General features: G+C 44.9%; 1 protein-coding gene across 1 annotated transcript; it reads left to right on the top strand.

Moving 5' to 3' along the window:
• The first annotated feature begins 30,193 nt into the window (after nucleotides 1–30,193).
• Nucleotides 30,194–45,391, top strand: LOC146870237 (keratin, type I cytoskeletal 12-like). The gene is made up of 8 exons (XM_085631245.1): nucleotides 30,194–30,626; nucleotides 31,641–31,723; nucleotides 35,363–35,519; nucleotides 37,744–37,902; nucleotides 38,329–38,454; nucleotides 40,583–40,800; nucleotides 41,040–41,089; nucleotides 44,700–45,391. The coding sequence occupies exons 1-8, from the start codon at nucleotides 30,267–30,269 to the stop codon at nucleotides 44,795–44,797; spliced, it is 1,251 nt and encodes a 416-aa protein (XP_085487371.1). The 5' UTR covers nucleotides 30,194–30,266; the 3' UTR covers nucleotides 44,798–45,391.
• Nucleotides 45,392–72,089: the final 26,698 nt, after the last annotated feature.

Genomic DNA, 72,089 nt, shown 5'->3' with positions numbered 1-72,089 from the left:
AAACTGAGATCTTATTGTTTGGGTTGAACCATTCTCCAGGGTGGACTAGAGCCTGGCCCAGTAAGGTCCCCCCTCCCACCACAACACAACAGTGGTTAGAAATCTAGTCATGATGTCTGATTCCCATCTTTCCTTCAATGCCCAGGTTTTGGCAGTGGTAAAATCATTTCTCTGGATCCTCGGCATGCTTGGGAAATTCCTGTACCCTCTCCCTCACAATTCTCAGGTCACTGTGGTCAGGGCATTGATCTTATCTTAGCTGGATTACATCATTGTTCTGTACCTGTGTCTTTTTCACTACCTAGTCTAGTCTTCAAGTGATACAGAACATGGAGGTACGCATAATCTATAGGCTACATAAATACACCTCAGTATCTCACTTCAGTGAGAAGCTTCACTGTCTTCCAGTGTCCAAACGGATAATGTTGGAAACCCTGACAGTGGTTCACCAAGCCCTTTACAACAGGGGTCCCTCATACTTAAATGAGAGGATAGAAGAGTACGGACCAGGAATGTCGCTATGCTCCAGTAATGCTGGCTTGTTAACAATCCCCTGTTTCAAAAAACAAGGGAGGAGGCACCCTCCTTCATGATCAGGGCACCAAGCATGTGGAACCAGATGCCTAGCCAACTAGGATAAAAACCGACTAAACATCCTTCAAAAAGGCCCTGAAGACCTATCTCTTTAAACTTTAAGGATTCTTGGTAAATTATGGGATTCTGCCCCTCCTCACCTATTTTTTATGCTGAGCGCCGTGACACTCACTGAGTAGCTGCCCTATATAAAAGCCACTAATTTAAAAAGTTCAATGAATAACAGGAATAAGATGACCATGGTGAGGCCCTGACACACCTTATCAAGACCAGCACCAACCAAACCAAGGAACTCTTCACCATCGTCAAAGAGTTCACCTGCACATCGTCCACCGAAAACACGATCCCCTCTTCACAGGAACTCTGAAACGCTCTCGCCAATCACTTACACAAAATAGCAATCATCTACAGAAACTTCGATTACCATCCCAATGACCTTCTCAGCATCCCATTGACCACTGCCACCAACCACCTGCTCACCACATTGGAACAGCTCAGTACACCGAACACAAATACTCTAACTCTAACTACCTCCATCCACGCTAGAGCACTCACGACCCATGCCCCACCAACTGTATAACCTCCGTAGACACTAAATCAGCCACCAGCTCAACATCTCCATCACCACAGCCATCTTTCTGGTTGCCCTTTCTGGATGCCTCAATAACCATCGGCAGACCCCTGCGAACTCCAGAACTACTGTCCCATCTCTCTGCTCCCTTTTCCCACAAAAGTCCTGGAGAAGAACGTAAACCTCCAACTCACCAAACTCCTGGGGAGAAACAACCTGCTGGACCTGTCCCAATAAGGATTCAGAGCCAGCCACAGCACCGAGACAGACCTGATTGCCACAACAGACGACATTTGCACACTACTAGACAGAGGAGAATCAACCGCCCTGACCCTGCTTGACCTCTCCGCAGCTTTCGACACCGTCTCCCACCACACATTCATCATTCGACTGCAGCAGATCAGAATGACAGATAGTGTGCTCAATTGGATGGCATCCTTTCTCACGGGGCACACCTAGAGAATCCATCTTCCTCCCTTCACCTCTCAACCCAAGCGCACCATCTGCTACGTCCCTCAAGGCTTTTCCCTCAGTCCAACCCTCTTCAACATCTCCATGAAATCACTTGAAGACATCGTCAGAACCCATAACATCAACATCAGTCTCCTACGCGGATGACACCCAGCTTATCCTCTCACGGACCCCACCACTATGGAGACCAACTTCCACAACTGTATGAAGAAAGTCACAGCCTGGATGAAGAACAACTGCCTGGAGCTCAGCAAGGACAAAATTGAAGTACTGATCTTCGGCAGACACACTTTCCTCTGGTACGGCTCCTGGGGGCCACGAGACTTCGGCCCCACACCTATTCCAACAAACCATGTCCGCAACCTCTGCTTTATCCTGGACAGTGAACTCTCTGAGAAACGCCAGGTCAGTGCTGTCTCCTCAGCCTGCTTCCACACCCTCCGCATGCTTCACAAGTCTTCAGGTGGCTCCCCATCAACACCAGGATATCTGTGATGCAGGCACTCATCACCAGCAGACTTGACTATGGCAACGCACTTTATGCATGCACCACCACCAAACTCATGAGAAGACTCCAGCACCTGAAAGACCTCCACTGGATCCTCATATAGAAAATATGTCAAATCAAGCTGCTGACCCACTCCTACAAAGCCATCCACAACCAAGGACCCACCTACTTGAACCACCAACTGAATTCCCACCTATCTTTCCGGAAACTCCACTCCGCTCATCTTGCCCTGGCACAGTTACCACGCATCCAACTCTACCACACTGGGACACAATCCTTCTCCCACCTCACCGGCAAGTCCTGAAACGCCCTTCCACTCCACCTCCGTACTTCACCCACGCTGACCCACTTCAGAAAAGGACTCAAGAAATGGCTCTTCGACTTACACAGCAGAATAGGCCCTCGATACCCTCTCGGGTGAGAAGCAGCGCTATATAAGTACAGCTTGATTGATTGATTCATTGATGGCCAAGAGGACCAGGTAGGTGAACCAAAAACTCATGCAGTCACAGCCAGAAGGATAAGCTTTAGGAAGACTTGAAAACAAAGAACTTTTGCAGAAAGATCAGAGCACAGAGAATCAGGACCTTGAGTACTATTACCAGGAGGATAACGGGCTAAGGAGGGAAAGGAGGATGAGGACCAGGCAGCCGTGGCCCGTGCAGGTAAGAGCGGTGGGGCTGAGTGGGGGTGATTTTGAAAAACGAGGAAGAATGTATTATTCATTTCATTTTCCCTCGTCATCGTCTGTCGAAATCCCCACCCCCAAGCGGCCCCACCGCTCTTACCTGAACGGGCTGCGGCCTGGACCAGGGACATCAAGACCAGGAGGACTAGGCAGCAGAGCAAGGAATAGGATAACCAGTAAAATGAGGAATAGGATGGCTAGGACCAGGAAGATCAGAACAAAGGGGACCATGCCCAGCTGGTATAGAACTACAAAGAGAAGGAACAGGAGTATCAGGACTAGAAAGATCAGCACCAGAGCCAGGAAGACTAGGGAATTAGGAGTATGAGTGTTATGGTCAGTAGAACCAGAGAACCAGAATAAGCGAGGAAGACAAGAGTGGCATTACAAAGAATAACAGGAAGGCCAGGACCAGAGCAATTAGGATTAAAAGGATAAGGACCAAGATGACCGAGAACATGCCTTGGAGTGCCAGGGTGACTATAACCTTAGAACCAGGGCCTAGTGCACCATGTGGAACAGATTGCCCAGAAGGGGGCTGTAACAGGACCAATTTGATGATGATCAAGAAGACCAGAACAACCGAGACAGGAAGACAAAGGGGAATGTACCTGAGTGGCCAAGAGGATCATGACCAAATGATCAGGCTCAGAAGGACCCAAACAAAGAGAACCGCGCTTGGGGCACAGACCAGTGGGAAGGCACAGTGATAAGAGAGCCAGGGTGATCCTAACCAGGCAGACAAGGGCAAAAGAAAGGTGCAGGATAAGCGAGAGAAGGCGCAGCAAGAGGGCTAGCAGGATGAGAAGCTGGTAGAACAGGAATTATTTATTTTATTTATTTTTATAAAATATAAAGGGCACTATGACCAGACTGCTATCCTGGTGCTCAAGAGCTACGAATGTATAAAGGGAGATAGTCACAGAGAATGATACACCAGTCACAGGCATTCCTTACTTGGGGAACAACCAGGTCTTCAATGCTTTCCTAAATGTTGGCAAGTCCGTAAGCCCTCTTAGAGTAGGCAGCAGCCTATTCCATAACTGAGCAGCTTTAACTGAAAAGGCTCGTCCACCTTGCTGGACCTTACGGAACCTATGTTCTTGAATGAGATGAGCAGTATCTGAACATAAAGAACTTCATGGAGCATATCTTTTCAATCAGCATTGCAGCAGTGAAAGGCCCTTATTCTAAAAGGCCTTAAACACAACACACGTAGACTTGAAACTGATTTTTCTGCTCCATGAAAAGCCAATGGAGTTCCTTAAGGGCATTGGATGAAGATGACCTTCGAGATCTATTTAGAATCAGATGACTGCAGCAACCTGGACCCTTTGCAGTCTCACTAGGTAGTCAGTGGCTCCAAGGAGAGCATTACAGTAGCCCAATCTACTGAGTATAACACTTCATCCATCTCACGATATCTACAAAACAGGTCTGAAAAACTTCTACAGCATTCTACAGCATTCTGCTGACTATTGTTGAGTGACAGGACCAAATGTGTGTCACCAGCATAGTTAACTAATGTACTATTGTGTGTTTTGATTAGAGAGATTAGTGGCTTTATATAGATATTAAACAACACCAGACTAAGTACAGAAACTTGTGCAACTTTGTTAGACCTGCCAGCCCTTTGGCTGCTCCCGCCTCATTTTATTTTCTTCCCTTCCCCCCTCATTTTTTTTTCCCTGTCCACTAACTTCTTTTTGGTGTTGATGTAGAGGCTCTGGGCGCCCCATTCTCACTATCTGAGGGAGAGGCGCAAGGTGCTTCACTAAAAAAAATGGAGGAAGGGGGAGAGTGGTTTCACAAAATGGTGGTCCCAACTGTCGCCTCAGAGCCTGGGCCATAGACTGCCATGAGAGGTTCCGGAACCTTCCGGACCACTCTGGCCAGTCAGGCCCCAGGTTATAAATAGAGGTGAAGGGGGGTCGGCCATTTTAGGAGGTAGATGAGCTGTGAGGTAGACAGGAGTAAGGCACCTGAGTGGGGAGGTGGCTGCGCTAGAGAGGGAATTGACAGGTCTTAGGGTCTGCGTGACTTCCCTCATCAGCTGATACCACCCTCGACCTCTTGACCTGTCCCTGACTCCAGCCACTGATTTGGGGAATCATCTCTATCTTAGAGGCTTCTGTTTAGTCAGAATCCCGGAAGGAAGACCAGGTGAGGAGCCCCCGTCCTGGACTACACCTCCCTCATCCCTGTTGTTGCCTGAGACTTTGAAAACATACAGGCCAAACGGTGTAGAGTCGTTTTTGGAACGGATGAACGCATGGTTATTGTGAGGGTGTGACGTACGCTTAACACGGTGCCTGACCCCCAACCGCTCGAGCCAAGCTACCCCTTGTGTGTTGGGAAACACCGGGTGACTGCTAAACCCGGTTGCCCGGGGTTTTCTAACAGGTTCAAATGTATTAGTCTGGTTCCCAGTAACAGGGAAGCTTTATGGGTAATGCTCAAATGGATTAGTTTGACTACCAGTTACTGAAAAGCTTCAGGTGCAATGCTCAAATGTAACAGCTTGATTCCCAGCAACCAAATAAATCACCAGTATAGCGCCTAAGGTTTAAGATTGATCATATGCGATAGACTAAGATTCAGGAAGTAAAGCGTCTAGTGTAATCAACTGACTGAAGAGCCACATGTGGGCCTGTTGGCCATATGAAGTTCTATACTAAGAAAATGTTACGTGGGGCGATATATGTGGGGATTTAATTTGGCATACTAGAATCTAGGCGCTGGATTGACACATCTGATAGTATTTAGGTATTTGCTATACTGGAGTAAAGAAAGGAATTGTACTGTTGTTCTGAATACCATGAAATGTTTAATCCTGAAATGTGAAGGATAACGTAAATTGAGCGCACTTAAAAAGGAAAGATAAAACTTCTTTTCTAAACCTTTTCACTGTTTCGGTGTAGCGTCATTTTTGAGTGGTGAGGTGCTGAAGTGTGAGTTGGGTGTGATGCAAGCACGACATGCAATTTTGGAGAAAAAGCCTTTCTGCCTGAGCCAAGCTACCCCAAGGACGTCAGGTCCAACAAACTTAATTTTGGGTATATCTAAAACACGAGCAATAGGGTGGAAAAGCCACAGCAAGGCAATGGCCTTGCAGGTAGGATTACAAACATTTCGGAAAGGTCCTATCAACACCCAAAGGCACTAGTCTTGCTAGCAGGACGTAGCGGTTGACCGTATCAAAGTTTGCTGACAGAGCCAGCAAAATCATCACTATAGACTGGCCACTATCTACCCTCAGAAGAATCTCATTCATAGATGTCAGTAGAGCTGCTTATGTGCCATGGCCAGGTCTGAAGCCAAATTGTACAGAGTGTACATAAATGTACAGGCTGAAGTGGATCAAAATTATCAGGTCAAAAGGACCAGGAAGAAATAGGAAAAACTAGGAGAAGGGTCACAGGATGGCCAGGAGGACCAATGCAGAGAAGACTAGGCATACAAAGACCCACAAAAGGAGGCCCAGAAGCAAGAGGAACAAGTCTAGTTGGCACAAAACCTGTAAGACAACACAGAAAGTCAGAACCATGAATACGAAGACCAGCACTAGGCAACCAGACTGAAAGTGGGAAGACTAGGGGAACAGGATTGTGAGAATCAGAAGCAGATGCCCTGGCAGCCAGATCCAGCAGGGCAAGAGCTAAGAAGACCAAGGAAGATCAGTGAAATCACAACCAAGGGAACCTGGGAGATCAGGTCACAGAAGCCCCATAGGATCAAGATCTGGTTTTACCAGAACAAGGAAGGCCAGGACAAGTAGGAAAAGGAGGACCAGGAGAAGGGGCCCAGGATTACAGAGGCCAGGAAGACCAAGCACGGAGACTAAGAACAGGATTACTAGAACAAGGAGTACCAGGACTAAGTAGATGAGTTACTGCACAGCTAGAATGACATGGAACCTGAGGACCAAGACCAAGAATATCACAAACAATGGAGGAAAGCTAGTTAGATCAGGAGCAGGTGGACAAGAACTATTAAGACCAGGGACCAGATGAATGAGGATTAGATGGACTAGAAGAATTACAATAAGCAGGGCCTGCAACAGGGCAAGGAGGACCAGGGGGCAGAACCCTGGGGACCAGGACATAAAGTATCAATAGAATCAGGAGTGCAAGGAACTGGAGTAGCAAGACCATGCTTGTGGAGATCAGGGGGGCCAAGACAACCAGGTCCTCGCGAACTGGTGGGATAAAACAGGACCAAAATAGCCAGGCCCAGTGCAAGAGAACCTAATGAGGAGGATCAGGACCAATGGATACAGTGCCAGGTGGACCAAGAGGGCAAAGACCGGGAAAGGGAGGATCATGGTGATCCAAACCAGGTGGTCCAGAAGTATCAGACCTTGAAGAATAAGGACACCAGAAGGGCCCATCAGCTCAGCAGGTTCAGTGTGGGGAGAATCATTAGTACCAGGGTCAGAATGCCCATAAAGGACCAATATAAGGAAAGTCCAGGGCCAGGAAGATGAGGGTCAGGAAGGACGAGAACCAAGAGCACCAGATTCAGGAAACCAGTACTAGTGTGACCAGAGCTAGTTGGAGGACTGCCAGGGGGATTGTGAGAGACAACATAATTAAGAAAAGGGGGGCTTGGAGTAGAACCAAGAGGAGACCAACACAAGAAGGCATAGAAGGACTAGAAGGAGAAGGAAGAAGACGGAGAGCAAGATGAAACCTATGAGATTTTAGGATACATGTATTAGGATATCCCTTTTGTAAACGGTTCTTATTCATGCTTCTTATGCGAAAAACTCCAACCTTTTTCAGCCCATTTGTAAAAATGGTTAGTATTTGCTGAAAAATCACAGTATTCAGAGAAAATAAAAATCCAGGATTGTTACACATTGACCTCTGAGTGATAATTGATTCTGGCCCACCAGTCTGGGGGTAGAATAGAGGGCAGAGAGGACTGGAACTTGGCAGCAGGGTATAATGGTGGAAGGTTAAAAAGGAATGAGGTCTGTGAAAGATGGCAGAAAGAATGGGAGAAATTCAGAGGGGGAAAAGGGCTATGGCAAGCAGCACAGGAGAACTCAGAATCATCGGAAAAGTTCCAATGAACAGAAAAGGGGGTGAGAAAGGCTTCTGATACATCCTCTCAGATGTCCCATAAAGGGATTTCCACAGAGGGATTGTCAGCTGTGATAGCAAGGCTTCAGTACTAGATGAATCTTCTGAAAATACAAAGGGGCTTGATGAAGGGTGGTGGAGATACATATGCGGCAGAAGTGTTTGGAAGGCCAGCAAAGAGATATAACGTTTTATTAAGCGCACATATAACCCAGACGGGTCTCAAAGTGCTGTAGCAAAGACACCTGAAGGTAAGGTTAAATAGCAGACAAGAGGAGGGAAGACAATCAAAAGAACCAGGTTTTAAGCTTCTTTCGGAACTGTTTGTGATCGGTGATCATACGAAGCTGCATTGGAAGCTGATTCCAGTAGAGGGGCGCTAAATAAGAAAAAGGATCTGCCACAGTTTCTGGCAGTGCAGACCCTTTGAGGAGTGAGTAGATATTTAGTTCCTGACCTAAGATTCCTGTTAGGTGAATACCAGTTAAGTTTTTTGGCCAGGTAGCTTGGCCCACTTCCATATATGGTCTTGGAACAAACTTGTTGCCTAACTGGGAGCCTGTGCAAAGCTTTTAAACTGGGTGCCGATGGAGACTGTGATGGTAGATTTAGCACCAGTCTGGCAGCGGTGTTCTGCAACACCTGGGAAATAGCTTGTCGTTGATGGAGGCAAGCAGAGAATTCCCATAGTCCAGACGACTAATTATTAGACCCTGAACAAGTGGCTTCCTTGATTCCACTGGAGTCCACTGAAAGATTTTATGTAAACTTCGCACAATGCCAAAGCAGGTGCTCAGAATATGATTTACATGGTCTTTCATGAACAACTTGTCGTTGATTTTTACTACGAGATTGCGTACCATGGGCTTGGGAGATGGACAAGGAACAAGACTCAGAGGCCACCTGTCATTGGACCAGAGTTCGTGTGCTTTTCACCTCTGTCTTATTTACATTAAGCTGAAGAGGCTAAGTTTGCATCTATGTATTTATGTGAGTCATACTGTTTTTGAATCTGATTATGGTGTCACTTGGAATAGGACTTAGGATGATTAACAGCTGAGTGTAGTCAGCATAAGATACCACAACGAACCCATAGGATCTAATTACTGTAGCCAGAGGTGCCATGAAAAGATTGAAAAGCATGGGACTAAGTATTGATCCCGGGGGGACTCCCTTTCCTACCAACCGACTACTGGAGACTAGAGTGCCTATTTGCACGGTGGTGGTATGGTCTTTTCAGTAGTTACTTAGCTTGTTTAGGGCCATTCCTCCGACTCCCATCTCCTGCAATCGTTGTTCTAATATTCTGTGGAGATGGTGTCTAAGGCAGCCGACAAATTTAGAAAGACCAGCATTGCTGATTGCCCGATGTCCTGCACAAGTCTTATGTTGTCAACTACTTCTACAAAGGAAGTTTCCTTACTGTAGCCAGTCCTAAAACCTGACTAAGAAGGGTCTAACATTCGGTGGCTTTCCATATCGGTTGTTAATTGTTTGTTGACCAGAGATTTCAATTATTTTCCTAAGTAAAGAAGTAGAGAGATTGTCCGTTGGTTGCTAAGCTCAAAGCGGTCTGCCGACGTTTTTTTAGGATGGGTTTGACCTTTCTATTTGATTGGGAGTGTGGTTTGACTTTGAATTCATATATATTTAACTTTATGCATTACTTCCAATGTAATTTATGTTATCATATTGCAAATTTCTGTATTTTATTGCTTTATTATCTTATATTTAATAAATGCTAATAAACAATTTCAACACAATAAAAAGAGGTCAGTGAGACTTTTAAGGAGCACTGGAGAAAACATTGACAAATTGTGAGGTGGAACAGGGTTGACTGGGGAGCCTGATTTGGTCTTGAGGAGGGCTGCTCCTCGAGAAATACTGTAGCGGGTTTATGGATGCAGTCAGATTTGTTGTTTTGCTCTTCAGTGGTGTGACTGGAGAAAGTGTTGTGAATTATATCAGTCTTTTCCTCAAAGTAAGTGGACAATGTGGCTAACCAGACTTGTGAGGATGGACTTTGAATTTGGCAAGGAGAGGGATAGGTGAATTATTTAATATTTTGTCAAGTTCCTTGTGTGAGTTTGCAGCCTTGTTGATTCTGTTAATGATATAGTTTTTTTTTACCAAATTATTATTGTCTAGGTAATGTCTATGGGTAAATTTATAAGCGAATTTGTCCTCTGTACTTTTAGTTAATCTCAATTTACGTTCAGCTTTCCTGCTGGCCAGTTTGTCAGTTTTTAGGGATTTGGTAAACCAAGGAGACATCTTAGACTTATGTTTGACTTTTGACAAAGGTGCAATAATGTTGAGGGCCTGTATATATACATTTTCAAAGATCTCTACTGCATGTTCAATGTTCTCAGACCCTGCCAAAAGGGGGGACTGAAGTTGGGGGGTAAGGCCGCCAAGCTGACTTTTCTCCAGGGCCTGCTCCATTTGTGTTCAATACTAGAGTTTTCCACGGTGGTGGCTATTGGTAAATGAAATTTCAAAAGGCTATGGTCTGACTAGATTAGGGGGATAGGAGGTTTCACCCTAGTGTTACCTACATTTGTAAACAAAAGGTCGAGGGTGTGGCCAGCCAAATGTGTGGGTCCAATCACCTTCTGTGGTACTCCCAGTGTGTTTAGGTGGGTAATCAGTAGGTTCGTGTCTGTACCAGAAAGAAGTTCTGCATGGAAATTAAAATCTCCAAAAAGCAGAAAATTGTCGGCCGCTAGTGCGTGTGGGGCAATAATCTCGGTCAAACGGTTAGTGAAGTTGCTCTTAGGACCGGAAGGTCTATAAATGGGAGCACCTCTCCAGGTCCCCTTAGTTTGTTTTTCTATTCTAAAAATGCATGTTTCGATCCAGTCTGAGGTGATAGTTTCCAAAATGCAGATCTTTAATCCTGGTCTAAAGGCTATTGCTAGGCCGCCCCCTCTGTTGATGTTTCTGTCGAGTCTGGTCAATTGATATTCTGGGGGAGGCTGTTGCCACATCAGGAAGGGCTGACTCGTGAAGCCAGGTTTCAGTTATAAAACATATGTCTGTCTTCTCTGAGCCCAATAGATTCCATACCTCAAGTGCATTCTTAGGGATTGAGCGTGCATTCAAATAAAGCCCCGTTAATTGTTTCTTTTGTTCAACAGTTATCCTGCCTGCGGTGCTTGTCGTCAGTGGTTTAGAGTGTTGGATGGGCTCATTTTGACTGCTATTAGTGGCAACTTTAGAGTTGGATGCAAGGTCAGGGGAAACCTAGGGGCAGTGTAAGAGTTTATCTTTATGTTTTCCATTTAGTTGCTTTGGTTCTATGCTTGAATAGCGATAGCCTGCCATAAGATGGATCAAACCCAGATCTGTTGACTGGGTGTGAGTGTTTGATTGGTTTTGATGCTCCGTCCATCACCACCCCCTTTTGTACCGCTTTGTTCACCATAAGTTGGCAGGGTATGCTCAGACGTGAGTCCCTTGCTCACTTTGCCACTGGATTCAAGCAAGCCTGGCTGAAGACGGCTGAAATGCCAGAAACCGGTCCTAGGAAGCTTGTTTCCAGTCCAGGGAAGGCATGGCTTGGCAGTTCGGGCTGGACTGTTCCCATGAGGCACAGGGTCAGACTGATTTGCATATGGCCATGTCTGAACTGGGGTGGCAGAGTGGGCTAAAGAACGGTGATGGATCAAACCCAGATCTGTTGACTGGGTGTGAGTGTTTGATTGGTTCTGATGCTCCGTCCATCACCACCCCCTTTTGTACCGCTTTGTTCACCATAAGTTGGCAGGGTATGCTCAGACGTGAGTCCCTTGCTCACTTTGCCACTGGATTCAAGCAAGCCTGGCTGAAGACGGCTGAAATGTCAGAAACCGGTCCTAGGAAGCTTGTTTCCGGTCCAGGGAAGGCATGGCTTGGCAGTTTTGGCTGGACTGTTCCCATGAGGCACAGGGTCAGACTGATTTGCATATGGCCATGTCTGAACTGGGGTGGCAGAGTGGGCTAAAGAACGGTGATGGATCAAACCCAGATCTGTTGACTGGGTGTGAGTGTTTGATTGGTTCTGATGCTCCGTCCATCACCACCCCCTTTTGTACCGCTTTGTTCACCATAAGTTGGCAGGGTATGCTCAGACGTGAGTCCCTTGCTCACTTTGCCACTGGATTCAAGCAAGCCTGGCTGAAGACGGCTGAAATGTCAGAAACCGGTCCTAGGAAGCTTGTTTCCGGTCCAGGGAAGGCATGGCTTGGCAGTTTTGGCTGGACTGTTCCCATGAGGCACAGGGTCAGACTGATTTGCATATGGCCATGTCTGAACTGGGGTGGCAGAGTGGGCTAAAGAACGGTGATGGATCAAACCCAGATCTGTTGACTGGGTGTGAGTGTTTGATTGGTTCTGATGCCCCGTCCATCACCACCCCCTTTTGTACCGCTTTGTTCGCCATAAGTTGGCAGGGTATGCTCAGACGTGAGTCCCTTGCTCACTTTGCCACTGGATTCAAGGAAGCCTGGCTGAAGACGGCTGAAATGCCAGAAACCGGTCCTAGGAAGCTTGTTTCCGGTCCAGAGAAGGCATGGCTTGGCAGTTCGGGCTGGACTGTTCCCATGAGGCACAGGGTCAGACTGATTTGCATATGGCCATGTCTGAACTGGGGTGGCAGAGTGGGCTACAGAACGGTGATGGATCAAACCCAGATCTGTTGACTGGGTGTGAGTGTTTGATTGGTTCTGATGCTCCGTCCATCACCGCCCCCTTTTAGACCTTTCAAGGTAGACCTGTTTGCAGACAGATTGAACACTCAGTTACCCAATTTCGTCAGCTGGAAGCCGGACCCCCAAGCACTGGGAGTGTATGCCTTCCTTCAGAGTTGGAAGGATCTAACACCCTATGCGTTCCCTCCGTTTGTCATGCTTCCCAGACTACTAGTACACACTCGCAGGAACAAAGACATTTTAGTAGCAGTAAGCCACCTGTGGAGATCCCAGGCATGGTTCTCAATCCTACTAGAAATGAGTATAGACCTTCCGGTTCTAATGCCATCATTCAAAGGAAAATTAACAGGCCCAGAGGGAGAACCACACCCTCTAGTAGAGCAAGGCCTTTTAACACTGAAGGCTTAGAGGATTTCAGGCGACAGTGGCAGATCGCAGGCCTTTCAACAGATGCCCTCCAACTCATATCAGAGTCATGGGCACCAGGCACAAGGAAACCATATAGACTGGCATGAGAGAAATGGGTAAGCTGGTGTCTTCAACGGAATTACAATCCCGTTTCAACTAATTTAGTTCATATATTATACTACTTATCCAAGCTTTTCGCATCAGGTTTCTCTTACAGAACAGTTAATGTTTATAGGTCTGCCACCGCAATGGGCCACTGCCTCACAGAGGGAGTATCTGTAAGACAAAACGTACTAACCAAACAAATTATGCAAAGTATATGGGTCCTAAACCCTCCTTCCGCAAAATACGCCGCTCCGTGGGACGTAAAGATGTTGTTCAAGTTCTAGTGAATTGGGGTGAGAACTCTAATTTATCCCTTAAATATTTATCCCACAAACTCACTATCTTACTCTGCCTGGTGTCTTTTAGACGAACCTCTGATGTAAAAGTCTTGGACATTAACAATAGGGCCTACCAACCAGAAGGGGTTTGTTTCAACCTAAAAAGAAGGACAAAAACAATGTCAGCCCGCTATTTTTTCATCCTTTTTTACCTTAAAATGACACTTCTTTGCCTGTGAGATGCTTGCAAGAATACGAGAGAAAGACTTCGACACTGAGAGGAAACACAAACCAACTGCTTTTATCCTATAGATCACCTCATTAGGCTGTTTCATCCCCCACTCTAGCTAGATGGTTCAAAGAGGTAATGAAAGAAGTGGGCATAGCCTTTACTATATTTGGTACACACTCTCTAAGGGGAGCCTCTGCATCCAAATCTTCTTTTCTAGGGGGAGGCCTACAAGATATCCTTAGAACTGCAGATTTGTCCAATTAAACAATGTTTAAAAGCTGTTATTTTTAGACCTTTTAGAAGTGCTATTGACAATGTATTAAATGCACTTTAAACTTACATAATGTTAGCCTCTGTGTCATGCAATAAAATGTCGATTTTTCACAGCCTGGTGGGCAGAAAGTCTGGATTTTATTGAAGACTAAGATTATCCCACCGCTGAAACCTTCCGTGGTGGAGAAAAGTTTTTTTCTGACAGTATTTAATTTTTATTTTTCAGAATAGGAAATACTAGACTTGGAAAATTAAAGTTCCAGAAGATTTTTTCGGTTCGCAACATCAACAAAGAAGGGAGAATGCTTTGTGCTGATGGACATTATATGATACTTGAATGTTATTGAATTTCTAGATTTCTTCAGTTGTTGCTGCTGTGAGCTGTACAATAAAGGAGATTTATGTAATCTTAGCCTCCTTGTCCAGATTTTCTGCCCACCACGCTGTGAAAAATTTTCTCCAGTTACATAGTTCTGGAGATGGGCAGCCCTATACCTTTGATCTGGTCTGATCATTTCTTAGTTCCTTTCTCCCTTTCAGGAATCATTACACTTGCACAAAACTGCAAGCCAAAAATCATCTCTAATTCCTTTGCCCACTGTTCTATCACCTTAGAAGGAAATATGGTAAAAGACACTTCTTCATTCAATGATAACCTTCTTAGGGCATTAGGCAAAATTGCCCAGAAGAAGGAGCTCAATACGGAGAATGAAACAATCTTCTCCTTGTTTCTAAGAACAGGCAAATAAAACAGCAAATGGTTAGAAATGCGCGCCGAAGGAAAATGATGACTTTAAGGCAAAAAAGTTATATCAAGAGGCTTTGAAGGGCTTCAGGAAGTCCCTTTTAAAAGTCCAGGTCGAGGCTTTCTCTGTACAAATTGCATCTGCAGCAATGACCCCAAATAGTGAAAATCTTTCTCACCCTTGTTGCCTGCCAACAGAAAGTGCCTCCAACTAAAGCACTATGAAATTGTTTTGTGGATTACTTTCATGAGAAAGTAGAAAATATCTATAGTTCATGTCGTAACACTCAGAAATAGCGACACAATTAGAGAGGCAAATTATGAGGGTGAAATTAGGCAATCAGCCTCAGTGTTTTTGAAAACAAAATCGCTAAAAGATTATGTCCAGGCAATATTATCTTATGGCTTTGGTTCCATTATCCATCCCTTGATCCTAAAATGTGTGGTATCCACTTACAACCCTACGGTTAACACATTAATTAATCAATCTCTAGAAACAGACTGAGGACCCAGTTTCTTCTCTTCTTAAAGAGGCTTGATGCTGACCCAAGAAACCTAAACAATCTTAGGCTGCCAGGTCTTTACAAAATGCTGGAGAAGCTAGTGAAAAGCAGCTGCAGTAATACTTAGAAGACAACTTACTTTTCCATAGGCCTCAGTCAAGTTTCTGTCCAGGTTTTGGAACAGAGGTTACCATGCTGAAAGTAGCTGAATTCATTAACACTTATCTAGACCAGGTCCATAAAGTTATGGTAATCCTTTTGGACCTGTTGGCGGCATTCATCACCGCGTCTCATTCTATCTTCTTTGAATTTTTGGACAAAGTGGGAGTGAGAGATATGGTTAGACAATGGCTGAAAAGATTTCTAATAGGCAGACATCAATATGTACTCCTCCCCCTTATTACTCTTCCTACAGGGAGTTGAGACTCAGTGCCCCACAGGGTTTTGCCCTATTCAACATCTATTTGGCCCCACAGGCACAAGTTGCAGAACTTTGAGGTTTCACCATTTTATCATACAAAGATGACACTCAGCTGATGCTGGCTGGCTGGCTAACAAGCTGACAAAATCATAGAACAGATTCCAGAGCTGTAAAAGTGCAGTTTCTAAGTAAATGCAGAACAACTTCTTGCAGCTGAATGCTGGGAAAAAGCTTCTGTTCTCTGAGAATTCACATCCAATGGAATACAGAACTTTCAGCTGAAATGTCAAAGTGAACAACCGACTCCTATCTCCTTGGACAAGAATCTGAGCTTGAAACTAGAACAAGCCTCAAATTCAAGCCTTCTCAGCTACCTGCTTTGCACTTCTAAAAGCAATAAAAAAAGACTCTAAAATGGCTTTGGCGTGCCCCTGGTGTGATATGCAATATGGTTTGGGGTTGCTCTCAGGTGGTCACCTTCTGGGACTCTGTGGTCAAAAGTTTGACCAATAGTCTTCTGGTACACTCAGTAAACAATGGGTGGTGGGCACATTTTCTGCCATGCATTGCTTACAGATAAGAACACATATGGCCGCACATGTTATGGTGTTGGCTAAATTCAGGATAGCTATTCATTGGTTCTCCGCTGGGGCCCTCAGACATGAAACTTGGAAAAATAATTGCTTTAATGTGCGGTACCAGCGAGCAACACCTAAAGAGCACAAGAAGGACCAAACGTTTGCCGGAGGATTTTGCTAAATGGGCTGAGATATTTGCTAAGTTTTTAGATCCACCGAAGAATAGACCACCCTGAATTAGAAAGTGTGATTTGATGATCTCACCTGACCATTATGACATGGTTATAGTGCATTATGTTCGTAGGGGGAGTTTATAAAGCTGCAGAGGAAACTTCAACGAATCCAGAACGCTGCCGCACGTCTCATCCTGAACATACCCCGCCACCACCACATCTCCGGACACCTGAAGAAACTTCATTGGCTACCAGTCAACAAGAGGATCACCTTCAGACTCCTCACCCACGCACACAAAGCCCTGCACAACCTCGGACCAAAACTCATCAACCACCGTGTCTCCTTCTACACTCCTCCGCGCACCCTACGCTCGACCGGACAAGCCCTGGCAGCCGTAACCCGCATCCGCAAAGCCACCGCCGGAGGAAGATCCTTTTCTTTCCTGGCAGCGAAGACCTGGAACTCTCTTCCCAGCCATCTTCGCGCCATACAGGACCACCTCTCCTTCAGAAGGCAGCTCAACACCTGGCTCTTCGAGCACTGACCCCCCCACCCCCCCCAGCGCCTTGGGACCCTTACGGGTGAGTAGCGCGCTTTATAAATGTGATTGATTGATTGATTGATTGATTGAGTTCTAAATCCCATGTTATGGATATTGCTTCTATAGTGAGATAGGGATGGTACGATCTGTGGTCGAAGTACAGACACATGAATTTTGATTTTGATGTGCTTGAACCGTATTTTAATTGTGTTCTCTTTGGTTGCTACAAAAAACAATACAATTTATTATTAAAAAAGACTCTACAATACCTTTCAATCCACAGTTGGAAAACAACTGTACATATCATGGTAACTTCCACGTTGGACTATGCAAATTCCTGTTATCTAGGAGACCCAGGTAGCCTCATTCTTAGACTTTAGAGAGCACAGAATGTGGCCGCTGGGTTGCTTTTAAACCAATCCAAAAGAGATTCCATCAGGTGGCATCCAAAATCTCTACACTGGTTGCCTGTGCAAAAATGAATTCACTACAAAGCCCTAAAGATTATTTTCAGGGCGGTACACAAAATAGTCCTGCTTTCTTCAGGGATAGATTTAAGAATACTTCCCCACAAGAACGCTTTGTTCATCAAATCAATTCTAGGGATTGCTTGTTTGCAATCCTCAGAATAAGAAAAGTCAGGAGAGGTGGTCAATCCTTTACTTATCTGGTGGCAAAAATGTGGAATGGTCTGCTCGCCGATCTAAGATATGCCAGCTCTGAAATCCTTTTCAGGAGAGGGCTTAAATACGTTCTGTTTAGGACTAAATCTAAATAGTTGGTTGCTGCGATGTCACATGCTGATAGTGCCAGGATGCTTATTTTGGGGCAGCTGATCGCTCCAATCAAATGTAAATGTATTCATTCAGTAGCCCCCATTTTGTGCAAAGGTGAAAATCAGTCAACAATACACTCTCCTACATTTAAAACCCTCACAAGGCACAGCTCTAGAATTTGAAATAGTCTCAATAATAGAGATGAGCCAAAGCAATTGTTTTTCAGTACACTGTTGAAAAATGGTGGATTGTAATAGGTCGCAGACTACTGACTTTTACAGCGGAACAAAGTAATAGAGTGACAGAGTGATAGAGTGACTCAGTATATAGAACCCAATAACTCCAAATTAGCTCCAAACTTGTCGCTGGTACTCACTAATTCAGTCCAGCATGCATACAACTTAATCCAATAGCATGACTACTCCCCGGGAAATATGTTTGCATAAGTGCTCTGAATTAGCAGCAAGTAGACATCTGATTACTCCATGTCAGCATGACAGCATGTTTCATTTTTGGGGGATTTTCTACAAAAATATACTACATTCTGGAATTGGTAGTTTTTAGTTTTAATTTCCTCAATTGGTCTAATTGGTCTAGGTTTTGAGGAAATATTTATTTTTAGAAGAGAAAATCTCATGACTTAAAAAATAGAATTCTACTGACATGTAGCAATCTGGCAACTGGAAATTGAGCTGTTTTATAAAGTCATGTTATACAATATAGAGAAACTACAAATTCTCTTCTAAAACATCCTATGCCAGACTCTGGAACATTGTTAATAGCGTAGTGGATAGCCCAATAGAAAAATAAGAATTCCGGCTAACTTTGTTAACAACATGAGGTTTTGTGCTAGGATTGCAAGTTAAGTAAATCCACTTTGGTCCATTCCTGGTACTTGCACTACAGGTAATTCTGCCTCAGGTAAACAAGGAAAAGAGTTTGGAAACCAGCACAACAAGGGACTAAGCAATTAAAATATGAAATTGGGACTAAGTTGGAGACACAAACACAATGGAGAAAACTTACGGCTGCATCAAAAATCAATTCAGCATTCATTAAAAAGTTAATTTTAGGTAATCGCTATGTAAGGAATGCAAAATGGTTTGTAAGAAAATAGCGATTGCTAAAGATTCACAATGGCAATTAGGTAATCGCTATTAGGTAAAACTACTGCATTTGCTACTACAAGGCCCATAGGTGCAAATGGTTTTGCCTTAGCTAATTTGCGATTCACAAATTGGTAATCGCAAATTAGTTCATGCAAAACCAAGTGTGCCCAGGGGCCTGAGGTCCCCCTGAAGCACCCCAAAGAGAAATGTGTACATGCAAAGTGCACACATGCTGCAAGGCACTATGAAAGATGCAGTTTTGTGTATTTTTCAAATTTTGCACATGGTTACCCTTGACTTGGATTTGATGATAATACATATCTTAAATCCACAGTTTGCATTTAGAAAATGCTTGCCACATGTGATTACAGAATCGCAAATTGTGATTCCCTATTTGCATTTGCTATTTTAAGTAATAGCAAAAAATTGTGATTACCTAAAATTGCGACTGCAAAGCCTTTCATAAATCTTTGTCGACTCCTGGCGTGGCTAGAGAGGCGTGACAGAGACAGGTCCTGGGTGGTGGGGATCCGCGACGTGGACGGTGTGCTCAAGTCCACCAGTACTGACGTAGCAGGGGCTTTTGCAGCACACTTTGAGCGAGTCTACGCACCAGTGTGCACAAGGTCAGAAACAGACTGTGCAGAATTCCTCAAGGACTTTGACTCACCAATGGTGTCCCCAGAGGCGTGCGGCCAGAAACAGACTGTGCAGAATTCCTCAAGGACTTTGACTCACCAATGGTGTCCCCAGAGGCGTGCGGCCAACTGGAGACGGATCTCACGTTGAAGGAGCTGGGTAAAGCATTGGGATCTCTCAGATCAGGAAAGGCATCAGGACCCAATGGGCTCCCGGTCGAGATTTATAAGAAACAGGCCGCGATCATACTTCCCCGCTCCTAGATATGCTTCTGGGGGAGCAGGACTTGGGCCACTTGCCAGCGGACCAAAGGGCAGCCACGATAGTGGTGATTTATAAAGATGGCAAGCCAGCTGATCAGTGCGGTTCCTATCGGCCTATCTCCCTTATCGACGTGGAGGCCAAGGTCCTGGCAAAGGCATTAGCAGACAGGTTGGTGTCGGTGATCGCAGACCTGGTGCATGTGAACCAATCGGGGTTCATGCCTGGTAGAAGCACCAGACACAACCTACAGCGGCTTTATGGGGTGCGGCACATGACTAGTGGCAACATGTCTCAACAGACGGCATTGGTGGCGCTGGAAGCCTCAATGGCCTTTGATAGTATTGAATGGCCATACCTATTTATGGTCCTTCAGAGGTTGGGTTTTGGCCCTCCTTTTGTGGCTGGGTCAGACTCCTATATGAGAGGCCTACGGCACGGGTGCGGGTGAACGGCGCCATGTCTAGATCCTTTCGGCTCCAGAGAGGCACTGGGCAGGGGTGCCCCCTTTCCCCGCTCCTGTTTGCTCTGGTGCTGGAACCACTGGCTCACTGGGTCAGGAGAGAGCCTGTGATCTGGGGACTACGGGCGCCGGGGGTTTGGGAAGAAAGTATTCCCCTATACGCTGACGATATTGCTCTATACCTGACAAAACCATACTACTCCATAGCGCGAGTCCTTCACATCTTTGAGCTTTTTGGTAGCTATTCTGGATACCATATCAACTGGTCAAAGTCGGTGATCTTTCCTCTGTCGGGCCCCTCCCCCAGGGTTACGTTGCGGTGCTCGGCCCCAGTGGTGGTGAAGGGCTTTAAATACTTGGGGGTGAACATTACTGGGGACCATAAAGAATTCCTGGTGAGGAATCTGGGGCCTCAAATGAGTCGCTTGACTGCAGATGTTAGCCACTGGCGCTCGCTCCCGCTCTCTCTTATGGGATGGGTGGCTCTTTTTAAGATGCTGACACTACCACGGCTCCTCTATATATTACAGAATACTCCTTTCCAGATCCCGCCAACTATCTTTAAGCGTATATCACAGGAAATGCGGACACTACTGTGGGAGGGAGGCTCGCCGAGAATCGCACTACATAAGCTACATAGAGGAGTCTTCGATGGAGGGATTGCTGTCCCGAATGTTAGGGTGTACTTCTGGGCCTCCCAGTTGCAGGTGGACAGGTGATCCTTACTGTCAGGTTTCAAAGGCTGGAAATTAATAGGAATTGAATATTTGGGGGATGTGTGGAAAGGGGATTCTCCCCGTACGTTTGAATATCTCCAAAAAGAGTACGATTTGCATAATTTACAGCAATACCTGTACCTGAGACTCTTGCACGCTCTGCACACACATATTCATCATGGAGTTTCCATTCCAGACTACTCCCAGCTAGAAGACCGGCTACTGCTGGACCCCATTCAGGGAAAACCCACCTCCACGATCTATCGTACATTGATTAACAACCTCCCAGATCTCCTGACCGCTCTTAGAGAAGCCTGGGTCAAAGATCTAGAGGCTATGGACGATGAGGATTGGCAGGAGGTGCTCCAGAGCCCTAGAGAGATGGCCATGCTCCAGATTTCATCTGGTACAGCTCAAGAGCCTCCATCGCACATACTATCCTCGCACTCACCTATACTACTGAGGTCGGGCTCTGTCAGCGTTGTGTGTCAGAGGTTGCGGGGAGGAGGGGACCTTCATGCACATACTGTGGGAATGTCCTGAGGTGTCCACATTCTGGTGGAGACTCACGGACGTCATGTTAGAGGTTTTTGGAGAGCCTGTTCCACTAGAACCAAAATGGCTTTTATTAATGATTCATGGTGATGCAGACTGGTCCAGTTACGTGGTACTATGGCTGGCTTTGTCGGCGGGGGTGGTAAAGCGCAATATTGCCAGGAGTTGGGGGGCATGTTCACCCCCGCAGGTGGAGGAGTGGATACAAAAGTAGGGAATGCGTCAGAAAATGAGAGAAGGTGTGGATGCCGTGGAGAAGATACAGAGGGCTGGGGGTGGAAGACTAGCCGCATGTCAGGGCGTAACGTGCATGCCTGCTTTATTCATGAACATAATTGACTCTCTGTATACGACAACTGATGTACTTATGGCAATGTTTTTGAATGACCTCTCGAGAGTAAAAAAAAAAAATCTTTGACAAGTATTTAGCATTCGCCACAGTCGATTTTAGCAATTTGCACGGTTTGCAAAAGCAAAATTGTTTCAAGCATGTGGGCCTTAATGTGTTCCCTTTTGTCCGATTCTCAAAAACGTTTTCACTCCAAAGTTTAACTTGTTACTGAAGTGCACTGATTTAGCAATATAAATTGATGACTTGTGTTGACAAAATCTGAATTACACTTGAAAATGGATTTACTTACAAACGACTTTACACCATTGCTGTCCATTTTTGGTGCCAATTGGTGTAAATGTTTATGAATGAGAAAATCTTCTTACACAAAAGAAAGTAGCATCAGGGGCAGCGAGGCTTTTTAACCCTTTGTCCCCCTGACCGAGGTGTGGCAGTGCCTCCTACCCCCCCCCCCCCCCATAGGAGGGGGTTAAAAAAATACTTGGTCCCAGTTTGGACTGCAGTTTTCGCAACAACTTTGGTGTGCTTTCCGATCCTGGGGACAGGAGGGCACCCCTTTTTTTGTTTGGCTCTCTACAGTGGCCAAAACTGTTCTTTTCGGACCCCAGCAGATGTTATCACGGGGCGCCTTTTAGAGGAGGACTTTGTCATTTTACATTACCGTCGGGCATGGAAATAAAGTGATTGCCCAAGACTCAAGTCTGCAATTTGGCTGCTGGGCACTAGGGGGCAGATTTACAAGAACTGACGCATCACTGCATATTAGCAGAGATGCATCAGTTAATTTATGTCACGCATAAGAACCCGTGCGCCATTTACAATGCGGTGCACCGTGGCGCAAGGATTTACAGATGCGTGACACATCTATTGGCGTAGAGGCAACGCATTTCTGGAGTCGTGTCGCAAGCATGACGCAACTCCAGCAATGCTTTGGAATGCCTAGTTCAAACATGCTGCGTCACTCCTTAAAGCAGGCGTAAGGTTTTGACGCAGTGGCGTCGTAAAAGTGACTCAGTGAAATCTTGTAGATTTCACTGCATCACTTTTACGAGGCTTTCTTGCATCAGAATGCCCACCCTGCATACATTATACCTGACACAGGTATAATGTGATGCAGGGCTTTACAACGTGATGCATCTCCATAGATGCGTCACGTCGTAAACATGTCGCAACGGGGTGCATTGTTTACAACGCCACTGCGTAAGAAAAAGGACACAACAGCAGCGTAAAATTGTCGCAGGGGGCTTGTAAATCTGCCCCTAGATACCTATAGCCTTGAGAATAAACCTCGTCCCCTTTATTAACTGTGATTATTGAGAGGCGATTGAGAACTAGTTCTTAAATGGACAAGAGCCTATACCACCAAGTGTTACAAACTGATTGAATATACGTGTATGTATTCTCTCATTATTTGGTCTTACATAGTGCTACAAGCCTGCTTTCTGGGACGCTCTGCTGCTGCCGTGGACCCTGCATACTGACCTGCTGCTTGTTCTGCTTCTGCCCACTCCTCGCCGGACCCGCTTCGCGGGTCCCGCTTCGTAGCGCTTGCAAAGTGCGCTGGACTTAGGGGAGGGGCTGCTTTGCTCCTGAGAATCCTTGTGGGGTGTGTGTTGCTGAGGCAGGGCTGCGAGCGGTGGATCAGGGACTCCAACTCCCAGGAGTCCCTGTGTGCCTCACCCGTTCCACCTGGGCCGCTCTCCCTGCCTGACCCGCCCCCTTACAGTGGTATCAAAAGCTGCACCTGGACCTTTGATGCTGGGACGCTCTGCTGCTGCCGTGGACCCTGCGTACTGACCTGCTGCTTGTTCTGCTTCTGCCCACTCCTCGCCGGACCGGCTTCGCGGGTCCCGCTTTGTAGCGCTTGCAAAGTGCGCTTGACTTAGGGGAGGGGCTGCTTTGCTCCTGAGAATCCTTGTGGGGTGTGTGTTGCTGAGGCAGGGCTGCGAGCGGGGGATCAGGGACTCCAACTCCCAGGAGTCCCTGTGTGCCTCACCCGTTCCACCTGGGCCGCTCTCCCTGCCTGACCCGCCCCCTTACAGTGGTATCAAAAGCTGCACCTGGACCTTTGATGCTGGGACGCTCTGCTGCTGCCGTGGACCCTGCGTACTGACCTGCTGCTTGTTCTGCTTCTACCCACTCCTCGCCGGACCCGCTTTGCGGGTCCCGCTTCGTAGCGCTTGCAAAGTGCGCTGGACTTAGGGGAGGGGCTGCTTTGCTCCTGAGAATCCTTGTGGGGTGTGTGTTGCTGAGGCAGGGCTGCGAGCGGTGGATCAGGGACTCCAACTCCCAGGAGTCCCTGTGTGCCTCACCCGTTCCACCTGGGCCGCTCTCCCTGCCTGACCCGCCCCATTCCCTCCTCATTTTAGCTGGATTACTCACCGCTGCGCGGGAGCGCGCGGGGGTGCGCCCGGGGCTAAGCCCGGGCAAAGGGCGAGCCCTCTGTGGCCCTCGGAGGCCAGAGGAGGTCGGGCCGGGCCCCTCTCTGACACGTTGGTTAGGTTGTTCTCTATCTATTGTAGCTCCAAAGGTGCATTATGGCTCTGAGTCCAATAACAGGCTCAACATTGACAGCAGGGGGGCTGAGTAGAGGGACTCTGGACGGTTATTTTGCAAAGGCTCCCGTAGATTGTGACAAGGAGCGCATATTAGCTGAGCGCCGAGCTGAGCGCCGGCGCTCGATTGAATCCATTAAAGGCAGTTTTCTGCCTATAGATACCCTGCAGATAGCTCCTCCAGCCCTCACGAGTAATGTTAGTATAATTGAGGACCCTGATATATCCCACCTAGATAGTACCCCTATGCTCTTTGGCGAAAAATCTCCTACATCTGTTTTGCCTGCAATTCCCCCCATTAACATTTCGCATTCAGCTAATGACCTAATCATAGATGAAGCGGAAATACATCTCGAGCCTTGCCTACAAGGTGCAGAGCCAACTCACAAAAATAGAACTAGGAGGAAAGAGGTACCTAAGTTGTGGGGTCTGCCACAAAGTAAAAGGAGGAAGAGGGGGGTTGAGCCACCCAAATCTAAACTAAGTCATGCTGACTTTGGTAAAACCTCAAAATCATTACCACTAACCACAGACAAATTGGTAGTTATGTCCACCCCCCCAAATCTCCCTCCAAACGAGGTATCACCTACTGATTTGTTAGGTGGTATGGAGAAACTTATTAGATCTCTTATTCTCCCGTTAGAACAAACACTAACTAGGTTGGAGCAAAGACTGGGGACCCTTGAGCAGGCTATTGGTATTAATACTGAATTAATAAAGGGTTTAGGGAAAACGGTATTGCCTCCCTCGACCTTGGCAGTTTCTTCTAATACTAATCTCAATAGGGAGTCATCTAATATTATTGAACCTACTACTAGTATAAAGCAGAGGGTACCTATACCAAAACCCACACAACCACTGTTCCAGAATGCTGATAGAGCGGCCGAGAGGGTACATAGTATTTCCCACTCAGGTAACGACCAAGGAAGAAGGAGTAGCCATAGGGGGCGCCCAGTCGAACTACCTCCGGAAGCAGTACCATATGTGGTGGTCCTCACTGGAGTTCCGGCACTAGTGGAAGGCAAAAGGGAGGGATACTTCCAACTAAAACATAAAGTCATGCATTGGCTTGGTCAGAATAGACCACTTCCTCGTAATCTTAATGGTGAGATTATGTATGTCCGGCGTCTCCCTTGGCTAGGAAGTAGACCTAAGGATCTACAGGGGGACATTATTGTTGTTAATTTTAGAGATCAAGAAACTGTTAGATTTATTCTAAGTTGGCCCCCGGGTGAGGGAAACAACTCCATTATTCCCTATGATCTAATTTACTTTTATCCAAGATCTTTGGTGGGTCCTCCTTTGAATTCAGTGGTCTCTGCCTACTATCAACCAAATTTCCATTCTATGCCTACCGACAATTGGTCTGTTCACTATAGATCTCATCTATCGGCCCCTATTAGAGAGTGTGGGTGGGACATTATTCCGCCTGGGCATTTTAGACCTAGATGGACTGATCCTATGGGCTCACTGACCCCTTTGGAGGTGACAAATAGATTTAATGTTTTGTCGGGCATGAACGACTGCGATTGACAGTCGGGGCCTCTTGGGAACTTTATGCTTAGTTTCATGAATATTGGGGTACCAACTGACTATGATACTAGGCTTAATTCCCTGGCATCTAACCAGATTCCAGGTGACATTCAACTTGCTGACGAACCTATGCTAGGTAGCGGAAAAGTGGAAAAGGAGGCTACGAATCTGAATCCTACTGGTACACCCTCTGTTTTGGGGGACAGTGATCCGCCCGAACAAGGCTTGGTCGGCTCCAAGGGGGTCCTGAACTTAAATGTTACTACTGAAGCTCCTGGTCTGGGAGACGGGGCACCTCCTGAGAATCATCCGGACAGCTCCGAAATTAAAATTCTTTCCTGGAATGTGGCAGGACTGAAGAATAAGTTGCCTATACCAGATTGGGGTTCATTTATTTCATCATATGACATATGCATGATGCAAGAAACCTGGGTGGTAAATGAAAGTTCATTTCCTGGTTTTGCTATTTTTGAAATCTTAGCGACTTCAAGTGGTAAAGGAAGACCATCAGGTGGATTGTCTATCTGGGTTGGAACTCACCTGGGTGTCCAGGCAACGCTCATTGACACCAACTCTCTCGATGTCCAGTGTGTTTTATTAACCTCGTTAAGTAGGCAAAGAATAGCTTTGATTAATGTTTATTCAAGGCCAGTTAAGCGGGGTTTGGAATCTGAGGCTATTAAAACTTTGCTAGGTTTGCTATTGAAGTTTGACTCCTCCACTGTTATAATCCTGTGCGGAGACTTCAACTGTCATTTTGAGCCTCTTATTGACCCGTCTTTGGTTGACTCTGATGAGGTCGATTCGTCTTGGTCTATTCCGGATCCTATGATGCCCTTAGTTAAGGTTTGGACCCCTCTCGTTTTGCAACTACAGTCGTTGGTACTGACCACCTCATTGCGCGCTTGCAATGGGAGGCTGAAGCCTGACAGGCCTGGTAGAAATACCTTTAACTGTCAAAATCAGTCTTCTGTGATTGACTATGTCTTCATGGAAGCTAGGCATTGGGATAGGTTGCTGGAATTCAGGGTTGTTGACAGGCATGACAGCGACCACAATGCGCTGATTTTATCCCTCAAACCAGGGAGTTTTGGGTTAAACAAGACCCCACCTGCTCAAGTTAGAACTGTATCATCTTTAATAATTTCCAATTGTAGGCGTAGGGTTAAATGGCCTAATTTGCAAGACTCCCCATGTAAACTTGCAAAATTGTATGAAATTGCGTCTCCGTTTATTGCGGAAATGGGGGAATCTGAGTCTGGGGGCAGGGCCCTAAATATACATAATCAGTTGGTGGCCGCACTGAAGGATGTCCTGTGCCCGGTGATGAGGACTAGTCAGTTGCGAACAAAGAAGCACCCGTGGTTCAATGCCCAATGTCGCAAAGCAAAGAAAGCGTTGCTGTTAGCTCTAAAAACCAAAGATGCGGGCTTCATTAGGGTTCAACGTAGCTTGTACAAGAATATAATTGGGAATGCTAAGAGGGAACGGGAGGCCTTTATGTGGGGGGAACTGGGTACAGCACTCTCAGCTAGGGATTTCAAATTATTTTGGTCAATTGTTGCTGCTGGGCCGCATGGTTCCAATTCTGAGCCTGGCCCGAATATTGCCCCGGAATTGTGGAAAAATCACTTTAGTGGTTTATATGGAATTCTTGAGAATGATACCACAAGGTGTGTAAACTTGGAACCAATCCCAAATAACCTTGAGTCTGATGATTTAGTGGGGAAGTCTGGATTTTCTAGGCATGGCGGCTTGGCTGAATCCTTTACCCTTAAGGAGGTGGAGGCAGCCATAGCTAAGCTCTTACCTAATAAAGCCCCTGGGCTGGATAAACTGCCAGGGGATCTTTATCGAACCCAGCCTAAAATCTGGGCTCCTTATCTTGTTGTGTTTTTTAATGGGGTCTTGCAGGGCGCAGATGTGCCACCTACTCGGTTAGGCGCTGAGATCGTCCCAGTTTTCAGAAAGGGTTGCCCCCTCACCCCTTCAAATTATAGACCTATTAGCTTGATCGACACCTCACAAAAGCTAATGGGGAGGATTATTCTTGATAGGATCCTTGGGTGGGTAGAGGAGAACAACATCTTATCTACATTCCAGGCAGGCTTTAGAACCGGTATTTCCACCATAGACCAAATATTTCGCCTGCAGGTACTTTATTGGAAGGCAGCTAAGGTGGAGGGTGGGAGCCTCTACCTTGTATTTGTGGATCTACGGGCTGCCTTCGACTTAGTTCCTCGAGCGAAACTATGGAAAGTGCTGGCAGCTCTAGGTCTCCCTTCTTACTTGTTGTCTATCCTGTCTAGGTTACACACCAACAACTACGCTCAGGTTAGGTGTGGCAGGCAAGGCGATCTTACAGATCAATTCCCTGTTAAAAAAGGGGTCCGCCAAGGGTGCGTATTGGCCCCCACGCTATTCAGTCTGTACATTAATGGTCTTGTTGACCATTTGAATGGCGTGGCAGACATCGACGCCCCCAAATTGGCCACAGGAAAGGTACCCGCTCTGATGTTTGCTGACGACACATTGTTGCTGTCTAAAACATCATCGGGTATCCAGAAAGTACTTAATGGCTTTGTGGAGTTCTGTGAGCAGCGGGGACTGGAAATTAATTTGGGAAAAACCAAATTTATGATATTTAACCCCCCGAAGCAGACACGCCCTAATCCGGTGCTAAATGGCACTCCCCTAGAGAGGGTTGAGACATTTGTCTATTTGGGTGTTACCCTCACGGAAAAAAAATTGTGGAATTCCCAGATTATCAAATCGGCATTAAAGCTCTCACAGCTAGTGGGGGGGATCAGTAAGGTATTAAAGGGGTCAACTTTTAAACCAGTGTCCTCGGCGCTGGAAATCTATTGTCGCCAAGCCAGACCTGCAGTGATCTATGGGGCTGAGCTTTGGGGGCACAAACAATTATTGTCCCTTTCTAGGGTGGAACAAGCTTTTCTGAGGAACTTGGTGGGTTTGCCAGCTAGTACACCTTTGATACCACTTAGAATGGACCTTGGTATAGACTCTATTGAGGAAACTGTCAGTGCAAGACCAGTTATGTACTGGAAGAGGCTCTGGTCAGTCCCAGAGCTGGCCCCTTTTAGAAATGAACTAGCCGAGATATGGCTCTCTCTCAAACATAAGAAGATCCCTTGGCTGGTGTACATTAGGGCCGAAAGCATCAGGCTGGGCACCCCGGACTTGTGGGAAATGCCAGACACCTTTTGTCCTAGGGTACCCAAGCGAGAACTCCATGAGTTGATACGTAGGCAGAATTTTCAAACCCTTTTGAGCTCTGCAACCCTGGGTAGGTTGACCACTGAGTTCCTCTTGGTGAAACTGGATTTTAGGATGGAGGATTTTATGGATGCAATTGAACCCCCGTTGGCCAGGAAGTTGTATCTCCAGTTAAGGCATGGCACTTTGCCTATTAGGTCATTTACCAATAAATGGGCAAGGACTAATAATGAAATTTGCCCTGCCTGCGACTATAAAACTGAGAACATATCTCATGTCTTGTTCTTTTGTCCTCTTATTCAGTGATCAGAAAATGCTGGCTGACTCCAATCTGCAAGAACCTTAAATTTCTCCATTTTTCCCAAGCCTGCAGAACATTAACCTATGATACCCACCCCCCTATTGTATTTGCAGTATCTCGTTATCTTATAGGTATGTGGCGTAGGAGACAATCATTCTTAACCTGATATTTGTGTTATGAAATTATTTTGATCTTAAATTCTTTCGTGGTTGATAACTCTTAGTTTAACCTTCTTCTAATGTTCTATGTCTATTTAATGTATTATTTATATGTGCTGTTTTTGTATTTGCACTTTTATGGTCTTTTGACCGCAATAAAGTTATCAACTGACTGTTACTTCAGAGCACCAACTTGTCATCAACTACTGCACAAAAACTGCAAGAATCTTTAAGTACCCTGGGATGCCTCAATTCAGGGCACTTGTTCTAGGTGAATACTCTGTGTTAATCTTTTTTTAAAGCATGTGTCACACCGTGTACACTTGAAAGTGGCTGTTGCCAAGTTTATGTTATTGCTCCAGGTGTACAGGTGAAGCCATAAGAAATGGGGGTTGCGCAATCATTAAAAAAATGTTTATAAGTTTACCTAATTAAAATAAATGCTTACCGTTGCCCCACCCGCTTTGTCTCATAGGGTATGATAGCATGTACCCTGAGGCTTTTTGCAATTTGATGAGAAATGGATATGCCAAACAAGACTTGAATATTAATTAATTGCACCTATAGTGATGAGAGGGAGAGTCTGATCTGGAAACAAAACTGTTGATTTAGCAGTTTACTCACAGAAATGAAACACCCACTGGGGTTTGTATATAAAGGCTCAAAAATCCAGCCATTGCACCAGCTCCTTCTACTCTCCTACTCTGTGACAATTTGAAGGGCAGCAGTTCTTCGGGAGCATCATGTCTTACCTCCATCATAGTGCTAGTTCTAGTCGGGTTTCAATAGGTGGTGGTGGTGGGGCCAGCTTTGGTGGCTTCCAAGGCAGTGTTGGAGCAGGCGGAGGTTTCCAAGAGGGCTATGGTGGTGGACCTGGCGGGGGCTATCTCAGCAATGAGGGCCTCCTCTCTGCTGGGGAAAAGCAAACCATGCAAAACCTTAATGACCGCCTTGCTACCTACCTGGAGAAAGTCAAACAATTGGAAAGTGCCAACGTGGAGCTTGAGAACAAAATCAAGGAATGGTATGAAAAGCACCGTGCAGGATTAGTACCTCAAGACTACAGCAGATATTATCCAATAATTGCAGATCTTCAAAAAAAGGTAGGAAAGTGATTCTAGGCCAGTCATTATGCCCACCTGCTTTCCACCAATGCAGTCATTAAAACCATTAAAAACTTGGAATAAGGATATGCCCGATTAAATCATTGCTTGTTATTGCTGCATTGCAGTTGTTAATGCAGAAATTAATATATACTTTATAGGTTATTTACTTTTTAAAAATACGGGGGGGGTCGTCTCTCATGGTTTCCAGATAGGGCTTTTTATAGAGTACAGACACTTTCTTCTCCAGATGTGTATAAAATGTCACTCTCACTCTTTACTGCGTCACTGCAATTCATTTGAACCACACACCATATGTATGGACCCACACGTTCCTGGAATGAAACTGCGACTAAACGCTTGTAAAGACTGGATTATTAAGATCTTACCTGCTGTTTGTATAAGACTGAGCCAAAAGTCTAACATTATCATATTAATTTGTACATTTACAGTTATTGTAATTTTTTTTAAATGCAGATGCAGTTCCATTGGATTGAGGGTAGTGGGCAGTGCTGTGTAGCTCATTGCATGATTATCTGAGGTAAATGGCAAGCAAATTTGTGCGACTGCCTGGCTGTAAGATCACTGAGCCGTTCATTTGCTTCCAGGTGACTCCATGCATCACTATGTTTAAAGTCCCGGGCTGTCATTTAACACGTTCATGGAATCCACTCTTTCAGATGTAGTCTTGGTTTTCTTCAATAGAGTCAGTTTCACTGACATTGATTTTGTAAAGGGAAGACGAAACACGAATTCCTAGATTTACGAGTCCGCATTGTTGCTACTGATACTGGTGGTGCTTATATTATTAAACAAAAAAAGGAGCGAGGGAGCTGGGTACTATGTGCTTGCTCTAAATATCTGCAAAGATACTTCTTGTCATAAACGCTTTCATTATTTTTCAGGGAGATTATTGCATATTTTTTTCTGAAGGTCAAATTCATTGTCCTTTTTGAAATTACCCTTCATCTGATGTACCATGACCTTCCACTGTGACCATCTATTGTCTTCCAGATCATTGCTGCATCTACTGATAATGCCAGGATCGTCCTGCAAATCGACAATGCTAGACTGGCTGCTGAAGACTTCAAACTTAAGTAAGTCTATCAATTCCGGAATTCCACAGACAGAGCTGTCCGAATTCCAACGTATTCTTGCCTGTCCTCACCTCCCTTTCCGCAACGCCAGTCCATTATCATAGCCTTATCTTCAGTAGATGTCTTTACTGTAACAGCCTTTCGATTGTTGTGTCACAATGTGTGTTATCCCCCTTGATAGGATTATGACCGTTGCCACATGGGCGCTTTCTACCCTTGCCAGACACATCCAGACCTCCCCTTGTCTGGTAACCATGAATTACCGATCCCTTGAAACCTGAGGGCTTGAATTAGACCTCCATAGATGGCCCTACATCCATCAGGGTGGACATCTCCCCCCTACCCTGACCGGACTACCACCCACCATACTACAAGATCACAGTCGGGCCAGCAGTGATCCTGTGCCTCCAGAGTAGCCACTGCCACCACATCTTTTAAGCAGCCATGCAGAAAACCTTTGTAATTCAGAAAGACTCCTAAAGCAGCAGGATTTTGTTTCTAGAAAAACAAAATGCTAATAGGCCAAACACCCTGGGAGAAGAAGTCCCAGGGGTCATTACTTTTTCCCTGTTCATGACAGCTAGAAACAAGCATTGCTAATGCATCAGTTTCGCCTATGTGATTAATAAAGTGCTGTTTTCATCAATTATCGTCTGGGAGAAGGAAAGAGCTTCCTGACAGATAACATGGGAGTGGAGAGGATGTGGTGCAGTGAGCAGAGCTGCTGACTCGAGAGCTGGGGATCCCGGGTCGAGTCTCGACGGGGCCACTCAACATCCTGTGATTCTATGCAAATCACTTAATTTCTCGGGTGATAAATTGTTATATAAATATGCTGGAAGAGCATACGGCAAAACTAAATGGAAATATAGTTCCACCAAAGCGGAAGTTAACAGTATTTTGGCAGCAGGAAAGTGATATGATAAGCAGAGGAGGAAAAAGCATTGGTAAATGCAGGAAAATATGCTACAGCCAATAGAAATGGAGGAAAGGTAAGTGTCATGCACAGGAACCAATGAGAAAGCAGGAAAGAGAGGAGGCAGGATGTAAGTTCCTTTTAAGTTTATATTAAAAACAATAGATTTCTCAAGCACAGTGCAAACGCTGTGCAGGCGAAACCAAAAAAGGATATTAGAATGTCCACACTAAATAAGAAGTGTGGTATCATGCCCTTACCCTGACAACCCCTACTCCGTCTGGCAGTTGGAGTAAGTGTTCTGAAAGTGGAGCCAGCAGAGACACTGATATCGGCAACCTGATAGTAAGACTGACAAAGTAGAGCAGGCAGAACTGTGTTTGGAGGACAAGGCCCTCCGTCATGTTTGCGATGGAGTATCCGATCTGCCCTACTCTAAACCAGGCCAATAGTATTTCAAATAATCCATGGCTATGCTCCCACTTACAACACCTTACACACAATCACTAGATGTACTTACTGATGAAATCTGCTATTGGCAAAATTAAAACATTTTTTGTATCCTTAACGTACCTTGTGAGTCACAGAGATGTTTGCTCTTGAGATGAGAGCCCGATCACTGGACTTGGAAACTCTCAAACATCCAAATGACTGATTACCTCACTCCATCCACTCTTTTATCTCACCCTTTTCTCACACAAGGGTCATTTACTCCATGCATGCTTTTTTATCTCAATCACCGCTAATCACCTCACTCACCTTCTCACTATATCACCATCCAATCCGTACCATGCTTTGTGAAGCATGTATGTAAGAAATATGACCAATTCAAATACATTTCAAAAGAACAAATAGGGCAATGATGTCTACTTTGACTATCTGTATTTACTTTGATAGGCATTATCTATAAATTAAATTTTCCAGTCATTCCACTTGTGAAATAAACCTTAGACAAGAGACAAGCACAAGTTTAGGGTTAGCTCATTGACAAAAGCACAGAGATGGGTGACTTTCTTGAATTAATCTCATCAACTGAGATCTATTGGAAATGCATACTGAGGACTTAGATGAGGGTAGACGGAATGGAATGCTTTGCACTGTCTTCTCTGGATAGCTATGCTGTATAATTATATGCTCTAGAAATGTCTTCTGAATGTAGAACAGCTTCCCTTGTGTTTAAGATTAACACAATCTCATTACACAACTAACTTGATTATGCTACATTAAGGAGATTTGTTCTAATACCAGAAGACCAGCATATACGGCCATATGTATCATTCAAAATTGAGATCGCTGCGAATTTCGGCGTTTGCGATCTCAATTTAGCTTAGTGGGATGTAAGAAAAGGAAAACAGCCTCGCAAAATAAGGAATCGCAAAATTTGCGATTCCTTATTTTGCGATTGCATTTAAGGAATTGCAAATTGTGATTCCTTAAATGCAATGTAAGAGGCCCAGAAAAAGTGCAATTTGGCCTTAAGGAATCGCAAATTACCACTAACTTCAAGTTGGTTGTAATTTGCGAATTCTTTGAAAAATTCACTTTTTTGCATGTTTCAAAGTGCCATGTGCATGTTTCAAAGTGCCATGTGGCACCCATACATGCCCTGAGGGCATGTATGTGTGCCACAGGTGCGCACATGTACATTTCAGGGGTGCAACAGGGTGTCCTTTTGACACCCTGGCACCATTGAAATTGCATTCTCAATTTGCGATTCTCTCACATTGAGAATCGCAAATTGAGAATGTCTTCCCATTCCTTCCTATGGGCCACTAGGCCCATATAAATGAATGGTGAGGTATTCCTTGATTGCGAATTGTGAATTGCAATTTGCAATTCACAATTAAGGAATATTGAGAATCGCAAAATGCTATATATGTAGGATTTGCAAATATCTTGCAAATCCTACATATATAGCATTTTGCGATTCTCAAATAGCGATTCTCTAAAAATCGCTATTTGAGAATTGCAAAACCAAAGTTTCATACATAGGGCCCTTAGTGATATAAACCATTCTGAACAAATGTGGCAATTTACAGAACATTCCTAAAAATGCACTTGTCCTTGCATATTTAGATTTCAAGCAACATATTGTCACATGGCTCAACCATAAGAAAAAAATATTAAGAGTTTACATAGTGTCTACTACACACTCTATCTAGGGGAAATCACCTGGTTTTACCTAATCAGCCGTTCAGTGGTACTGGTTGAGAATGATACAAGTCATATGTGCTCCTCTTTCAGTTTACACACAGATGTTAGCAGCAGGTACATTTACCATAATATCAATCTGAACTGTGTTTCTTTACCTCACTGCAAAAATAATGAAACTATTATTTATCCTGAAGGATTTGGTAGACTTGAATTTCCCACAGTCATCTCTAACTTGCATGTTGGGAATTTTGTATGAAAATGATCTAGTATTTAAAGACCAAAACCGCCAGAAGTGTATTTAAAGAGAAATTCTATAACTCTCCAATAGAGGCATTTTATTTATCAGTCGCTTGTTATAGGTGTCACCAACAGTATCGTACTTCTACATCTTTTATTTTAAAAAAAGCATATGGATTTAGTTGTAAATTTGAAATGCCACAGGGCTTATGGCAATGTGCTGTTGCAATCTCTAATTTATCTGCTTGAAGCCTCAGTTGTAAGAACTTGCTCTTTCAGATGTGTTTTTTTTTTGTCCATTATTCACATACCTACTTATGTTTTTTCTCCAGGTACGAGAATGAGCTGTCCCTGCGCCACAGTGTAGAGGCTGACACCAACGTGCTTCGTAGGGTCCTGGATGAGTTGACCGTATCCAATTCTGACCTTGAGGGAGAAGTTGAGAGTCTAAGAGAGGAGCTGGCTGCCCTCAAGAAGAACCATGAAGAGGTAAAAGCAGTTGTTGTACTTCTAAAGAGACATGAAAGTGCTGGTATTGACATAGACGGAGTCTAAAATTTGTTTTCTGATTCATCAGAGTTTTTCCTTAATTGTGGATGTCTCTATTGGAAAAATCTTTGACAAAGATCTTCGTGATTTGGTTTGGAGCTTTTTTCAAAGACATGGCAGACAATATCATATGAGAAACTTAATTTTGCTAACCCCTGACAAGAAATGCGGTCAAGGGATATTTTAAATGTCTTAGGTGGGGAAATGCAGGAGAGTGTGAGTTTGCAATTAAGACAAAAATCTGAGCTGTGCAGGAACTGTGGGATGCCATGTTAGTTACACTTCCCTGCTGAAATTGGTGCTTTTGAACAAATCCTCCATCCCAGATCTAGCAGTTTACTAAGTGATTCAGAGAATTCTTGTTCGTTATCACAAGGTAAGTTGCAATAGGGATGTAGAGAATATTTGACACATTTCAACTATTTCTTACATTTTGCCTTGAAACAGTATGAATTATTACCATTTCTCAAGGCAGAGTCAAAATATACAAGGGAAAGGTGTGGCAGAAAGCAACTATTCACCTAACGCCAATGCACTGGCACACAGCTTATCATATCAGGTTTGCATTGCAAACCTGAGACATCTGAGAAGTGAACAGCATTACATTACTTGCTCCAAGAAGAACATATATTGTTATACTCTCAAGAAATGTAGGGTTGGTGGCACTGTTGTTTCTTAGGCTGTTGTATCATTGGCCAAGTTACAGGCATTTGTAAATGTGATGATGGGGTGGAGGGGATATCATGAAAGGGAGGACTAGCATTCACTTGAATAATTCAGTAATTTTCAGAACCCATGGTCCTACTGATGAAATCTTTGTTTGGCAGATGTACCATCTTGCTAGACCATAGTCAACCCCTCGCCACATCTTCTGCTTACTAGTGCCCGCGTCCTGTCACACCGGAGTCAGGTCCACATCCGGTCACACCGGAGTCAGGTCCACATACGGTCACACCGGAGTCAGGTCCACATCCGGTCACACCGGAGTCAGGCCCACATCCGGTCACACCGGAGTCAGGCCCGCATCCTGTCACACCGGAGTCAGGTCTTTTCCTTCACGAACATACCTGTTTCTAATCAAGCATCTGTTTTTCCCCTGCACTACATTATCTTCTCGCACATCACACCTCCATATGCTCCAGTAGATACCATTTCCACATTTGATGGTACTTAATTTACTAACCTCAAAAGAGTGAAAGGCAGAGTTGGTGCTGTAAAGCATTTTGAACGTCTGATTTGCCAGTGACACCAGATGTCAGAAGCAGGCAATGAATCTTAGCCGTTTCCCACAACTAGACTGTGTTTCCTTACCAGCACACCTCACAACCTTCTCACTGGACATTTGCACTTCCTTTTTGTAGACAATAGCCATCCCCGCGAAGAACATTCTTAAACCTTAGATGAATTCAAACCATTGTCCTTATGTCAAGCCTCTCTCCCCTACCATTCCTGTTCTTTTTATTCTGGCATTTCAATCATTAAGTCAGACAAAATAATTCACAGGCTCCTGTCAAAATGCCAAAAATATGTCCTTAGGGTTATGCCTAGTATGTCACTTAAAAAGGAAAAAGAGAATGCTATAATTTAGAAACAATATGTACTCATATCCCCTCTGGAAAAGTAGATGCTGCTACCAACCAGTAAGGACATTGTGCTCTATAGGAGTGTTTGATGTGTGGTAATCCAGAGATACCAATGACGGGGTTATGGTTATGATTTGTTTTATTGAAAGCAAACATGGATGCGAATTAGTGGCGACTAGGGATGGCAGCTGTAACTACAGAATAACCCATTGGTACCCCTGGCACTACTCTTGGAATCAGTGGTCTCAGGGATAAAAAATAATGGGAGCAAGAAAGTAAATATAGTTCAAAGAACCATGTTTGTGTTTGAAGTGCACAATCATTGCCTCTTTCATCTCAACTCACAGGCTAAGACGAGGCTCTTGAGGGGCCCACGGTGGGAAACTGGCAACACTTGAAATGCTAATGGGGATCAAATGATGCATGATGTCACTTCTGTTACGATTGGCATTTTGGTGAATTGACTTCTATGAAAGCAACTATATAAAGAGCACAGAAGGTGACTGTTCCGTGTAGTCTTTCAAACTCATGCATTCCTGCCTGTGATTTATGCCCTTGATATGTTGCTACTCCTCCTGCAGGAAATGAAGGCACTCATGGGAACCCAAGGGCAACTCAGCGTCGAGATGAATGCAGCGCCAGGCATCAACCTGCTGAAGCTCCTCGGTGACATGCGAAGCCAGTATGAGGAGATGGCAGAAAAGAATCACCGGGATGCCGAAGCAAATTTCCTGGAAGCGGTGAGGAGGGGAGATAAACTCCTTAGTGCATGTCTTGCAGGGTGTGGGATAGGGCGGACTGAACTATGGGAAACCTAGATATTGCCTAACCAACTAATGTTCCCTGAAATGCCCATAAATGATGTTGCCAAGTAAGTCCCAACCCAGACTCTATGTGAATTATCACCTAGTCTACTCAGGGCTTACCAGCCATTCTGAGTTCCCACAGACTGGTCCATTCTGATGCCTTGGGTGTGGGAGGATGTGTGTTCTAAATACAGTTTAGCATATGGTCCCTGTCTGTAATGACCGGGACCATTGAAAGAGGATGAAATGGAATGCACCATAGATAACTACCACTGGCGGAGGGTAATTCAAGCAGTTCATCCATCAGTGTTTGTGATGTGTAGACATGTGACTTACACCCACACCCATGCTGTCTCTTAGAGCAATGCCATCAAGCAAGAAATCTCTGCCGGGGTTGAGCAGGTGCAGTCGAGCAAGAGTCAGATTTACGACCTGAAACGTTCCCTCCAGGCCTTGGAAATTGAATTGCAGGCAGCTCTGGCAATGGTAAGTTGTGTCAATTATTCCAGTTCTTTCTAAAGATACTTCAAGGGCGCAAGATCTTTCCAAGCATATAAGGTGCCCCATTTCTCCTGGAAGAGCTTTAAGAACAGGAAAACGATGAAAGCACCATTTATATAGCACATAGGTCATTCTCAACAAAATGAAGGCAGATACATAAGTGCCATGTTTCCTAGGTCCTTGAGTGGGTAGCTGGTCCAGTCCAGTTTATTTCTTTGTATTCTGGAACTTGTAGTTCTGGTTTTATAATGGGATAAAATGTGCCTACAAGTCTTGGAATGTAAAGAAACATTCTGGACTGGAGCAGCTCATGACGCTTGGAAACGGGATATTTGGCAGGGCTGCACTTATCAGTATTAGTGAGAACACTATCACTGAATTGGCTTTAAATCTCATTTTTTGCAATCTCAAAAACAAGCCAATTTGTCTTTGGAATCAGGCGTTGATCTGCCAATCTGGATGTGACATATAGTAGCCAACTACTGAGTGTTACCATTAATTGATCGACTGATTGCATTGACAGAGCTCAAGCAGCTACATCCTTAGAAGTGTACCAGCGCTTAAGGTAGATTAAAGAAGCAGGATGCATGAGCTATCTTATCAGGGGAGGGACAGAGTAGCATTACCAACAAATTTCCTAACCTAAGGTCAAACATATTGGTCTTCACCAATTTCCTAGACGGCATCAGCTTCGTTTGTAGGCCAATGATTGGAGGTAGGGAATTCCAAATTCTAGCTGTGAGAACTACCAGACTACGTTGTCCTGGCCTGAGTTGGAAGATCTCAGTGCTCTGCCAAGAATATACAATGAAAAAATGGCATTCACGTATGTCTTGGGATTTACCTGATATATGGTTTTATGAAAGAGCGAAAGCGCTTTCAATAAACCTCTTTCGTAAACAGGCAGCCAATGTCATTTGTCTAAATATGCAGTATTAGACACATTGCTTTTCAGGCCTACAACTTGCCTAGCAGCAACGTACGGCAGGAGTTGGAGGCAATGGATAAGATATTTAGGCCCATCCACTAGAGGAGAATTTCAATAGTACTTGCGAGAGATGATAAGTGGCTGCTCATATCTCTTCTAGCGGACTTAGGTGTGTAAGGCAAGAACCTATCTAGAACATACAATAATCTGAAACTGGTGGTACATACATTTTCCACACCGGCCTCAAAATTGAAGTCTGTCTATTCCCACACCCCAGTTGCGTGCTGGAGGCACTGGCACGGGGAAATCTCCAATCTCCTTCAGCCACCATTTGGCGGTCCACTTAGCATCAGGCCAGAACACTACAACCCCAGTTTTACCCTCATTAAGAGAGAAGGAATTAGTGTGCATCCAATGTGCCACCTTGCTCAGGTACATGTTGAAGTAGTGGGCTGGCTCCTTTATTTACCATCTAGTCTGACAATCAATGACATGACATCAGCATAGGTCTGAAAAGAGATTCCAAAGTGTTCTAGCAACTGAGTCAAGGGCCATTAACAGCTCCAAAAGGGAAACTAATAAATGTTTGTAAATTATATAAATGTCAGGACTAAGCCCAACTTCCAGGCACAAACAAAACTATACATATGCATAAACTATAAACTATACTAAGAATCATACAAGAAATCAAAACATAGTTCCAGTGCTTAAACAAACCTTTCCTAAATTATGGGACACAACTCTCTCAATAATAGCGTGAGGGTAAAGACGAATTGGAGAGTAAGCAAGCAGTCCTTATGTCCAATATTTCAGTGTCTACTGCATGAAAAAGCAATATATATGTTCTAAATGATAGGAAATGAGAGTTGGAATCTATTCAACATGCTCCCATGCTGCCCTAATAGCAACTTGGACTCTTCTCGGGCTTAGGCAGTAATCTCTCAGGTCGCAAACGTCTACTGCATGTGTTCAATTGGCATATGCCTGTTTTTCAATCCCAATCCAAGGCAGGCTTGGTACATTTTCACACCTCAACATACCTGATTGCAGTATATTACTCTGAACTTGGGGCAGGGTTATAGGCCAGACCCATTCTTCATCATGCTCAGACATACAACCCAGTGCCACCTAGAACGCACTCCATTACCATGTGTCACCTGCCCTTCTTGTCTTGTTTACCGGCAGAAACAATCCCTTGAAGCCAGCTTGGCAGAAACAGAAGGCAACTACTGTGCCCAGCTGGCACATCTTCAAGTAAAGATCAGTCAAGTAGAGGAGGAGCTCGCGCAAATCAAGGGAGAGATGGAGAACAATATGGCAGAGTACGAGCAACTCCTGGACATCAAGAGCCGGCTGGAGAGGGAGATTGAGACCTACCGGCGCCTGCTGGACGGTCAGGGCAGGTAAGAAGATGGCAAATCCTGAACACCTACACTTTGGAAATATTTTGGTTCCAGGCAAATACCTTTACCCGGGGTGCCATTGCAGGGAAGAGAGGAACCCTAATTCGCCCAAAAAAGTGACACAGGAAAGCCCTTGGCAAAAACCTTACTTGAAACCACTATTGACACTAGACATGAAACATTGCTTGTAGAATGATGATAAACCAAGTCTCATGTGTATGTATGTTGTTTCCTTTCAGTGGCTATATCGAACAACAGCCCAAGAGTTATGGCTCTCACTCATCTAAAGGTAAGTGTCCCCTCTTTTTGCATTGTGATAATGGCTAGATATGACAGTGGTGGGTTCTATTGCCATAATCCCACCTGTTTGCAGTTCTGCCTGGTATAATAAAGCCTCACTGCCAAAGGATTTGTATGGGACATTTAGCTCCACAGTGGCAGCAGTAGTTCTTGCCATCCCACCAGATACCAAAGACTGGTCCTGCACTGCCTAGCGTCTCAATATATACATTAGAAAGCACAGAGGTGGCATTGCTCAAGCAGGCCTAATCCAGGAAGGAAATTAAGGGTGAATTTTCTCCATTCATCGCATTTTGTGGCATTAACCCTCCCACAATACAACATGCTACACTCATCTAGTTGTTTTACCTTTTGCAAGGTAACCTCTGGCACCTATTACCAACTTTAAAACCTAAAGTTATCATTGTAAGCGGCTGTCTTGTTCCACTTTCCTTTTCACCGACAGTGCTAGAGTCACATGTTGCATTGCTGCTTTATGATGATATGTTGGCATGAGTTCTATGCATGAAATAAAAAAGTTATAAATGCCTGTTTAGCACTTGAAATGTGTCACTGAATAAAAAGGATGGAAAAAATAGAAATTATATAATGATTGGATGATCCTGGGATTTTGGTTTGAGGATTATTTACTGCCCCATAAACGTGTTGGAAAAACCTCCTCTTGAAGAGCGAAACATGCATTTTATTACTGCCTGATTAAAATACTCCCTCTTAGAATTAGAATTCCCTTTTTCATCATAAATGAATAAATTAACTTGCAACCACCAACTGTTGGCAGAGTCTTGGACTCAAACCATCTGATGCAGTAGAGGCCCCACTCTCTCTCCTTCTTTTATCATACACTAGGGTACTTTTTCCCTCAAGCACACACACACTCACTCCTTTTTGCCATGGAGAGTTGCCTAACTATGGGGTGGAGAAAAGCTGACTCCGGAGAGGGCCAGATGACCAAGATATGTTGAGACGGTCATCTTGATCTAGGCTTGGTAGAACCAGAGGTCAGTATGGTCACATGACAGAAAAGGACCAATGATTGAATGTTCACATATGGTACATGCAGCAATAACAGGATACTTACATGAGAAATATTGGTCATTATTAGAATCTTTACCTGCATGTCTACAAATATTTTGCACATGTACCAAATAGAATATAAAGGCGGCAATGCACATGCATCAACTATCGAGTTCACATGAAGCTCATTCGCCATCAGGAGAGCCTTCTCGTGAGTTACTTACACCACTGTCTCTATATTTAGCGCATTAACACACGGTGCATGCACCAACTAGAACATTTACAGGAATCATATGCATTAATTAGGATGTTCCCATGTGGCACATGCACCAAAGGTCATATTTATATGATGCACAAACACCAATGACAATAGTCACATGACATATATGCACCAACTAGAAAATGACCATGAGGCACTTGCTCTACACAAGACCCTTCATAGGAGGCACTTTCACTCACTAGTCAATCAATCAATCAATCAATCAATCACATAATTGGTAAAGCGCACTACATACCCGTGAGGATTTCAAGGTGCTGGGGGGGGGGGGGTGGGAGGGGGCGGGGGTGCTGCTGCTATTGCTCAAAGAGCCAGGTCTTGAGTTGTCTCCTGAAGGTCAGCAGGTCTTCGGTCTGTCGCAGGTAGAAGGGGAGGGTGTTTCAGGTCTTGGCGGCGCGATGGGAGAAGGACCTGCCTCCGGAAGTTGTTCTCCAGATGCGTGGGACCGTGGCCAGGGTGTGGTCAGCGGAGCGGAGATTCCTGTTGGGTACGTAGAAGGAGAGTCGACTGTTGAGATAGGCTGGGCCGGTTTTGTGGAGTGCTTTTTGTGTGTGGATCAGAAGCCTGAAGGGGATTCTTTTGTCGACGGGGAGCCAGTGCAGGTTCCTCAGGTGGGGGGTGATGTGGTCGCGGCGCGGGACGTCGAGGATCAGGTGTGCGGAGGCATTCTGGATTCTCTGTAGTCTGCTGATGAGCTTGGACGAGGCTCCGGCGTAGAGGGCGTTTCCGTAGTCGAGTCTGCTGCTGACTAGGGCCTGGGTGACTGTTTTCCTCGTGTTGGTCGGAATCCATCTGTAGATCTTGCCGAGCATGCGGAGGGTGTTGAAACAGGTGGAGGAGACTGCGTTGACTTGTTTGGTCATGGAGAGTTTTGAGTCGAGGATGACTCCCAGGTTGCGTGCGTGGTCGGTGGGGGCCGGGGGGGGGACCCCAGTGATGTGGCCCACCAGGAGTCGTCCCATGCGGAGGGGTTGGATCCGAGTATGAGGATTTCTGTCTTGTCTGTGTTCAGTTTGAGGCGGCTGTCCTCCATTCAGTCGGCGACGGCCTTCATTCCCTGGTGGAGGTTGGATTTGGCGGTGAGGGGATCCTTTGTGAGGGAGAGGATCAGCTGAGTGTCGTCGGCGTGGGAGAATATGTGGAGGTCGTGCTGTCGGGCGATGCGTTCTAGTGGTGCCATGTAGACGTTGAACAGTGTCGGGCTGAGGGAGGATCCTTGAGGGACGCCACAGATGATCTCGGAGGCCTTGGATCGAAACGGGGGGAGGCGGACTCTCTGCGTTCTGCCGGAGAGGAAGGAGGTGGTCCAGTCCAGGGCCTTGTTAGGGATCCCTGCGTCGTCCCTTCTCAAGAGGCACATGCATCAATTTAAACTTATCAACCATGAGGAACATGCACCAATATTAGCATGTTCGAAGGAGTGGCGTGTAGCAATTTTAGCATGATCTGCAGAGGCGCTACATCAGCAAAGCGAACATTCCAATGTGGCCGCACATGCACTAGTGCCACGTGAGGTATATGCACCCACTAGATTGTTCACCCAAGACAGATGTATACAAATTTTAATTTTCACATGGGACATATGCACTAAGTAGAATGTTTCCCTCAGGCAGGGCACTAACATTGGCAAGGTTACAAAAAGGAAAAAAACATACATCAAATAATGACATAAAGCATATGTACTGACGTCACTATGTATAAGATAAATGCACCACCACAAGAACAGCAATAGTGGACAAGCACTATATAACAATTTTCAATACTATCTTCACATATGGGACATGCACCAGCCTAAAAGTGCTCACAAATGAGACATATGTAATTGTTCACGTTAGGGGCGAACGTCTAGAATAAATGCCTCAAATAATACAAATGCCGACGATGCATGAAAATTAAAGTGTAGTCTTATTATTAGAATGTGTGTATGAGGCACATTTTCAATGTTAAACCATTCACAAGATACATGCACCAAAATTAGGAAATTCACAAAGGGACATTTACATGAGGAACAGACATACCTTATGATTACTTTTGACCAGTTTAATTCTGAGCTATTTTTTTTTTTGTTAAATGAAACCGTTCGGGCCCGATTTAGAAAGCTATTTCCCTACCTATGTTTAATTTAGGTACAAAAATTGATGCAATGGAGATGACAAAATCTAATGCCTGATTTGTGAAATGAGATCAGAATGCCATACTTTATCTAACATGTCCACCACCCTCTCTAACATTTATGCACTATTTTTTCTCTAAAGCTATACTACCTGCATTTCATTGTTCACCTCTTCATTTCTTGTTTCAACCCCAGATCCAGTTAGAAGCCGCGTTGTGAAGACCATCGTCCAGGAAGTGGTTGATGGCAGAGTAGTCTCACAAGAGGAGAAACAAAGTGAACAGAAACAATAGACAGAAGCTGGGTCTATGCTTATGGAACCGCTAATCTACCAGGAAACCTACAACAAGATGCCCAAACATGAGGAGGAACACCTTCCATAATACTACCCCTCACGTTCTTCTGCTTTTCCTAGGGGGGTTTCATCAAACATAGCCATAGAATGTTTTGGACAATTCAACACACAAAGCAACACAACACCAGCATCCCACGTATACAAGCAAACGAGGAGACACCCACATTGAATGAGAGGATACCTAAGAAAACCAAGAGGGCGCCCAAGATGTTCATCACGTGGCTTGGCATTGACCAAGGACGAGCGTTCTTACTTTGACAATAAATAGCCAATTTTTGGTTACTAACCTTCAAAAACGTAGGTCAATGAAGAGCATTTTATATGCCATATCCCTTGCAAATTTACCTTTGGAGACAGCACAAATTGCCACCTCCGCAGGGGCATCGGCTGGGAAGTAGGGCTGGTCACTGTGCCAAGGCTCTTTCTTTGGGTTTTCATCTCTGACCTTTTACCTATCCTTGCAAGAAAATACAAATCTCTGTTTCTGTTCTATTATTATTCAATAAACTATCTTTTTGAATGCTAAATCAAAGTGTATATTTTCTGTTACTAAATGTGTAGAAAACACTTGCCCAACTTTGCTATTCATTTATTGAAAAGATTTAATTTCATTATATTCTCTTGCAGTTCGTTTGAATGGAATCTAAGGTGGACTGAACTTAGGTTTAGAAAATTGTTTCCCGAATTTTCCATTGATGAAGCAGTCAAAGAGTATATGCTCAGCCTAGGAGGACATGTGGCAGAGTGTCCCTCATCCAACCACAGGTCTCATCCTCTTGAGTGCAGTCCATGCACCGCAGGCTCATGTACAGAATGAGTACACTCAATTCTCTTCAAGGTTTTATGCTTACTGACATACCAAAAACAATTCTGCACAGATTTTACATTACTCATAAACAACGTTTGCATGAACACCTAGACTTTTACAATAGTTTACATGGCTAAGGTTTAACCAGCAGAAGAATAATTCTGCATGTCTTTGCCATTTTTAATCAAAATAGTCTGCAAAATGGAAAGAGAAAAACTCTGCATACGAATGTGAGTGGTGTTCAGTCTAAAGGAAATAATATGAAATTCAAATAAATGTCTGTGGTGCCATGACATCTCCTTTTCCTTGTACTCATGTCTGACTACTTTTATTTAAAACAACTGTACCTAAAATTTCTAATGGAGTGAACCAGTTCAACTCACCAAACTCCCTATGGCTGCGGTACACATTGAACGGGAGAATTGTATTTGCCAAAACTGCTGCGGAATCTGTTTTGTTTGCCCCCGTTTTGCACTTGATTTCCTAACTGGTAAAGGGCAAGGTGAATCCTATCTTATTACAGCCTCTTGTAGAACATGAACTCGCTACCTCTACATTTGAGACGGGATATATGCATAGTACATTTAGATATATGAGAGCTATGCTTTGTTATGACATAGCCATGAATGTATAATGTGTAAGGCTTCTTTGATACTAAAATAGATCATAAAAGATGCAAGGCCATTACATTAACAGTAAGCAGCATTTTTGCACAGGTGCACTTTAAATATATGAAACAATAATGAATAGCTAATAATAGCAAACAAGAGCCTGTTTTTAATTTCCTTCCCATCAGTTATAGTTGTAATCTTTTGAAAATATTCACACCTCTCCTTAGGTTAGCGATTTATTTTAATTTTTTTGTTTTTTTTGGGGGGGGGGGTTTATATAGTTTGAACAAGACCCTTTTGGATGAAAGAGTACTTTACAAATAGTGTAGAAAGAAAAGGGATACGATAGAAGGAAAAAATAATATGAAATAAAAATACAGTATTTACAGAAATATATATATCGAGTAATAGCAAATAAGGAAATAGGAACACATAATGTAGCACAAGTCCAGGGCTAGAACATATTACAGCGATATAAGAGGTAGCAGGTAAATATAAAGGAGGGATCAATCTAGGGTAGATGGGTGTGAGTCCTCAGTATGAGAGGAGTTTGGTGGCTAGAAAGAGCTTTTGTGGGTAGTCATTTCAGAGACTGAAGGTCAGAAGTGATATAATCATGTTTTTAAACCTGTGATGAGCTTAGCTGCAGCATTCAGTGTAGCTTGAATGGTGCAAGTGAGGTTTTCAGGAGGCCCACCATGGAGGTGCTACCGGAATCCAATTTTGATAGCACAAGTGCATGTACCATAGTTGTGAAGTCCGCCACGGGGAGGAAAGGTTTTAGTTTCCTAAGAATATGCACCTGATGCTTAGCTCCTCTAGTGATGGTGCTGATGTGTTTTTGCATGGAATGCTCTTTGTACAGGTTTATACCTAGGGGTTTTGCAGAGTTAATGATGTCTGGGCTGCAGTTCAAGGCAGTAAGAAGAGGGAGACAGTCTTTGGCGTTAGGTGTGGAGGTGGGCAGTGCAATCAGAAATAATTCAGTCTTAAGGGCATTGAGTTAGAGGTGGTTAAGAGTCAGCAATTGTTGAGTCTTTGTCAGGGTGATTTTGAGGGTATATATGTCATCAAGGGAGGTGATTTTCTTGTAAAGTTGGGTGTTGTTGGTATACATGTGGTAGGAGATGTAGGACAGTTTGAGGATTTCAGTTAGGGGCACCATGTATAGGTCAAATAGTATAGAGAAGAGAATGGAGCCTTGGAGTATGCCCAATGACAATGGAGATGGATCGGAAAGAGTGTGATTGAATGGAAAGTGCTGGAATCTGTTGTGAAGAAAGGAGGAGAACCAGTTCAGCATGGTGCGGGAGAGGCCCATCCTGTGTTCTAGAAGGTTTATAAGGGTAGCATGATTGATAGTATCAAAGGCCGCTGACAGGTCCAAATGGATCAAGAGGCAGGATTAGTTCTGGTCAAGTGAGCGTAGGGCATCACCGACAATGTGAACCATGACCATTTCAGTGCTATGATCCGATTAGAAGCCAAATTTACAATGGTTGAGATGTTGGAATTGCTTGTTGTGCTTGTGAAGCTGTGAGTGTACACTTTTTCTAAGAGTTTGGCTAAAGTAGGGATGTTGGAGTTGGGGTGGTAATTGTTGGGGTCGGATTGGTCAGAGTCTGTTTTTTTAGGATAGAGGTGACCTGGCAACTTTTTAGGCTGTTGGGTATGGAGCCTCGAGATGGTGAAGCATTGGTTACCCTAGTCCACAGTGGGAGTACGAGGTGGATGGACTCCTTTAGGAGTTTGGAGGGGAGGGGACCGTGGAAGTGGTTGGAGAATTTCAAGGAGGTCAATAGCTTTAGGAGGCCATTCCCATTGAGGGTTTTGAAGCAAGACCAGTTGGCGTTATTTTTGGGTGAAATGAGGGGATGTTACAGGCAAGATGAAGCATCTAGTGGGTAGTGGTATGGGGTGGGTTTCTGTGGAAGTAGTTTAATAGCAATCTGGAACTTTTAAGAGATGTGCGTAGTTTTCTCAGTAAAGAATGAGACAAATGTTTCGCAGATAGGTAGTAATTTGTTGTCGGTGGAGGCGGGATCATTTTTGTGGGGTGATTGTTTTTTTTGATAAATTCAAACAGTGTTTTTGGTCAATTGGTATCAGAGCCTAGCTGATTTTGAAGAAAACCGCTTTGGAGTTCCAGATGTGACTTAGACGTAAGAGTTTGAGGCTGGCCAGGGAGGAGGAATGACTTCATGATTTTTCTGCTAGTCTGAGGGGACTTTGTTCTTCATTATGGCCATGGTTGATCCAGGGGTTGGATCTTGTGATAGGATTCTTTTTAGTTGTTTGGGGGCAAGGGTATCCATGATTTTGGACATGGAGTTGAAGTAGTGATCAGCGAGATCCTGGGTGTCATTTATGGCAAAGGGCGGAAGTAGGATGTTGTTATAGATAGTGGGTATAGTGAGTGAGTTAATGTTACGGGTGTCACAGACCCAGTGTTTGGCTTTCGTTGGTTGTCCATTAAAGGTGATTGCCTTTTTATTAAGGAAGGAGGGGATGCAGTGGTGGTCAGTCCAGTTGCAAGGGAGAATACAGTCAATTTGTAAATTGTTCTATTATGATTAGATCAAGGGTGGCTCCCTTAATGTGGGTTGGGCTGTTGCAGTCTTGTATAAGCTTGAGGTCCTGGAGAATGGAGTTGAAACTGTTCATGAACAGGTCATTGCCCAGGAAAAATATGGTTGTTATGTTAATCATTGTTAGAGGAGATAATCTCTATGATCTGTTCAATGAAGTAGTTTCCTCCAGGTGGGTGATGAAACGTGAGGAGGGTGCACTTTGAATTGCTGGTGGTAGAGATGTCGATCTTGAGGTATTTGCAGGAAGACAGAGGTATAGTGTGTGATTGTTTCATAGAAGTGTGTGATTGTTTCATAGAAAGTGAAGTGTGTTGGACCAGAGCTGGGTTGTAGGTGTCAAGGAGCTGTCTGACTAACCTATTGGGTTGAGAGGAATGGTTATTGCTGGGAGTGGAACTCCAACAAGGGTGAGAAACTAGCAGTTGGAGATAGGGGTGTTGTTAGTCAGGAGGGGAGTAGGGTGTGAGGACCATTTGTGTTCGAGTTTGGTGGTGATGAGAACTAGTTTGACAATAGCAGCTCAGATCAGTTGCAGTTCAATGTAATAGTGTTAAACATTGGGTTGTTCAGTTCAGCTTTAATAGTGTTGAGCACTGAGTTGCTGGGAGGTTTATTGGAGGATAAAGGTTGTGGGAAGCACTGGAGTGTAGGGAAGTAGCCAGGCAGATGGGGGAGTTGGGGTTGGTAAGGTTCATCATTGAACTCTTAGTAGTGTTGTGTGTAGATTTAGATTCCGTATATAGGTTTCCCGATTTATGCCCTTATATAGGTACAATTCATATTGCCCTTATTTAGGCATAGAAGATCCAGCCCTTATTTCGGCATTGTCCATGCTAACCAAATACAGGCATCCATGTCACAACGAGTTCTTGGAAAACCAGACTCTTAAGCCTTTAGGAATTTCCCTTGCTTGGATATTGATTTTTACAAGAACTCATTTAGTATGCAAGAACATCTATTCTATTCCTTAGGGGTTCATTCATAACATTCCGAATCCCGACTTTTACGTCAATACAGGCATTCCTAAACACCCTCAAGGTATAAATATACCTGCACTTGCCTTGGCAAACCACGGTTCGGGTACGGTCCAGCTCGACTGCCTACTTGCAGTTCGCCACGGCAAGTTCGGAAGGAGATCGAGTTCCAGCCTGATGCACTGACCAGACGCTGTCATCCTCCTTGCAGAGAATCCAGCTCCAGTGTTTCTGACTCCCCTTGCGGGGTGTTAGATATCGAGTCACAGAAAGAGATTCCAACCTCTCACATTCTAAGGTATGGAGCAGACTAGAACTTAGAGAAACGTTTGGCAGCTCTTGGCAAAACTATAGCTATAGCTAGCTATACTTTAGGCAACAGCACCTACTTCTTACCTCGTACTACACTTAGGTTAGGTACACTGGGGTAGAACTATTTAGAAGCATCAGATGAGTATTCACATTTTTAGCCTGCGTTATTTATGTATGTATTTTATGAATATATGTCATAGCTACAAACCATGCTATTGCAGTATTGTTTTATCTTACTGCTAACTCTGTACATATTGTACTTTGCAGCCTGTCTTACGAGTGTAGCAGTTCATATCTCTTGCATGAGAAATAAGACTGTTCAAAAAACCCTTTTTATTGAAATGCCCGTCTCTCTATTTCTGTGCAACTCTGTAGAAACGAAGCATGCACGATTGACTGAGTGAAACTGTTATCTATTGTTTCCACGGTTCTGAGATTGTTCCGACTCCAAGGGAAACAAAGTTGTCATGTTTATGCGGTTGTCAGAAACTAATCCCTTCTTGTTTATTCGAGAAGTTTCTAGTGACCTTTGAGTTAGCTGGCACACACAAGTAATTAAGTTTAATGTACTCGATAGAGACATACTGACCTAAGTCCTATGTCAAATCTATAGTGTATATTATTCCAATGCGCAGAGCCTAGCCGGGATATAAGAAAAAACTAGTTACTTACCTGTACACTATGGTTCTCCAGTATTATCTTTCATAGATTCACATGCTTGTATCTTCCCCGTCGTCATGGTGGGAGTCTCACGGTAACAGAATGACCACAGCAGTATAAGAAAAACTGCATAGCAAAATCCCATAGGGAATCATCTTATTTGGTAACCAAACCTCATCATTATGTGGTCCAAGACTCAGCCAATCGGCTGCTAGCCCTGACATCACACTCCCCAGCAGAGCCTTCCTGCCCCAGATTTCCAGCCCCGGGTACGAGACTAAAATACACCTAGAGACAATGAGGTTCTGCCTGAGAAATGGGGAGGTGGGCGGGCCGCATGTGAATCTATGAAAGATAATACTGGAGAACCATAGTGTACAGGTAAGTAACTAGTTTTTTCTCCAGTATTGAATCTTTCATAGATTCACATGCTTGTATCAGAATAGCAAGCAGTACTTATCCCAAACTGCATTTCCAGGCTAGAACCCCCAATAAACAGTGGGGTCTGCTCTTTTGTATAGAAAGTTAACATACATTACAGTATTCAAAATATTTGTTTAAATATACATATATGTTTATATACACACATCGCAATATTCCATGATAAATACCTTAATGAAATAGATGCCGTAGAACCGCTTGTCCCACTGCTGCATCCTTTTTCCATGCCGTGTGCAGACAATAATGTCTAGTAAAGGTGTGCGCATTCTTCCATGTCGCAGCCCTACAAATGTCTGGCAATGACACCCCTGCGAATAGAGCCGTAGAAGTTGCCATCTTCCTTGTTGAATGCGCACGTACGTTGTCTTGTAAAGGCTTTCCAGCTTTAAGATGACACAAGGAGATTGCTGAAGATATCCACCTTGAGATACTAGATCTGGAAAGTGCCCCACCTTTCTTGGGGCCAGCAAAGGCTACAAAGAGTTGATTTGTCTTTCTGAACGATTTCGTCTTATCGATGTAAAATTTCAGACATCGTTTAATGTCTAAAGAGTGTAAAGCTCTTTCTGCCGGTGTTGACGGGTCTTTAAAAAATGTAGGCAAAACCACTGGTTCATTCAGATGAAAGCTGGAGGGGACTTTAGGAATAAATTTGGGGTTCGTCCTCAGAATCACTCTGTCCTGCCTGAATTGGAGGAAAGGTTCCGCAATTGAGAAAGCTTGTATCTCGCTGACTCTTCTTGCCGACGTCAGCGCTAATAGCAACGCTGTCTTCCATGAGATAAATTGCAATTCCGCCTTATGTATTGGCTCAAATGGCGGTTTCATTAGCTGTGCAAGAACCATATTAAGCTGCCAAGGAACCACTGGTCTTCGAACTGGAGGGAACATTCTGAAAAGCCCTCTGAGAAATTCTTTAATAACTCTTTGAGACCAAAGAGATGGTCGGTCAGGAACTCTGGTGTATCTTGAAATAGCGGCCAGGTGTACTTTTATAGACATATGAGAGAGTCCAGATTTGGCCAACGTTAGCAGATATGGAAGAATCTGATCCGAAGAGACTCGCAACGGATGTAGATCGTTAGATGCACACCAATGACAAAATCTTTTCCATTTAGCCGAATATGTTTTGTTTGTCGAGATTGCTCGAGATCATGACAGAATCTCTCTGCAGTCCTGAGGGATCTTTAACAGTTGGAACTCATGTTCGTGAGGTTCCATGCTGACAAGTTCAGCGATTTCAAATATGGATGCAGTATCTGTCTGCCGTTCAGATCCTGCACTAATGGAAACTGTATCCTGGGTGTCACTGAGAGTCTGAGAAGTTCCGAGAACCACGCTTGTCTCGGCCACGCTGGGGCAATCAGAATCAGATGGCACGGCTCTGATTTCCTCTTTTTTAAGACCTTCAATATTAGAGGAAAGGGGGGAAATGCATACGCAAACATCCCAGTCCAGCACATCTGTAGCGCATTGCCCCACGACCCTTTCTGCGGAAACCTGCTTGCAAAGTTTTTGCATTTCGAATTGTGGCGATCCGCGAACAAGTCTAGCCTTGGAGTGCCCCATCTCTTGAAAACTTTGAAAAGTTGCTTTTGGTTCAGTTCCCATTCGTGAGAAATCTCGGACGATCTGCTCAGAATATCTGCTCTTTTGTTGTCTACTCCTGCAACATGTTGTACTTGAAGCGAGATGTTGTGATCTAGAAGCCATTTCCAAATTTCCTGTGCTTGCTTCGACAACAGTTTTGACTTTGTACCTTCTTGTTTTAGAAGGTAAAACATGGACGTTGAGCTGTCTGTCTTCACAAGTACTGTTGATCCGTGAATCCTGGGAAGAAAAGCTTTTAGGCCCAAGAACACGGCCTTTAGTTCCAGCAAGTTAAAATGGAGCTGCGTTTCGCACTTTGACCAGTGCCCCTGAATTTCGAGCTCCTGGAGGTGCGCTCCCCAACCTTGAAGTGAAGCATCCGTCATCATTACGAAACTGTAGCTCTGCGATACGAAAGTCAGTCCTTCCGCTAAATGATCCCTGATCTTCCACCATGACAGGGCCTTTCGGATCTGAGGGGTGATAACTATTCGATCTTCGAAGGATCCCTGCGACTGAATCCATTGCTTGTCTAGCAGTTCTTGTATAGGTCTCATGTGGAGTCTGCAATTTGGAAGTAGGGGGATACAAGAGGACATCATCCCCAATAATGATTTGTAGATTCTTATTGAAACAGACTTTTTTATTTGCAATTGTGTTGTCAGCTGTATGATCTTTTGAATATGTTCCTCTGAAGGGTAAGTCTTGGCCTCCTCCGTGCAAATTAGAGCTCCCAGAAATTGAAGGGACTGCGATGGTCTGAGATGTGATTTTTCTAGGTTGACTCTGAGACCTAGGCGATTGAAAAGGTTCATGCAAACTTGAAGAGAGTGTTGGGCTTCCCTGATTGAACCACCTTTTATGAGCCAATCGTCCAGATAAGGGAAAATCTGGTGACCTTGAAGTCTTAGATGCGCCGCTATTGGCGCCATACACTTTGTAAAGATTCTCGGCGCCGACTTTAGGCCGAAAGGCAATACTTTGAATTGATAATGGTGCCCCGCCACCATGAAGCGCATAAACTTTCTGTGATTTATATGGATTGGGACGTGAAAATAAGCATCTAAGAGGTCCCGTGATGACAAATAATCTCCTCTGCCAATCAGAAGGAGTATTTCCTGTAGGGATAGCATTCGAAATGATTTCTTTTGGATGAATTTGTTGAGACCTCTCAGGTCCATTACCTGCCTCCATTTTGATGTGTCTTTTTTCTTTATGAGAAAGAAATGCGAGTAAAAGCCTTTCCCTCGTTGAAGCTGCGGAACTTCTTCTATCGCCTCCTTTTGTAGTAGCGTTAAAACCTCTGTCTTGAGGGCCGATAGATGTTCTGGTCTCCTGTGCAGAGGAGGCTGATTTGGAGGCTTTTGTACGAACTCCAGGGTATGGCCATATTGAATCACATCCAAAACCCATTTGTCTGTTGTTATCGACAGCCAAGCTGGATAAAATGAAGTCAGGTAATGCATGCTGTTTCTCAGACAAGTGGCGGATGCGTTGATGAAGCCATTGTCGTCGGTTGGATTGCTGCGATTTACCTCTCGCAGATGATCTTCCTCTGGACTGTTGCTGATAATTGTTTGTGGAGCGAAATTGCTGATTATTTGAGTATTGGCGATATCCCTGCTGATTGTATGGCTGATATCTATTTGATTGAAACGAAGATCTTTGTGTGAATTGTCCTCTGGATCCTGTCCTCCGAAAGGATTGGAACCTGCCCTGTTGATGAGATCCTAGCGCCCGCGCTGTATCCGTGTCAGTTTTAATACTTTGGAGGGCATCATCTACATGCTTTCCGAACAGGTTCCCTCCGTCAAATGGCATGTCCACTATTTTAGCCTGCACTTCTGGTCTGAAAGAAGTGGCCTTCAGCCATCCTTGTCTTCGCAGGGCCACTGCACCTGCCATTTGTCTGAATGCCACTGAGGACAAATCCATAGCGATGTCTATGGATTCCGAGGCTGCCCTAGCCCCATCCTTTAGAATAGCAGCCGCTTCTTCTTTTTTATCCTCTGGCAGATGAGCTAGTAAAGGTGCTATATCACACCACATCTGCCTATTGAATCTGCTGATGAGGGCTAACGCATTCGAAGCTTTTATGGAAGACGCTGCCATCACCGCAAAACGCTTCCCTGCACCATCCATTCGTCTTCCGTCTTTGTCCGGGGGAACTGCTGATGTAGAAACCGGATTTTTTGAGTTCCTTTGGGCGGCCTGCATCACCACCGATTCCGGTCGCGGATGACCAATCAAACAGGCCGGAGAAGATTCTGGGGCTCTATATTTCATCTCTATTCGAGGAACTGAAGCAGCCACTGAAGCCGGGTTCCTCATTATTTTTAATCCTTCCTCCCAAATGTGAGCGATTATTGGTATGGATCGAATAGATTTGCGTGAATCCTCCTTGAAGTCATAGAGGAAACATTTGGCTTCCTGAACTGGAAGTGGAATCTCAAAGCGTTTTGACGCTTTCTCCATGATATCATGGAAGCCTATATCTTGTGGTGGAGACTGCGCCGGTGTCGGAGATGGAGACGGAGTAGTTGGAAGAATATATTGGTCCCATTCATCGTCAACCTGCGTATCTTGCAGAAGCTCTCCTTCTTCCGGTTGATCGGCATCACTTTCTTCCAAATCGTCTCTAATTGTCACAATTGGTGGAGGTCGAATTCTTTGAGAAGTAGTCTTGGGGGAAGAATGAGGTGGTTGCACTTGTGCAGGCTTATCTGAAGTTTGTGGCGCTTGAGAGTTAGCGTCAGGGAAACGCTGATAGTAGTCATTTATCATCAGCCGCAAGTCAGTTACTAAGGAAGTCGGCATTGAGATAGTGTCCTCTCTACTATTAGACTGAGGTTCTTCCTCTTCCTCGTAGTCGTATGATTGGTGAAATGACTCATATCTCCTTGAATCCCGTGCAGGACGATCTTGGAAAGAGAAGACTTCCTGAACCTCATGATATTCTTCATCGTCCGTTTCTTGACTCTTAATCCGAAGTTGAGACGGACTATACGCCACTCCTGAAGACTCTTCATCTTCTGACTGCAATTCCAGCAGATTAGATGGGGGAAGCGGAGAAATCTTTGTCCAGGCCGTAAAATCTGTCGATTTAGACTTCTTCGTCGACGAGCCCATCGACGATGGAATAGATTTTAAAGATATTGTCTTTACTTTGGGAGACTTAAAAGCTGCCGTCGACGGAGCTCCCGTCGACGGAGATCTCGTCGGCGTGGAAAGCTGGACTATCGTCGACATAGTAGTCGTTGACATAGTGGTCGTCAACGTCGAAGTCATCGCCGACGAAGACGATGGGGCCGTCGACGAGGACCCCGTCGACGGGATCGTCGACGAGCTTTTCTACGACGACGAGGTCTTAGTCGTCGCCGTCGACGCCGCTGTCGTCGTCGAGATGGAAGTCGTGGACGGAGTCGTTGTCGACGGAGTCGTCGACGGTTTTATAGCAATCACAGCCGGCGACGCCCTAATTTTCGTGGACGGAGCTGAGGAGACTTCTCTAGACTCTGTACATTTTTTAAGAGGAGTATGAGGCAATGAAGACCCTTTGTCTTTTGACTTGTGCTTTTTAAGCTCTGTATTATCTTCAGAAGTAGAAGATTTCCTCTTTTTTGATGTTTTAGATTCCTCTTCAGAGTCAGATTCTGAAGTGACCTTCTTCTTTTGAAGCCACAGCAGAAGACGTGCCTCCCTGTCACGCAGGGTTTTCGCAAAAAAAGTTCTGCAATGCTTACAGTCTTTAGGCACATGTTTTGGGTGCAGACAATATAAGCAGTCCTTGTGGGGATCTTCAGAAAACAATCTAGGTTTTCCATAGGATCTGCAGGGCCTGAAGAGCCTCTTTTTAGAGCTTTCAGCCATAGTAAGCAAGAAATATGAAGCACAGTACCTCAATCCAGTAAAGGGAATGAACTTCCAGATGAATAAGAGGTCAAAAGTTCACATAGGAACAAAACTGAGCAAAGCTCAGGGAGACTCCTCCTCACACGAAGGCGGTTGGAAATCTGAGGCAGGAAGGCTCTGCTGGGGAGTGTGATGTCAGGGCTAGCAGCCGATTGGCTGAGTCTTGGACCACATAATGATGAGGTTTGGTTACCAAATAAGATGATTCCCTATGAGATTTTGCTATGCAGTTTTTCTTATACTGCTGTGGTCATTCTGTTACCGTGAGCCTCCCACCATGACGACGGGGAAGATACAAGCATGTGAATCTATGAAAGATTCAATACTGGAGAACTACACTACAGTAGTGGTTGATTGAGAGGAGGTGGTGGATGAGTTGATGCTGTTGATGGGGAGAGTGGTTGGAGGAGGTTCTAATGGAGCACAAGGTGGTGATGTCAGGTTTGTGTAAGAGGGAGTTGATGTTGCTTGTGGAGGTGGTGTGTTGGATGACAGTAGTGTCCGTGGATAGGCGGGCGACCATCCGGGGGGAGAGGTTGGAATGGAAGGGAAAGGGGGACTGGCAGATTGGAGGGAGATTTAAAAAAAGGGAGGAGTCTGGGAAAGTAGGTGGGGGTGATTAAGGGGGTGGTTCAGTCTAGTTTGTTCTTGAGGTAGGGGAAAAGAGCACAGAAGAGTTTCAGATGATGATCGGAGGATTGAACGAGTTAAGTACCGTTATTATAGATGGAAATGGTGACATAGTCATTGTATAGCGAGGATGGTGCAATAGTAAGTGTATGGCCCTGAGGGATTTTCTTAGTGATGGTGGTGTTGAGGGAGAAGGAGAGCAATTTCCTCCATTTGGCATGACAATTGGTCAAGAAGATGAGGTCATTAAATAAGGTGCCCTTGTTGGGGCAAAAATAGGGGTCAATGATAAGAGTTTCTGGGGCTGATTCACAGAACTAACTTAAGACAAAATCCTAAACTTACTACTTTTGGTATTCACAGAAGTTAGGATTTTGTCTTAAGTTTGTCTTAAGACAAACTTAAGACAGACTTAAGACAGTCTTAAGACAGACTTAAGACAAACTTAAGACAGACTTAAGACAGACTTAAGACAGACTTAAGACAAACTTAAGACAAAATCCTAACTTAAGCCTGTCTAAAGTCTGTCTTAAGTCTGTCTTAAGTCTGTCTTAAGTTTGTCTTAAATCTGTCTTAAGACTGTCTTAAGTCTGTCTTAAGACTGTCTTAAGTTTGTCTTGACTGTCTTAAGTTTGTCTTGACTGTCTTAAGTCTGTCTTAAGACTGTCTTAAGTTTGTCTTAAGTTTGTCTTAAGACAAACTTAAGACAAAATCCCAACTTCTGTGAATACCAAAAGTAGTAAGTTTAGGATTTTGTCTTAAATTAGTGCTGTGAATCGGGCCCTCTTTCTTTAGGTTGAGGATTTTATGTTTGAGATTTCTCCTGGCATTTCTGGAAAGGCGGTGAGGGGGGTAGCTTATTAAAAAAGAGTTGATGGCTGAAGGGGATAGATAGTAAGGCGTTCAGTCTTCCGGCTTCGGTGAGGTCCATGCTGGATGGAGGGGGCCAAGGGAAAACTGGGTAGAATGAAAACGGACTTCAATAGGAGGTAAGTCCTTAGGAGCAGAGGTGTCTGCCATTATTGAACGGGCATGACAGATCATTAGAGAGATTGCTTCATGGACTAGTTAGTATAGGCCGATGGCGCTATACCGAGATAAATGAGACTGCATCATGTATTTTAGCTCTTGGCATGTATGGGCAAAGGGGGTAGGGTTAGGATGAAAAGTGAGTATAAATTGCAGGAGCAGTGTAGAATAAGTTGGAATAATACTCATAGCAAGGACAACAGCGAAACTCTGTGGGGTAGAAACACATGGAGAGGGTGGAGCAGGAGCAGGACACATCATAGCATACAGTACAACCATATAAGGGGCATAGCGACAAGAACAGGGAGAGTAAACATTGCAGGAGTAGTGTAGGAAAAGGCGAGGTATTCCTAGAAATGTGGGGGGTAGAAATGTAGGGAAAAAAGGGGGAGCAAGGCTGGTCACAACTTCAGCAGCAGTGTTGCCATAGAAGGGGCCCACCAATGTAATGGGGCAGGAGAACACACTTAGGGCCAGATGGCTGCTAGATAGCGCCTCACAAACTGCGTCGCATGTGCGACTCGCAATTTGCGAGGCGCTGGTTGGCATGTACAAGTGTGTTTAACACTGTTTGCGATTACCAATGGGGTCGCAAATTGCGAGGCTCATGAATATTAATGAGCCTCTCGCAATTTGCGAGCCCATCGGGAATGACAGGCCCTCCCAGGGATGGTGGTCTGCTGGGCTCAGCAGACCACCATGTCTGGGACTGCTTTTAAATAAAGAAGGTTTTTTTTAATGCTGCCCATTTTCCTTAAAGGAAAAAGGAATGCATAAAAAAAATAAAAAGAAACGTTTTTGTTTCATTTTTTAAGGGCAGGCAATGGTCCCTGGGACCACTGCCTGCCATTTAAAAATAATATTGCATGCATTCGCAAAGGGGAAGGGGTCCCCTGGGGACCCCTTCCCATTTGCGAATGCAATACCACCTACATGAAGTAGGTGGCAATTTGTGAGTGTTTTGCGACTGCAATTGCGATTGCAAAACATTGGTACATAGCTTTGCGGTCGCGATTAGGAAGGGAACGACCCTTCCTAATAGCGAGTCGCAAAACAGTATTTTGCGAGTCACAATTTATTTGCGAGTCGCAAAATACTGTGTGTACATTGGCCCATGCTTTTTAGCGTGCTACGCTAAAAATCGTCGTACATCTGATCCCAATAGATCAAAGAGAGACATCATTAGACGGCAGTATATTACATTCTAGGAAAAAAAGAAACTGGTGAATGCATCATTTGTGGACGTGGTGCTTAGAGGTTAAACAGAGGTAATAGACAGACGATGAAGTCAAAAAACTCCTGGAGTGACTAAAATTGAAGGGTCTTTAACCCTTTTTCCTTCTATAAATGTGAGAATTCTTATTGCCACATCCTTAATCAGACATTAGGCCACAGAATGAGTTGTTAAATGCATGAGTAGTGAGAAAATTGGTGTACTGAGTGTTCACCTAACAACTAAAGTATACAAAAAGCATACTTTAGAGTTCATGCAACAAGGACAGTTACAGGCTTTCACAAAAGATGGCTGAATACGAGCAGTGACATTTTTTATTTAGGATAATATATACATATATTGTGCATTGTAACAAATCAAAATTATAATGAACCAGCACAGTATGAAATTATTTGTACGTAATAATTTCAATTTACCCCTAAGGGAGAAGGGATATAGGTCATAAACATTTATAATTGGTGCTAATTTATGACAATAAAGGGAGTGCAAAGAGAAAGATAATTTGAATGGTGATTTTAAGATAAGATGACAAGGCAGTGACAAGCACAGTAAGTGTGCTAGCATCTACCTGGAGGCTTTTGACTTCTTTTGTCCTTTCTTTCTTCAGCTGGCCACCCCACTCATGTTTGATTTTTTTTAAACGTTAACATCTGAATCACAGGGCAGAGATTATCTGGTAGGGAAGATTGGTCTCCCGCAATCTCCAGGAACTTCCACAGTGATTTTTGGAGAATCATTACATCTTTCCTTAAAAAAAATGGTTTAACAGTAATCATTGTATAAATATACCACATCATACATTTTCCACAGTTTCCTCATGGAGTCAGCCATGATATTCAACTTCTGTTACATGATTCTTCTTATAAACCGCAATCTGAAGAAACAAACAAGAAGGGCATCTGGAGTGCCCTTTGAAGAGGTGGCACGCACAAACGTAACCTTTCAATGCCGAATGGGCATACGTCATAATGAGTTACACGTTAGCCTCACCACGAGAGGAAAATCAATATGAGTTATGTAAATTAAGATTGCCACACTATTAAGACATCTGCCAGTGACACTGTCACATACTAGTTTTCGTTTCCATTCAATTGCCATGGTTTGTACAACTTCACAACATGTTCTTCATCTATGGTATAACATGGAAAACATAATGAAGGAAATAATAAAGTATCACTGGAGATGCAGAGAAACACTGAGCTCTGAAAGATCAAGATACCACAAGCCTTTTCCAAGTATAGTACTGGGTGGGTTGAATTAGGGGTCTGCGTAATTCCAACCCACCCAGTACAATACTTTACATGATTTGCTTTCTCATAATTATGCCAAATTTGGGGGAAATTATGCAAAATGCAAATCCATCATTTTGTGCTATATTTTAGTGCAAAATGTGTTCTTGTGTCAATTCTAGCAAGACGGCACATTTAAACAAAAGCACCGCAAACCAAATCCGCTATTGCTCCCATGCATTGGCTATAAATTTGTAACACAAATAGCGCCATTTCCAGTAACTTTTTAATCTTAATGGCGCATAATTTTGCAAACCAGTGTAATGGTGGAATTTTGGGATCTTCGCACAAGTGTAACATGAAATTCACAAAGTACAGCAAATTACAACAAGGTAATTAAAATTTCATCAAGAACTAGTTGGAAAGAATTGAGATTTAGGTGTACTAACCTCCAAAATAAAGGTCAATCCATATAACGACATGACTGATAGAGCGCCATGTGATTCTGAGATTTGTAGGGGTGCATCATATTCACCGTTAGTCGGCACCTGCATATAATCGATGTATGTCTAGAAGCGTCATAGAAATGTATTTGCTATAACCATTTAACGTAGAAGTGTTAGACATGTAATAACATTTTGCGAAGTTTAACGTTGCAAGTTATCGTGAATGTATTTGGAATAATGTAGATGATTAGTTTTCACAATCAATGTAATGGATTAAATGTGTGCCACGTTAGAATTAAAAAGTAGGTTGCTTATTTACGAGATGATTATGTTGAATTAATGCTTAGAATGTGGTTTCATAATGCGTTTAATTTTGTAAGGCCTAACTGCATATGTAGAAGAGAAGGCCTGTTCATTTCTTATTTTAGCTATATTTTACAGGCTGACAGGGAAATGTTTAAGGCTTGAATTGCCGTGAAATGTAAAACTTCAGGATGCGAAGAGCTTTCCTTTTCATTCCCATGTTTCTGTTGCAGGTGCAAGGACATTTAGCTAGTTAGTGAGAATAAGTCTTTGTTTTAGGAGTTGAGATACGACGAGAAGCCTACAGGGGAGTGCATTGGAATGTGCAACTGTAACTCTTAGTATGGAAGGTGCCTGGGACCCAAGGTCAAGCTAACGGACGATGGAAGATGGACAGCTCTGGATGGAAATTTACCGGAGGAAGACCTGGCTGAAGAGGTGTGCCGAAGGGCGTGTTCTGCGATTTTGGGGTTTTGTATTAGGGACAGTCTCCCGTGGGTTGGGCAGGTGAGGTTTAGGCGGGAAGCTAGAAGGAGCATCAAAGATCGAGCTCTCACTAAGTGAAGACTTCTTAGGAAGTTTCACTTCTGACACCTTTCCCATGATTCTCTGGTTTGGGAGGGAATGCTAAGTAGGGATGCCACTTTAGAATAGAGTAGGGACAGAAATGTTTTCACGCGGTAGATTTTGTTGACCACCCGAAGGAGATCGTGAGGCGCCATCGATCACCTGGACCGAGATAGGGGGAGCGAATGTGTGAGTGTATGGCAAACCAACGCTGGTCGTGGGATGTTGTATGGGGATTTGAGTATTTGTAACCTATCAGAGGCGATCTGTCTGGCCGGATGGGGACGGACAGTTGCCAACCGTGGTCGACAACTTCGAGAGACTGTGGACGTACAGTCAGAGAAGTAACTTGTTTGGGACAAACGGTTATTTCAGCGTATGAATGGGACGAATGCAAGGGTGAGACGTGAGTTGTGAAGGAGAGGAATTGCTGTGAGTGGAGAAAAGTGACGTCATAGGGTGTCGCGCTGCGATAGGTCGGTTGGTGTGAGTCGCGTTGTCATTGGTGGATTGACACCAGGAAGTAAACGGGAAAATTGTGAGCGTTCAGAATTTGGTCATTATGAAATGCTTTAAAGTTTTCCGAGAATTGTGTAGAGGTGACAAACATGTGGTTACTCGTGGGGGAGAAGAAGCCCCTCCCGAGGATACTCCGGCACATTACATGGCAAGAAATGTGGGTTGCATACTATAATTTGGCTTGAAAATTGGTATAAAATGACCCAAGGCGAAGGAGAATTAGCTTTCCCGAGATATGGTTCATTCAGGTTGGAAGTGTTGTACCAGTTGAAGTCTGTGATGGCGGCTTTACGACCGTTGCCAAGGCCAACACAATTTGAAGCATTGCATGCGTGGATTAGAGCAGCGCATGATAGGAAAAGAGATAGAAACCAGGAAAGGATGAAAAAGTCGATTAAGGCGTTCCAGGATGCCAGATGGGATGCAGAAAAGAAAAGATGGAGAGTACAGGCAATAGAAGGACACAGGTTGTATCCCTTACTAGTAAAGACTGATAATTCAAAGGAAAAGAGAGCGGATGATGAGGATGACAGTGATACTGATGATAGCCTATTAGAGAGGTTATTATCTGAGAGACCACCTCCATACAACCCAGATGCCCCGGAAGGGAGGTCAGCTCAGATGGAAGAAACTGGGGGAGTACCAACCCAGTCAGATGTGAGAGTAGAAGGAAAGATCTCGCCAGGAGTTGAGGGTACGAGGAATCAGTCTGTAGCTAGCGCAGAGGTTGGGAGAGGTGCGAGGTTACCGGATGCTCTAAAGGTACCGGTCACTATTGGACCTATTGTTTCTGTTTACGACCCAGATCAAGAGAAGGTTGGAAGCTCAGTACAGTCCGCTGTAGGAGTGAGGAGTGTGACCGAGGGAAGTGGGTCAGTGAGTGGAATGGAGCAGACTCCAAAGCCTATAGAATGGAGTACACCATTGCCAGCCAACTCCTCTAGGGGACGGGGAGAGCCGAGACCAGTGAGACCGAGGTCTTTGGCCGAGTCAAGATCAGATTTGCGAATGTGGACACCACCAGTGAGAAACCAGAACCAGAGTGTGTTAACAGCAGAAAGCGAACGAGGCACAATAGTGAATCGTTCTGTTCCTATAAGTATGTCAGAAGACAGTGGGTCACAGGAACGAGAACGTGAGTACAATGAAAGGGATGGTGTAGGTTGTAGAGAAGTACTGAAGGGAGCCCTGAAAGGGAGGATGTTAGATGTTGTAAGATTGAAGGCAGAGGTGGATGAGATAATAAGTGGAAATTTACCTCTTGAGAGAATCTTAATGTACGAACAAGATGAATTACTCTTTGTAGCGAAGGATGTGACTCGCAAAGCACAAACCGCTCATGAGAAATTGTCGGAATTGGCCAAGCGGTATGATGTGGATTTGTCTAAAACTAAATCATTGCAAGGAAGTCATAGGTTGCAGTACAGTGATCAGGAACTAGAAGAGAAAAGAGTCATGGGATTGAGAACCCATATCAAAGATTTAATCATAGCAATGCGTGCATGGATTATGCTTGACAAGTGGGAAGAAAAGCTCTAAGAGGACAATAGGAGAGACACCACCTCTGGGTGGAGGGATGACGGAGATAGGGAATTACCCTTTACGGGAAGTGCAGAATGGAGGATATGTACATGTACCTTGGAGTAGGGGTGATTTGGCTGCCTTCACAAATGATTTTCCCCGACTTAGGGAGAAACCTGTGGAGTGGTATAAGCAAGTCGATCGCTTTGTCAAAATTTCAAAGGTATTGTGGATTGATCTGAACACCTTATTTGACATTGTGGTTCCGAGTGATTTGTGGTCGGCATGTAAAATTGCTGTTGAGTGGCCGACTTCGGAGCCTGACAGGGACCCAATTTCGAATGGTCCGTCGCCTATAGTGATGAAAAAGTTCGAACAAGTGATTACTTGGTTGAAGTCGAAAATCTCACCTCAGGACATCGATTGGGTGAAGATAGATAGGACAGTGCAAGAGCCTAAGGAGACTGTGCATGAGTTTTATGAGAGACTTTTGCAGGCTGTTAAACAGTACAGTGGTCTAGATGTGTAGGATACGAAAGACATGGGACAGTTTGTTTCGAAGTTTGTGTTGGGATTGAGGCCAGAGGTTAGTCTCATGATACAGCAGCATTTGATTTGTTGGCAGAACAAGCCTGTAGATGAGATTTTACGGTATGCTAGGTACTGTAGTGATGAGATAGATTCCAAGCACAGGAAGTTGAAAGATAAACTGATGCTTGTGCAGATGCAAACAGCCCAGGGACAGCCTAATGGGGGAACGTTGGGAAGGAAACAGGGAAACAATCAAGGAGGAATTCAGAATGCCCAGGGTCAGGGAAGGCCAAAGTCAATAGACCCTAAGACAGGAATGGATGTGGCGACATTGAAAAAGACTACAGCATGTCATCTTTGTCACCAGATTGGACACTGGAGACGCGAGTGTCCTTTGAACCCGTTGAACCAGATACAGCAGGAAGGAGAGATAGTTCAGGTTCCTGTGGCGGACGTGGTCCCCACAGTGACTCGACCTAAGATGGTCAAAGGGGGGACGGGTGTTCCGCAGATGCAGGTTCCCCAACCACCCAAGATACAGAATATACAACAGGGAGCTCGGAATTATTTGCAGATGCCCATGTTTGAAGGGAGTGGGGAAAACGATCTAGACCGCTGGCACGACCATGCTCGAGAGGAGGAGAGGATTGTGCGCTTGGAGCTGTCTTAGAGGTAGATCAGAGGGGACCCTTTGTGGAAGCAGATATTGACGGTCACCCTACGACCTTTTTGGTTGATACGGCGCTACTCGATCGACTGTAAGATCTGCAGTGGTCCCAGACCTACCCCTTTCTGGACAATCAATCCAAGTCGTTGGCGTGGCAAATAAGAAACTGACTAGTCCATTGATGGAGCCAATCCCAGTCAAGATAGGGAATTTCAGCGATCGACACCAGTTTGTGGTGTGTGATTCTAGTCCAGTTTGCCTGTTAGGTAGAGATCTATTGTGCAAGCTTAACTGCACTATCTATTGTACCCCGAAGGGAGTGGACGTACAGACAAGGGATGATGATGCGACCTTCAAGGTAGTGAATCAGCGTGTGTGTGTGGAAATGTACCCAGCATTGACGATGGAGGAACTTCCACTTGATCTGAGGGACTCAGTGTCAATTGAGAGGAGATTGGATTAGTCAAGGGAGTAGACCCGGTGAAAATCCAGATTAAGCCAAATGTAGAGTTCCCGAGGACGCCCCAGTATAAGTTGTCACCTGAAACTATTGCAGGGATTAATCCTGTAATTGAGTCCATGATCAAGCAGGGAATTCTGAGGGAGATCATGGGTAGCCCATGCAATTCGCCTATTATGGGACTACAGAAGCCGAGTGGGAAATTCAGGATTGTACAAGATTTGCGCAAAATTAATGAGAGAGTTGTTCCATGTTGTCCAGTGGTACCGAATCCGTCCGTGATCCTGTTTCAGATCCCATGTGAAGCTGAATTGTTCACAGTGATTGACTTGTGTCAAGCATTTCTCTCGATTCCTTTGCATGAGGAGAGTCAATTTATTTTTCGTTTTCGGCTGGAAAATCGTGTGTTAACGTGGTGTCGTATTCCACAGGGGCATACAGAGAGCCCGTCTATCTTTAATCAGATCTTGAAGAAAAATCTCGAAGGTCTTGTGTTGCCACAGAACTCTGTTCTACTGCAATACATTGACGATCTGCTTGTTGCGTCAGAAACTGAAGACGCTTGCAGGATCGATACCGTGCTCTGTTGAATTATTTGGCGGAGAATGGGCATAAAGTGTCTCCGAACAAATTGCAGTACTGTTTGAGTGAAGTACAGTATTTGGGTCACAGAATTGAGAAAGGCAAGCGAAAGGTGTCACCAGATCTGAAAATGCCTGTTCCCACTACTCAGAGAGAAGTCCGAATGTTCTTGGGTATGGTTGGTTATTGTCGCCAATGGATCCCAAACTTTTCCTTTGAAGCGAAGCCTTTACAGCGGCTGACGCGTAAGGATGTGAGTGATCCGGTACCATGGGACAAAGACTGTTTAAGGTAATTTTTGAGGCTGAGAGAAGCTTTTTGTTGCGCTCCAGCTTTGGGAATGCCTGATTACAACAAGGCATTTGCCTTATTCTGCTGCGAAAGGGAAGGCTGCGCATTGGCAGTTCTAACTCAGACTCATGGAAGTGTCCGTAGACCAGTTGCCTACTTTTCAGCTACTTTAGATCCAGTAGCTTCTGCGTTGCCCTGATGTCTCAAATCCGTTGCTGTAACAGGTGTCAGTATCGAAAGATGTGAGAGCATTTTAAACACAGCAAATCACGAATAATAGGTTGACGCGTTATGAACAAGTCATCCTTGCTGCAGATAACGTGACGCTGAAGAGGTATTCTGTTTTAAATCCTGCCACACTGTTGCCTATTCCAAATGTAGACGATGAAGACTGTGAGGACCATGATTGTCTTGATGTGACTGAATTGTGCACCAAACCGAGACCTGACATTGTCGATGGGCCGCTTCCAGAGTCGGATGACCTTTTCTTTGTGGACGGTTCATGCTTAAGAGATGGTGCTGGTCGACTGAAAGCAGCGTTTGCTGTATGTACCCTCACTGGAGTGGTTGAAGCCGCTTATTTAGAAGGAGTTCACTCCGCACAAGTGACTGAACTTATTGCTTTTGTGAGAAGTTGGCCTGATGTATGATGTCACTAGTTCTAGTGTACACCTTATATCAGTCCAAACAACCCTTATGGTGATTGGTTGTAAAGTCAACCTTATAGACCAGCTATCCTAGTGGTAGCATGGACAAGAGCAGTCTTAGGCTAAAGTCTGAATGGTATGTGAAGCCAGCTGCGATACCATATATAATCCCTTGAATACCAAATGAAAGGACACCACAACAGATATATATATAAAATAAAGTGTATTTATTCTAGTCAAACCCTCAGCACTCTTTATGAGATTAGAGGTAAGTACAACACAGTCTTATTTAAGCATACATTAAGTCACACAGGTAAGTAATACAGTTAGGCCCTAGGGGCCATGCAAACTATATACTAAAGAAGTGGTATAAGGACCACTGTCACGGAAATAGGATAGGCCTAGGCCTAGGGAATCGCTGGGGCTACACTACACTAGCAACAGTTAGGAAGTGGGAGGCCCACGGGATTCAGGTGCAGAGTGGAAACACTCACACGTAATGCGTAAAAGTCGATAGAATTACTAGCAGTTAGAAATTAACAGTTTAAGGACACTTCTGAAGCAGCTAGAGAGTCGAGACTCGGAAACTAGACCCTAGGATAGTCACTACCCTTGTGAGCACCGAAGTACCCAAGTTACCTAGCCCACGGGCTGCGGGTGCATAGGTGTGAACTTGCGTCGGGTTTCGTCGTGGACTTCTATGGATGCCTGAAGGAAAGTTGCTGACAGGCAGTCAGTGAAGAGTGTCCGGTGGATCCCAAGGCTGGGATCAAGAAGAGAGGAGACCTGCAAGCAGAAGGGACAGAGTCAAGGTCACTAGCCAGTGACCACGTGGAACCAGGAAGGAACCAGGCAATGTCGTGAAGATTGCAGGTGAAGGTGAAGCTTGTCGCTGCAGCCACGGGGACCAGGAGACGTCGAGGACGACCAGGACCAGGAGGCGAGCTGTCCCACAAAGGCTCTTGCTGTCGGCGGTGTCGAAGTTGAACTAGGACTCACCAAGCCTTGGCAAGCGGAAACCACGAAGAACGGAGGACTTGCTTCTGGTGCAGACCAGGAAGGTCTGGGGTGCTTCTCTTTTGCAAGGAAGCGGGAGCCAGTCTGGAGGAGCCAAACCAGCAGTGAAGATTTCAGGATGCGTCGTCACAGAGGCCACTAGCCAACGGGCAAGCAACCGGACAGACGCGGCAAGCAGGAAAATGCAGAAGGGCCCCACGCAGGACTCGTGGAGTGTGGGGGGCTGATCTTCGGTGCAGATGGTGCTTGGGGTTGGGGCTTCTCAATCCCCGGTGCACAACTTCGAGGGTGCCTCAGAAGCTGCGCTGGAAGATACTAGCCACTTTTCCCAGGTAGCCGGTCCCACGTCTCTCGTCGCCTCCACGGATCTCAGCTCGGCTGTGGATGTGGATCAGGGTCGGAGAAGTCTGGAAGTCAAGGCTCTGGTCGGGGTCTGCAGTCGGTCCCTCGTAGAACTTCGGCAAAGCAAAGGGTAGTCTCTTGATGGTGCCTGTTTGCACAGGGTAGCCACTCCTTGGCCACAAGGGAGATTCTTCAGTCTTCTTCTTTCGTCGAATGTCGAAGGTCCAGAGTTTCTGTTCAAGTTGCAGGTTCAGGATAATCTGATCTCCTGGGGCCCAGCTACCACTCTTATACTAATCTGGGGGGCTGGGTTACCTGCTAGGTCACGCCTTATGGGTGGGACCTGGGAGGGGGGTGGTTACACCCCCTTCCCTTTGTCCAGTTTCGCGCCAGGACTGGGGCTGGAGTGCCCCAGCACCGGTTTGAACTGGACTATGCATGGGACACCTTGTGTGCCCCAGGCATGTCTCATTCCTTTCAGCCCTCCCTGCCCCAATACACTAAAGTCTGTCTGGGGAGGTGCTAGCACCTCCCCAAGCAGGAAACCTATTGTCCAAGCCTCCCTTGCCGGAATCACACCCAGCAGCAGGAGGTCAGACTCGTGTCTGTGGCAGCAGCATCCATTTTGTGATGCTGAGGCTTTGGTTAGAGTTAAACAGCAAAGTAGGATTTTAACATGTCTCTCCCTCTAGAAGGGAGGAATAATATCCTCATCACCAGAAATGGTATGGGGGTATTATTCCAAAGTGTTAGACACCTTACACGACATGTTTTGATAAAGCCAAACCATAGTTACCATAACCGTTTAAGATTATAAGGCACTTTAAGAGTATATGGTAGGCTATATCATAGAACAGCTATAAGGACATGGTTCTGAAAGCTGCAGACAGGCTCAGCTCATGCTAGAGCACCATCTCACATGTTACCAAGCACTCTGCCTCCAGGATTGTTAAGGCCTGCCATAGGAGGGACTGATAGGTACACATGTGTCTATATATAAGGGTAGATATAGGCATACTATATCTAAGCAAGGGGTGATTACATGACCTTGCCCCAGCTGAGTGATAAGCCAGTTGTGTCTGACTGGAAGGCCAGACCAGGGGTGGCATAATACATGCTGCAGCCCCTGGGAGGCCTAGGGTAAACCTATGCCCTGGGTACCTAGGGTACACTGTACAGGGTCCAATAAGGTGATCCTTACCAATTGTGTATGTACCTAGGGTACATGGAGTCCATTTTAAAGAGAGAGCAGACAGCCTGAGACCCTGAATGGCAGGATCTCAGGCCAACTAAGTCGAAAAACCAGCTAGACACTAGGCAAAAAGTTGGGGGTAACCATAGTCAGATATCCACCTTCCTACACAACCCCCCCCCCCCAAACGAAAGGAGATAAGGCTGGCCTTGACAAGGTAAGCCTCTATTGCCTAAGTGGCCATATAAGGAAGAACCAGCACTGGCATGGTTACCCCCTGTCTCATGGTCCACTAAGCAATCCCTCATCCTAAAGGTATCATAAGGTCTCCACCATAGGGAATCTCTACCTTTGGTGTGTCTTTGCAAGGTAAAAGGCTGGTGTTGAGATGGAGTACTGAAGTGAGTGTCCTCAAAGTGAGGCCTCAGCTTCCTCCAATCATCCTCCACCATGGATGCCTTTCTTTCTTTCACTGAGTTGCACTGTGCTCTCAGGGTCAACCTCTGGCTACCTAAAGCTGGAGGCTGGGTCCCTTTTGTGGGCTTACTGGAGGGACAGGTCAGGTTTGGGGCCCTAAGGTCCCATGTTTGCCTGTGCCCAACAGAATCCCTCTGGGGGAGGTCCCTAACTACCTGTAAAGGAGATCCCTCAGGAATGTTTTTAACCATCACCTGGCTAGGGCTACTAGCCAGGCAATCCTCCCTCTTTTGATGGAGGGGGTTCTTGTGGACAGGGGCCCTCTTGGGGTCCACTGGCCTCCCTGACCTCTGCAGCCCTGGGCTGACTGAGGCAGGGTAGAGAGAGGCAGGCTACCTGCACCAGACTGGGTCCCACCTTGGAAGGGGCCACTGACATCAGAGGCTCTGCCAGGTCAGCCCTGGCTACCTCTGGGGCAGTTCCTTCAGAAGGGGTGAGGTCAGATCCCTGAGGAGGCTGACCTTTTCCTAATGTCTGGGGAGAGGGAGACTTTTCTTCCTCCCCACTACTCTCTGTTTGTGTGGAGTGATCCATAGTTTCAGGCTTCACTACACCTATGTCAGTCTGAGTATGGGCTGAGACCATTACAGCCTTGCCAACCTTTTCAGGGAGGCACTCAGTTTGGGTTTGAGCTGTGACTGTCACAGCTCTGCCAAACTCTACAGGGAAGTCTGTCTTTGCCTGGGCTGTGGCTACCACTGCCCTTTCAACCTTTTCAGGGAGGAAATCTACTTGGACAGGGGTTATGGCTGGCACAACCACACTACCCTTTTGTGAAAGGCCTACCATTTTAGAATGGGTGTCTTGTTCATCTCCAGCCCAAGCTGAGAGTTCTAAGTCATTCCCCAGTAAGCAGTTCGCAGGCAAGGTTGGATACACTGCCACCCTTTTAGGGCCAGTGACACCTCCCCAGCTGAGACATACCTCTGCCATGGGATGACTGTTCTGTTTGCCATCAATGTTAGTTACCTGGTATGAGAAACCAGGCAAAAGCTGCTCAGAGGGAACTAGCCTATGGGCCACCATAGTGATGCTAGCTCCAGTGTCTCTGTAGGCCTCAGCTTTTCTACCATTGATGTAGGGCTCCTGTCTGTACCTACCCAAAGTGTTGGGACAGGCAGTGAAGTTGGCAAACCCCATGCCACCATCACAGACAAGAGTAGCTGCTGTAGGGGAATTGGCTAAGCCAGGGTCCCCCTGTGTTCCCCAAGAAAACCCAACCAAATTTTTGGTGGCACTCCCACCACCTGGGGGATTACTGCTGACAGTAATAGGTGGTGTGACAGGAGTAGTTGGAGGAACAGTTTTGTTTTTAGCCTTTGGGCAACTGCTGTCAGTTTTCCAATGCCCAGGAGTTTTACACTCATGGCAGTAAGGCTTTTTAACTGTGGTAGAGGAGGGAGCTTGGGACCCACCACCCTGTGTGGAGTTTTGGGGCCCTGAGGAAGATTTCTCTTTTGTTTTGTCCCCACCCTTCTCTTGAGGCTTGGTGGTATCTTTCTTTTGGTCACCACCCTGATTTTTAGGCCTAATCCTGGTCCTGACCCATTTATTTGCCCTCTTTCCCAATTCTTGGGGAGAGGTCAAATCTGAGTCTACCAGGTGTTGATGGAGAAGCTGGTTCTGACAATTACTAAGGATCTGCTC

This window comes from Triturus cristatus, chromosome 1_1 (genome assembly GCF_964204655.1).
Source record: "Triturus cristatus chromosome 1_1, aTriCri1.1, whole genome shotgun sequence".
Lineage (NCBI taxonomy): Eukaryota > Metazoa > Chordata > Amphibia > Caudata > Salamandridae > Triturus > Triturus cristatus.
The sequence above is the reverse complement of the archived record's forward strand: the minus strand, read 5'-3'. Positions and strand labels throughout refer to the sequence as shown.

Bases quoted from the DNA above. Each gene is read 5' to 3' on its own strand.
- LOC146870237 (XM_085631245.1), top strand. From the start codon at position 30,267: ATGTCTTACCTCCATCATAGTGCTAGTTCTAGTCGGGTTTCAATAGGT. The intron at 37,903-38,328 runs GTGAGGAGGGGA...GCTGTCTCTTAG, and splicing joins AAGCAAATTTCCTGGAAGCG to AGCAATGCCATCAAGCAAGA. The intron at 40,801-41,039 runs GTAAGAAGATGG...GTTTCCTTTCAG, and splicing joins CTGCTGGACGGTCAGGGCAG to TGGCTATATCGAACAACAGC.